The sequence below is a fragment of the Salvelinus alpinus genome, chromosome 9, assembly GCF_045679555.1.
Source record: "Salvelinus alpinus chromosome 9, SLU_Salpinus.1, whole genome shotgun sequence".
In the NCBI taxonomy this organism is placed as follows: Eukaryota; Metazoa; Chordata; class Actinopteri; order Salmoniformes; family Salmonidae; genus Salvelinus; species Salvelinus alpinus.
This window is the reverse complement of record NC_092094.1, coordinates 41,879,882-41,951,970: the sequence shown is the minus strand read 5'-3', so window position 1 is coordinate 41,951,970 and position 72,089 is coordinate 41,879,882. Positions and strand designations below refer to the sequence as shown.

General features: G+C 41.5%; 1 protein-coding gene and 1 long non-coding RNA gene across 3 annotated transcripts; one reads left to right on the top strand and one right to left on the bottom strand.

The window, feature by feature from the left end:
• Nucleotides 1-34,037: 34,037 nt before the first annotated feature.
• On the bottom strand, nucleotides 34,038-65,064 carry det1 (DET1 partner of COP1 E3 ubiquitin ligase). Of its 2 annotated transcripts, XM_071326244.1 has the most exons (7): nucleotides 64,780-64,951; nucleotides 64,241-64,304; nucleotides 61,203-61,993; nucleotides 60,715-61,068; nucleotides 36,786-36,976; nucleotides 36,378-36,569; nucleotides 34,835-35,392 (listed from the first exon to the last, which is right to left on the bottom strand). In XM_071326244.1, exons 3-7 carry the CDS (start codon nucleotides 61,929-61,931, stop codon nucleotides 35,203-35,205), a joined length of 1,656 nt encoding a protein of 551 aa, XP_071182345.1. In that variant the 5' UTR covers nucleotides 61,932-61,993; nucleotides 64,241-64,304; nucleotides 64,780-64,951; the 3' UTR covers nucleotides 34,835-35,202. The 2 variants fall into 2 exon arrangements, with proteins under 2 accessions (XP_071182346.1, XP_071182345.1); XM_071326245.1 differs by lacking the exon at nucleotides 64,241-64,304 and having other exon boundaries at nucleotides 34,038-35,392; nucleotides 64,780-65,064.
• A 5,746-nt stretch (nucleotides 65,065-70,810) lies between these two features.
• LOC139584036 (uncharacterized) lies at nucleotides 70,811-71,578 on the top strand. The gene is made up of 2 exons (XR_011676668.1): nucleotides 70,811-70,914; nucleotides 71,332-71,578. It is a non-coding gene; the product is annotated as an uncharacterized lncRNA (long non-coding RNA).
• The last annotated feature ends 511 nt before the right edge of the window (nucleotides 71,579-72,089 follow it).

The window sequence follows — 72,089 nt, the reverse complement described above, 5'->3', positions numbered from 1 at the left end:
AAAGGATTTATAGGCACTTAAGGGAAAGATACGTTTAACAGCCTTGAATTATAACTACATGAAGTAAATTATAGATTTTAACTCCTCCCGCTATTGTAATGAAATATTAGCCTAAGAGACTGTGCCAGCACTCTAATCACACTTTCTTATATAATCATAGCCCTCCAATGTTATAGTGTCAGGAATAATAAAACAGGAATATGGGCATTGTTTCAATTATTTTAATGGACATTTTAATTAAGTGTTAGAGAAGTACAGTTAAAGTCTCTCTGGTAAATATATTACATACAGTACCAGTGAAAAGTTTGGACACACCTACTCATTCCAGGGTTTTTCTTAATTTTTACTATTTTCTACATTGTAAAATAATAGTGAAGACATCAAATCTATGACAGAACACACATTACATTTACATTAAGTGGTTTGTAAATGAATACAGTGCAAAAAGTGGTTGTTTTCCATGTTATCTGATCAAAAAAAGTATTTCATTTGATGTGGATGTTTTGTGTCTACACCCATAACTTTGCACCAAATGTTTGAGCACAGGGTTTTGTTCTTTCTGGATTTCACTAGAAGGAAAATCACAGAGAAAAGGGACAGAGGAACAACTCTTAGAATTCCAACTATTGAATCCATCAAGATACTGTTCTTAAAATCATTCAACAACCTTTAAGCTGAAATGTTGAAAAAATGTTTTTGCCGGCGCTACAGATGTCAATATCGGTCCACTAATACTAGTAAAGGCCAGGTGAACTAATTTTGTGAGAAAAAAAAAATATTCTCCCAAAAATATAATATAAATTCGGATTTTTTAGGAGGTGCTGCAACACCCTCCGCATGCTCACTCCCTGGGCTATGTACTGGTATGATAAAAGGGAACATTTCAAAGGACATTTATGTCAGACAATGGAGATATGAAAATGATGCCATTTCTAATGCACTGATCCTCAACAGGAAGTAACAGCAAAAATGAAGTCTCACAAACATAACCGATATATGCAACATTTCTGAGGCCTCTCAAAGAAATGGAGATGAAAATGGAAACACAGTGGACTGGATATCTAATTCAAACACCAACCATAAGGATCCATCAAACAGGCAAAGCGTCAATACAGGACTAAGATTGAATCCTACTACACCGGCTCCGACACTCGTCGGATGTAGCAGGGCTTGCAAACTATTACGGACTACAAAGGGAAGCAAAGCCGCGAGCTGCCCTGTGACACGAGCCTACCAGACAAGCTAAATTACTTCAATCCTCTCATCGAGGCAAGCAACACCGAAGCATGCATAAGAGCACGAGCTGTTCTGGACGACTGTGTGATCCCACTCTCCATAGCCGTTGTGAGTAAGACCTTTAAACAGGGCCAGACAGGGCCAGACTTTAAGCAGGGCCAGACTGATTACCAGGACGTGTACTTCGAGCATGCGCTGACCAACTGGCAAGTGTCTTCACTGACATTTTCAACCTCTCCCTGACCGAGTGTGTAATACCAACATGTTTCAAGCAGACCACATCTGCCACACTGATCCTCAACACGGGGGCCCCTCAGGGGTGCATGCTCATCCCCTCCTGTACTCCCTGTTCACCCATGACTGCATGGCCAAGCACGACTCCAACACCCTCATTAAGTTTGCAGACAACACAACAGTGGTCGACCTGATCACCGACAACAATGAGACAGCCTATAGGGAGGAAGTCCGAGACCGGCGGTGTGGTGCCAGAATAACAACCTCTCCCTTAGCGTGATCAAGACAAAGGAGATGACCATGAACTACAGGAAAAGGAGGGCCGAGCACGCCCCCATTCTCATCAACGGGGCTGTAGTGGAGCAGATTGAGAGCTTCAAGTTCCTTGGTGTCCACATCACCAACAAACTATCATGGTCCAAGCACACCAAGACAGTCGTGAAGAGGGCACGGCAATGCCTATTCCCCCTCAGGAGACTAAAAATATTTGGCATGGGTCCTCAGATCCTCAAAAGGTTCTACAGCTGCACCATCGAGAGCATCCTGACTGGTTGCATCACTGCCTGGTATGGAAACTGCTCGGCCTCCAACCGCAAGGCTCTACAGAGGGTAGTGCGTATGGTCCAGTACATCACTGGGACCAAGCTTCTTGCCATCCAGGACCTCTATTACAGGCGGTGTCAGAGAAAGGCCCTAAAAATTGACAAAGACTCCAGCCACCCTAGTCATAGACTGTTCTCTCTGCTACCGCTTGGCAAGTGGTACCGGAGTGCCAAGTCTAGATCCAAAAGGCTTCTTAACAGCTTCTACCCATAAAACTCCTGAACAGCTAATCAAATGGCTTTCGGGCTATTTGCTTTGACACCCCCACCCCCATTTTTACACTGCTGCTACTCTCTGTTTATTATCTATGTAGTCATTTTACCTCTACCTACTTGTACTGTACATATTACCTCAACTAACCTGTGACCCCGCACATTGACTCTTTACCGGTACCCCCAGTATATAGCCTCGCTACTGTTATTTTATTGTTGCTCTTTAATTATTTGTTATTATTCTAAAAAATAAATAAAAATTACTTCAGTTTATTTTAGTAAATACTTTCTTAAGACTTATTTTTCTTAAAACTGCATTGTTGGTTAAGGGCTTGTAAGTAAGCATTTCACTGTAAGGTCTACACCTGTGACAAATACAATTTGATTTGATTCTGACATACTCTTATATTCCATGTGTTCTTTTTATTCCATGTGTTCTTTTATAGCAGGGAATCACAGGAAACACTTGACGGTGGATGCAGTATGCTATATTCTCTGACTGACAATCTACTGGAAAAATATAGAAAACATGTCACCTCTGTATTGGTCCACTTAACTCTGCAACAAATTGCAGTCATGATATTTACTTCAAAACATACAGTGGTGTTGTGGCTGAATATCAGTCTTTTGTTCCCAGATTGCAGGCAGTACTACCAATCCTGTGACTATCCCGCGGCTTCGGTGGGTTACAACTCCCCATACAATCTCCCAGATCATGTGGCTTCTATCTCCTTCCAGGCTGGAATCCCTCACCACCCAATCTAACCACACATTTCATCTTCCGTTTACCCATCTACTGTGGACCTCTATCATATGGAGGGCCCAGGCTATCAAACAAAAACATTGCAACTGTCTGCAACAGTATCACATTGACAGTGGGAGTAGCAGCAAAAAATAAAATAGGCTTGGTTTGTTGCCCAGTTATCCTGATAAAAAAAATGGTGGTTCAGTGCATTTTTTGTTGTTTGTTCGGTTCAGTACATTTTTTGTTGTTCTGTGGTTCAGTACTCTAAAAAAAAAAATGCAGTAACATTCACCATTATATTCCCTCTGCGAAAACCCACAAGACAGATAAACAGATGTAGGATCTTCATTTGAGCCAGTTTGCTACAGCAGGAAAATAGTCTTGAGGCAACAGGAAATGGGAATTATAATGTGGATTATAATTCATGTACATTTTTGTAGGGGTTGATACATTTTTCGAAAGAGAAAATCCAGCCTTAAATTACAAACTTGAGATGCATTTTTTAAACCTCAAATACACTGCGTTGCAGGAAAGTTCTCATGCAACAGCGTGATCAAATTAAGATCCTTCATCTGTACACTTCTATTATACAGGAAGATGTATCCAATGGGATTGCAGATCGCAATCCAACCCTTATGCTATGGAGCGTGTGATAACACCACAGTTTAGAGAGGGAGATAAAACAGTCAATCCGTGCAGCGGCTATTTTGGGCAGCACAAGTTTATGGTCAACGATTCCGGAGACAAATTGTGTGAGATGTGATGCTAACAAAGCAAATATTTTGGTGCTCCTCCATGAGGAGAGGGGCGTAATCCGACAGGTGGACCAGAGGAAGGGCCTGCTGTGCTGCTATGAATGGGAGATGAACACTAAAAGCTAGAGAAGAGGGGAATGGAGAGGCTTTCCCTGGTAAAAGCCTGTCTGCCATCCTCACATAGAGAAAGAGGTTATACAAGCAGAGATTTTACAGGGAGAAAGCAGGGTAAATCCAAGGATTGTGATTTGCTAATGGGGCAATTACTTTCACAGATCTGTCATGAATATTATCAATTCATGTTGGTGGTAGGATTATGGTGTGATAATACCATAGTTGCGATCATCATGCTGGCGTACTTGTCTTATTATAGTGTAGTGACATAGTTTAATGGCTAATGTCAATGGATGCCAGATTGGGGTGCCATAATCCTATGACAAGCATCATAAGCACCACTTTATTACACAATAAACTACATTGCTTTCATACTATCCAATCTTATCAAGTCCTTTGGTGTATGTCAAAAACTCAACTGCCTATCTGCCTCTATTCCAGTGTAATGACAGTGTTTGCCATGGGAGGAGCATGACAGTCACTGTTTTAATAGAACATCAGAGGGAGAAGACAATTATCTTGACAATACTCAGTCAGTTCTGCTGATCCGTTCATTTCCAGGCCCATCCCTGACCCAGCAGTCTTCCGTCCTAACCTCTGCAGCTGGGATAGTGTGTGGTCCATCACTCTAAGATAGCAGACTGCCAAACTGAGAAAATAAGCTAAAAATAACAGTGGCAACGAGACAGAGTGGGCCGAGACCTCTGACAGGAATTGCAGTCAACAACAGTCTGTCAAAGGCAATGAAATTGTCAGCTCACAAAGGGCTTCCTACAGGGAAGCGGATCAGGAATAGAAAAGGTGCTCAATATTGACATACGGAGCAAGAGACTGAAAAAACCCAAACAGTTGGAGGCAGTCAATGTCACGACTTCGACCGAGGCAGGCTCTTCTTCCCGTTCGGGTGGTGTTCGGCGGTCGTCGTCACCGGCCTATTAGCTGCCACTGATCCTTTTCTCCCCCTCCCTATGTGTTTATTGGGCGTACCTGTTTTGTATGAGGGTTAATTAGTTGGGCTTATTTAATCAGCCGGCATACACGTTTCTTTGTGCGGGATTGTTTGTTTGTAAGTGGTGGTGTTTGTTTCGTGCATCGTGTTTGATGTACTGTTTTCGTATTCCCCGTGTCTGGGGTTGTTGAAGTGGTCACCCAGTGTGTTAGTTGGGTGGCCTAGTTTTCTTCATGTTCATTAAAGAACATTTGGTTATTGCACCTGCTGTTGCCTGCGCTTGACTTCCACTCCGACACCCAGGCCTTACAGAATCCCGCACCTTCAAATATGGAGTCAGCAGGAGCAGCGGCCAACCCTCTCCCATCGATGGAGGAACAGGTGTTCCATCACACCGCGGTTATCCACCGTATTGGATCAGCGATGGAGTCAATAATGGAACGTATGGATCGATGGGAGAGGAGTGGTTTCCTCTCTCCACCTTCGGCTCCTCCAGCCCAGGACTCTCCATCCCTCGGCTCCAGCGCTCTCCATCTGACACTCCCGAGGGATTATGATGGATCGGCGGCGGGGTGCCAGGGGTTCCTACTCCAACTGGATCTGTACCTTGCCACCGTAAGACCCACTCCCTCGGGAGTGGAGAGGGTGAGTGTCCTCGTCTCCTGCCTCACGGGTCGTGCTCTGGAGTGGGCAAACGCAGTCTGGAATGGCCCAGACTCAGCGAAGGAGCACTACCCAGAGTTCACCCGCCGTTTTCGGGCCGTATTTGACCATCCTCCAGAGGGCCGAGCGGCGGGAGAACGACTGTTCCACCTTAGGCAGGAGAAGAGGAGCGCCCAGGATTACGCGCTGGAGTTCCGGACCCTGGCTGCAGGATCTGGGTGGAACGACAGGGCCCTTATTGATCACTACCGGTGTAGTCTCCGGGAGGACGTCCGCAGGGAGCTAGCATGTCGGGACACCGCTCTTTCCCTGGATGAGCTGATTGACATGTCTATCCGTCTGGACAATCTGCTGGCTGCCCGCGGGCGTTCTGAGAGGGTCCTGTACGTTCCACCACCCAGCCCCTCCGCTCCTATTCCGATGGAGGTGGGAGGGGCTGGGCAGAGGGGTACCGGAGGAGGAGGCTCTCCCTGCACCAGCTGTGGTCGGAGAGGACACACGGCCGATCGGTGCTGGGGGGGTCCGTCTGGGAGTCGAGATGGCAGGCGGAACACTTCTCGATCACCCCAGGTGAGTCAGCACCAAACTCACCCAGAACCCCCTGTTAGTCACATGTTTGTCTTGATTTTTTCCCTTAAATTTTTCCCCTCTTCCCAGCATAGGGCGCTAGTCGATTCAGGCGCAGCTGGGAATTTTATGGATCGCGGACTCGCTCTTAGGTTAAGGGTTCCGCTTGTGCCGATAGATTCTCCCTTTCCCGTGCACTCCCTAGATAGCCGGCCATTAGGGTCAGGGGTGGTCAGGGAGACCACGGTTCCCCTGGACATGGTGACGCAGGGGAATCATAAGGAGCGTATTAGCTTTTATATTATTGATTCGCCTGCGTTTCCGGTGGTACTAGGGATTCCCTGGCTGGCCCGGCACAATCCTAAAATTTCGTGGAAACAGGGGGTTCTCCAGGGGTGGTCAAAGGAGTGTTCTGGAAGGTGTTTGGGAGTTTCCATCGGTGCCACGTCGGTGGAGAGTCCAGACCAGGGTTCCACGGTGTGCATTCCCTCCGAGTATGCCGATTTGGCAATCGCTTTCAGTAAAAAGAAAGCGACTAAATTACCACCTTATCGACCGGGAAGGGATTGTGCGATAGATCTCCAGGTAGACGCTGCGCTTCCCAAGAGTCACGTGTACCCATTGTCCCAAGAGGAGACGGTGGCTATGGAGACATATGTCACTGAGTCTCTGGGACAGGGGTACATTCGGTCCTCCATCTCACCCGCCTCCTCGAGTTTCTTTTTTGTGAAGAAAAAGGAGGGAGGTTTGCGTCCGTGTATTGATTATAGAGGTCTAAATGCCATCACAGTGGGGTTTAGTTACCCACTACCTCTCATTGCTACGGCAATGGAATCATTTCACGGAGCGCAGTTCTTCACAAAATTGGATCTCAGGAGCGCGTATAATCTGGTGCGTATTCGGAAGGGAGACGAGTGGAAAACCGCATTTAGTACCACATCTGGCCATTATGAGTACTGCGTCATGCCGTATGGGTTAAAGAATGCTCCAGCCGTTTTCCAATCCTTTGTAGACTATATTCTCAGGGACCTGCACGGGCAGGGAGTGGTTGTTTATATCGATGACATTCTGATCTACTCAGCCACTTACGCCGCGCATGTGTCTCTGGTACGCAAGGTGCTTGGTAGACTGCTGGAGCATGACCTATATGTCAAGGCTGAGAAGTGTGAGTTCTCCAAACGAGCCGTCTCTTTTCTGGGTTATCGCATTTCCACCTCGGGCGTGGTGGTAGGGAGTGACCGCATTAAGGCCGTGCGTAATTGGCCGACTCCGACCACGGTAAAAGAAGTGCAGCGGTTTTTGGGTTTTGCCAACTACTACCGGAGGTTTATCCGGGGTTTTGGCCAGGTGGCAGCTCCTATTACCTCACTGCTGAAGGGGGGTCCGGTGCGTTTGCAGTGGTCAGCAAAAGCGGACGGAGCTTTCAACAGGTTGAAGGCGCTGTTCACGGATGCGCCCGTGTTGGCACATCCGGATTCCTCTCTAGCATTCATAGTGGAGGTGGACGCGTCCGAGGCTGGGGTAGGTGCCGTGCTATCACAGCGCTCTGGTACGCCACCAAAACTCCACCCCTGTGCTTTCTTCTCGAAGAAGCTCAGCCCAGCGGAGCGTAACTATGATGTGGGGGACCGGGAGTTGTTAGCAGTGGTCAGTGCCCTGAAGGTGTGGAGACACTGGCTTGAGGGGGCTAAGCACCCTTTTCTCATCTGGACCGACCACCAGAATCTGGAGTATATTCGGGCAGCCAGGAGACTGAATCCACGTCAAGCAAGGTGGGCCATGTTCTTTACCCGATTCCAGTTTACCTTAACGTATAGACCGGGCTCCCAGAACGTAAAGGCGGATGCACTGTCCCGTTTTTACGACTCGGACGATCGGCCCACTGAACCCACTCCCATCCTTCCCGCCTCTAGGCTGATAGCACCAGTGGTGTGGGAAGTGGACTCGGACATCGAGCGGGCGTTACGGGCGGAACCCGCTCCTCCTCAGTGTCCGGTGGGGCGGAAGTACGTGCCGCTTGGTGTCCGGGACAAATTGATTCGGTGGGCTCATGTTCTACCCTCCTCGGGTCACCCTGGGGTGAAGAGGACAGTGGGGAGCCTTCGGGGAAGGTATTGGTGGCCTACCTTGGCAAGAGACGTTAGGGTTTATGTTTCCTCCTGTTCGGTATGCGCCCAGAGTAAGGCTCCTAGGCACCTTCCTAGAGGGAAGTTACAACCCCTCCCCGTTCCACAACGGCCTTGGTCGCACCTGTCCGTAGATTTTCTGACCGATCTTCCCCCGTCTCAGGGGAACACTACGGTACTGGTGATTGTGGATCGGTTCTCGAAGTCCTGTCGTCTCCTCCCGTTGCCCGGTATTCCTACAGCCCTACAGACTGCGGAGGCATTATTCACCCACGTCTTCGGGCACTACGGGGTGCCGGAGGACATTGTTTCTGATCGGGGTCCCCAATTCACGTCCCGAGTATGGAGGGCGTTTATGGAGCGGTTGGGGGTCTCGGTCAGCCTTACCTCCGGTTATCACCCTGAGAGTAATGGGCAGGTGGAGAGAGTGAACCAGGAGGTGGGTAGGTTTCTGCGGTCGTATTGTCAGGACCGGCCAGGGGAGTGGGCGAGATACATTCCCTGGGCCGAAATGGCCCAGAACTCACTACGCCACTCCTCTACTAACGTGTCCCCCTTTCAGTGTGTATTGGGGTACCAGCCGGTCCTGGCACCATGGCATCCGAGCCAGACCGAGGCTCCTGCGGTGGAGGAATGGGTGCAGCGCTCCAAGGAGACATGGAGAGCCGTCCAGGAATCACTTCAAGAAGCTAGTGGACGGCAGAAGAGGAGTGCTGACCGCCACCGCAGTGAGGCCCCCGTGTTTGTACCGGGGGACAGGGTCTGGCTCTCGACCCGAAACCTGCCCCTCCGCTTGCCCTGCCGGAAGCTGGGTCCGCAGTGTGTAGGGCCCTTCAAAGTCCTGAGGAGAATAAACGAGGTGTGTTATCGATTACAACTCCCTTCCTATTATCGTATTAACCCCTCGTTTCATGTGTCTCTCCTCAGGCCGGTGGTAGCTGGTCCCCTGCAGGACGGTGAGGTACCGGAGGTCCCTCCTCCCCCTCTGGACATCGAGGGGTCCCCGGCGTACACGATACGGGCCATTCTGGACTCGAGACGCCGGGTGAGGGGCCTGCAGTACCTCGTGGACTGGGAGGGGTACGGTCCGGAGGAGAGGTGCTGGGTACCGGTGGGGGACATTTTGGATCCGTCTATGCTGAGGGATTTCCATCGCCTCCATCCGGATCGCCCTGCACCTCGTCCTCCGGGTCGACCTCGAGGCCGGTGTCGGCGCGCTGCGGGAGCCGCGCGTCAGAGGGGGGGTACTGTCACGACTTCGACCGAGGCAGGCTCTCCTTCCCGTTCGGGTGGTGTTTGGCGGTCGTCGTCACCGGCCTATTAGCTGCCACTGATCCTTTTCTCCCCCTCCCTATGTGTTTATTGGGCGCACCTGTTTTGTATGAGGGTTAATTAGTTGGGCTTATTTAATCAGCCGGCATACACGTTTCTTTGTGCGGGATTGTTTGTTTGTAAGTGGTGGTGTTTGTTTCGTGCATCGTGTTTGATGTACTGTTTTCGTATTCCCCGTGTCTGGGGTTGTTGAAGTGGTCACCCAGTGTGTTAGTTGGGTGGCCTAGTTTTCTTCATGTTCATTAAAGAACATTTGGTTATTGCACCTGCTGTTGCCTGCGCTTGACTTCCACTCCGAAACCCAGGCCTTACAGTCAAGGATGATCTTCTTCACGCAAACCCTGAAACTCTCACCTGTCTGTCTTTGTAGTCTTTGAAGACAGAAGGATTCAGCCATGGCCCAAACTCACCAGAAGCAGGCAGACGGAGTGAGTGGACCATTAATTATGTAACAGGGTGTATAACTATTTCCAGGGTGTACATTTAGCCTGGTTCTCCTATTAGCTGATAGTAACCATGAACATAGAAAACAAAAAGTATGTTGGTTGTTGTGGCAGTCCAAACTCAAAAGCCTGGAACAATTGTTCATCCAAGCCAGATCAAATCTAAGAGGTTTATGTAAGAATGTAAATATGTTCCACACATACTGTACAACTAACACAAACAAACAACGCTTAGAATATATTAGCTGAGGACAACGGTGTCAGCATGGAGCACTGTACATTGATTCTCAGAGGGGGATGTTACACTTAATTGATTATAATCTTTGGCTATAGTTCCTTACTTGATCATTCTTAATGTTGCTTATTCTCAGCCTCTGGTCAAGTACAGAGGGCAGCTACAGCATGTCTTCTGATCAGCATCTACCTTCTGCCATCCAGTGGCACAGTGCAGCATTACCACATCTCCCAAGTATAAAACAACCAGATTGTAAAAAGGAAAATGCATGTTTTTACAGTTTCTCTGTCGTGTACATGCATTTTTTTGGAGCATTGTCCTCAAGACACAGAACTCTGTGGCCTTTTGCAAAATAGAGAAAGGCGGCCAGTTCGTGGGAGAGAAAATATCTGTAGAATTCAAAAAGTACTCCGAGATGCAAAAACAATATAAGCAATTTAACACATGCTCAAAATAATACAGAAAGTGAAAATGTCAAGTGCTAATAAAAAAGAAACAAAGCATACGTTTCGGCCTTATGCCTTCATCAGTGCTGTACAAACAAATCAAGAAGACGCGTACTTAAAACACCTGCTGTGCTTAAGTCGCACCAGGTGCACGCAGATAGTTAATTAGAAACTGGCGAATAGGGAGTCAATGCATATCAACAAGGAATATATAGATGAGTATCAAACATTTATAATTCATATGTCACATATAATTGGGAAGAGAACAGTCTGGGCTACATAGCAATACCAGAAGCCATAGATATGAAATACTCGAGTAGGCTCAAAAGCTCAGAGAGCGGCAGAGACGGCTAGTGTGTGTACACAACACTACAAGAAATATACAAGGTCCAATTCCTCATTAAGCCATTAGGGATGTAGAGTTTTTAAGTAGAAGATCCATCGGGCTTTGCACTGGAGAAGGTGCTCATCCGTATTTCGCGAATCTGCGGCTTGAAAGAACGCGGTCAATGGCACAGAACTTAAGATCATTCACAGCATGATTAGCCTCATGAAAATGTCTATCCACTGGTGATTTTAGGTCATTTCTTCGGGTAGTACTGCAATGCTCGTTGATGCCTCAAAATGTAGTTGCCTTCTCAAAACATAAATACATTCATCTAAACTATATTATACATTCACAATTAATTGAAATAACCTGAAAAAAATGCAAAGGCAACCATACTTGTCTCTTGAGTTGAGTCCAAGCAGACCAATCAGAAAGTTTGCCTGTCTTTTAAAAATCCAGTAGATCAATACATCTTTTTTGCAGTAACTAAATCATGATGATCAAAATGGAAGTACAACTATCCAACGGCGTGCAGGATTCATTCATCGGTATCATCCCGATCCAATTCCATGTATTCAATACAAAGGCTGGTTTGCTCATAGTTTTGTACACTTTCCATTGTTACACAGAAACACAATCCACAATAGAAATAAGGAACACAACTGATATGAATGTATAGGCCTGAATCCACACCCAAGCAAAGCTCTATAATGGAAGATCACAATGTTGGGGATGATGACTGAGGAGTAACTGAGAAGTAATGAACTGGGCACACCATGTCATTTAAACATAGGTAATTGTGTAATATGAGGTTGTGACATTGATCAATGAGATTAGCCTACAACATATATTCGCCAACTCCAAAAGACAGACAAAAGTTAGTTGAATTTCCACCGTGTTATCACTATACTTTCAACCATGTAAAAGCACAACCAAAATCCAATGGAAAAACATTGGGCTGGATTCAATCGGAATCGCGAGGTATCGCGGAAGATCCGTGTTAAAATGTAAAGGTAATTTTCATACAGTGCATTCGGAAAGTATTCAGACCGATTTACTTTTTCCACATTTTGTTATGTTACAGACTTATTTTAAAATTATTAAATCAGATTTTTTTCTCATCAATCTACACACAAAACCCATTAATAACGAGGCAAAACTGTTTTTCAGAAATGTTTGCTAATTTATAAAAAAATTAATAAAACAGAAATACCTTATTTACATATAGTACCAGTCAAAAGTTTGGACACATATACTCATTCAAGGGTTTATCATTATTTTACTATTTTCTACATTGTAGAATAATAGTCAAACTATTAAATAACATATGGAATCATGAAGTAACCAAAAAAGTGTTAAATTAATCAAAATAAATGTTATATTTCAGATTCTTCAAAGTAGCGACCCTTTGCCTTGATAACAGCTTTGCACACTCTTGGCATTCTCTCAACCAGCTTCATGAGGTAGTCACCTGTTCATTTGTGAAAGTTCTTCTATTCTTAATGCGTTTGAGCCAATCCGTTGTGTTGTGACAAGGTAAGGGTGGTATACAGAAGATAGACCCATTTGGTAAAATACCTATTTGGTAAAATACACTGCATCTCAATGCTAAAGGCATCACTACAAACACCCTGATTCGAATCCAGGCTATATCACAACCGGCCGTGATTGGGAGTCCCATAGGGCGGCGCACAATTGGCCCAGCGTCATCCGCGTTTTGCCGGTGTAGGCCGTCATTGTAAATAAGAATTTGTTCTTAACTGACTTGCCTAGTTAAATGAAGGTTAAATAAAAAATAAAACAATAAGCAAAGAGAAACGACAGTCCATCATTACTTTAAGACATAAACTTTGAACGTTTCTTCAAATGCAGGTGCAAAAACCATCAAGCTCTATGATGAAACTGACTCTCATGAGGACTGCCACAGGAAAGGAAGACCTCTGCTGCAGAGGATAAGTTCCTTAGAGTTACCAGCCTCAGAAATTGCAGCCCAAATAAATGCTTCACAGAGTTCAAGTAACAGACACATCTCAGCATCAACTGTTCAGAAGACACTGCGTGAATCAGGCCTTCATGGTTGAATTGCTGCAAAGAAACCACTACTAAAGGACACCAATAATAAGAAGAGACTTCCTTGGGCCAAGAAACACGAGCAATGGACATTAGACCGGTGGAAATTCCTTTGGTCTGATGAGTCCAAATTTGAGATTTTTGGTTCCAACCACCGTGTCTTTGTGAGACGCAGAGTAGGTGAACGGAGAAGGTGTGATGATGTGACGCTGAATGCTGAATGCTGAATGATGCTGGTGACACTGTCTGTGATATATTAAGAATTCAAGGCACACTTAACCAGCATGGCTACTACATCATTCTGCTGCAATACACCATCCCATCTGGTTTGCGCTTAGTGGGACTATCATTTGTTTTTCAACAGGACATTGACCCAACACACCTCCAGGCTGTGTAGGGGCTATTTGACCAAGAAAGAGAGTGATGGAGTGCTGTATCAGATGACCTGGCCTCCACAATCACCCGACCTCAACCCAATTGAAATGGTTTGGGATGAGTTGGACCGCAGAGTGAAGGAAAAGCAACAAACAAGTGCTCAGCATATGTTGGAACTGTCACGCCTGCTCATCTCCGGCATCGGTCCTTTCAGAACTCCTTCAAGACTGTTGGAAAAGCATTCCAGTTGATGCTGGTTGAGAGAATGACAAGCACGTGCAAAGCTGTCATCAAGGCAAAGCATGGCGACTTTGAAGAATCTAAAATCAAAAATATATTTTGATTTGTTTAACACTTTTTTGGTTACTACATGTTTCCATATGTGTTACTTCATAGTTGTGATGTCTTCACTATTATTCTACAATGTAGTAAATAGTAAAAATAAAGAAAAACCCTTGAATGAGTAGGTGTGTCCACAATTTTGACTGGCACTGTATGTATTTATTCATTCACAACTAGGATGGGTTACTCTTTCTTTTAAGGGTCCGTAATAAATAATATATAAAGCATTTATAAATTGTGTGTTCACCATTTATTAATCATTACACCCACATTAATAAACCATTTACTGATTGTTAGTAAAGTCTTTTTGCAGTCCCTAATCTAATGTGAGTGCTATTTATACTTTATAAATATTTTAGAAATGTTTTGAGTGACCAGTTTAATTTCTCACAAAAACATGGGCAGTGTGGTCCTCTGGTCTTCTGGTAGCAGTTCTGTGGGAAAGGATGCTAGTCTTAGCAGAGATAGATCAGAGGTGAGTGCAGTAGAGGTAGGAAGAAAACAGAGAGACAGGTGTACGTCCAGTTCCTTAATATGTTGGCAGTTGGCTCTATATGTAATAGTAATTAACACTTAGGAGTGACAGACAGACAGACAGACAGACAGACAGACAGACAGACAGACAGACAGACAGACAGACAAATGAGGAGCGCAAGGAGAATCACAGACAGACAAACAGACAGATGAACACACAGACGGAGACAGAGTGACAGCAGAGACAGACTGCACAACATGGAGGCAACAGAGGCACAGTTATAGTAGTGAATTGTAACTCCAGTGATGTTTTTACATGTTGTATGAGCTGGTTAATAAAGACTTAGTTAAAAAAGGAGGAGCACTATGTTTTACCGGTCACTGTTTTACCAGGCTGGTGTGGCTGAAATGCCAGGGATGAATTTTTGTCCCAGTCCGCCCCTGAAACCATGGTAGATAAGACGCTCTGTGTGTGTATGTGTATGTGTGTGTGTATGTGTGTGTGTGTGTGTGTGTGTGTGTGTGTGTGTGTGTGTGTGTGTGTGTGTGTGTGTGTGTGTGTGTGTGTGTGTGTGTGTGTGTGTGTGTGTGTGTGTGTGTGTGTGTGTGTGTGTGTGTGTGTGTGTGTGTGTGTGTGTGTGTGTGTGTGTGTGTGTGTGTGTGTGTGTGTGTGTGTGTGTGTGTGTGTGCGCGCGCGCGCGCGTGTGATATTATTTACTGGAAAATGTAATGAAAGACTTACCATATCATGCTTACTAGTGATGGGTGCAAAAATCGATAGTTACATATCATTATATTATTTTGGACAATATTATATCGATACTTTAACTCCAAGTATCGATTTGTAAAAAATAAAAAATAAAGTAGACTTTTTGTATTTATTTGCTAGGTAGCGTTATCTTGCGCTACTCAGCTGTACCTGTGCTAAAACTTTATTTTTCACCCTATAGCTTCTTCTCCGTCTTCTTTTGAATTAGTGAGCCAACATGTTTTCAGCACTTTTATTTCCATGACTGATCAAAACTAATTTTGTCATGCTCTCTCTTGTCTCTCTTCAGCAGACATACAGTATAGTGGACAATATGTTTGGAACATCAAATTGCAATAAAATTGCAGTATCGAATTGCAATACATATACAAATTTGAGAATCGCAATACATACCGTATCGGCACCTAAGTATCATGGTAATATCGTATCGTGAAGTTCCTGGTAATTCCCAGCCCTAATGCTTGCTGTTTGTTACTGTCTGTGTCAGGATCATGAAGGATTTCAGGTGGCTATCCATGAGCAGCTACAGTATATCTGGTCTGTGAGGATGAAGGATGGAACATTTAATTATGTGAACAATTACAAGGTGTCATCTAATAATGACAATCACTCAAGACAAGTTGATAGACACAGGTAGCCCTCTGTATCAAATCTATTCAGAGATCATGTAGGAGGAGTGTGAACAACTAGGCTGTGCTGTGCTCTCTAGCATGCTGGTCCTCACCTTTTTACTGTCATGTTCACAGTTATGTTCGGTTCACTGCTGGCTTGATTGTCTCGTTGGGTCTGGAATCTGCAGAAATAATTGAAATGAAACCATTTCTCTTGAAGGAGACTTTCTTGTGGAGTAACAGGTAGAGGACTAATGAAAGGGTGGGGAAAGAGGCACATCTTTAGCAGCATCTGTCGATGGCACCAAAAAGAGACAAAGCAACTTCACTGTGATGTAAATACAGGAATACAGAGTAGAGCTAGTATAGGGATAAAGCATCTGCTCTTGCAGTAGTCATAATATAGGGTTGTATTACTGCTAGTTTGGAAGCTGCCTTCAAGTATGTGGTGTGCATGCTTTTTATGTATGATTGGCTGCCCCTAGTGGTTTGATTCTGTAATAAAATAGAATAGTAACTGTGTTGATAATAATAGTTGCCTAATGATAATACCTCGTGAGAGCCTATGTGAGAAAAAGACTTGATCGAAAACTTGATACAGACAGTTCAAAAATTAGAGCTAAGATGGATGTCCTGTCTCAATGACACTTGAGCATATAAATAAAATGCTCAATATATTCCCTGTCACTGAATTCCTTCAACAGTTGTGCTTTAGGCTAGGTTAGATGAACTCTCGTCTGGCTGCAGATGTGTTTGTTTGTCATTCATTTTCATGCTGCCATGCTGCGACACATGTTTGGCATGATAACAAACACACTAGAGGTGTTGGCTAAAACACAAACAAACCTGCTACCAGTCCAGGATATGTGTGTTGAAAATAAAACTGGGACCTTGATGTGTCTGGTTCCTTGAGGGGCTGTTATTTGTTTGTAATTATATATTGAACATTGGATTTAGTATGCTAAGCTTCCCCCACATTACTGCAAATCGTCATTTCCTTTCGTTCTCCAGTTACAACGGTGTTTCATTATGTTTCCACAAGGTGGCAACATCATCCCAGCACTGACAATCTTTATACAATTCGATGTCTGTGTTCAACCATGGCTAGTTCTGAACCTCTGGTAGAGGTAGACAGGTTTTTTTGGGGTAGGCTAATACCCTTGGCACCCTCATGGTCTAAATGCTTATTGATACAGACAACGGAACACGTCCGTTCACCCATAATGGCATGACCACATCCTGTGGAGAAAAGCGATACCCCCTGTCCAGAGCTGTCAATATCAATCTCTCTGTGCTGATTGTTCTGCAGTGTGCTGCTCTCTCTTAGGTATGTTTATGCTCCCAGTTAGAATAACTTTACTGAATACCTCTGATCCTGTCTCTCTCCATTGGTGCCATTGTCTGCATCCCCAATGGCAACCTATTCCCTTCTTCGTGCACTACTTTTGACCAGGGCATGGCAACCTATTCCCTGTATAGTGCACTACTTCTGACCCATAGGGTTCTGGTCAAAAGTAGTGCACTATAAAGGGAATATGATACCATATGGGAGGCAGCCATTCATTAGAGAAGACCCATGGCTCACCAGATGATGCTGAATTATTCTGCTGACTCACTGGTTGCATTCAAGTGTTTTTTTTGTTGCTTTTCTAATTTTCTCTGTCTTTCATTCTAACCATTTCTCTATCCTTCCATCCTTTACTCTGTAACTCAAATATGCATCACTCAAACAAAGTTAATGTAGATTTATTAGTTCTGTAATCTATTCTTTTGATTTCTCAAACACGTCACATGTTATACTTATTGAGAAATCACAATCAGACTGTTGCAGTATTTTCTGTAACAAAAGATTTTCATTATAGCCTACAGTGCCTTCAGAAAGTATTTTCACTCCCCCTGACGTTTTCAACATTTTGTTGTGTTACAGCCTGAATTTAAATTTGATTCAATTTGGATTTTTGGTCACTGGCCTACCCACAATACCCCATAATGTCAAAGTGGAATTATGTTTTTTGAAATGTTTACAAATTAATACAAAATTAAAAGCTGAAATGTCTTGCGTCAATCAGTATTCAACCCCTTTGTTATGGCAAGTCTAAATACATTCAGGAGTAAAAATGTGCTTAACAAGTCACATAATAAGTTGCATGGACTCACTCTGTGTGCAATAATAGTGTTTAACATGATTTTTGAATGATTACCCCATCTCTCTACTCCACACATACAGATAATTGTAAGGTCCCTTCAGTCGAGTAGTGAATTTCAAGCACAGATTCAACCATAAAGACCAGGAAGATTGTCCAATACCTCGCGAAGAAGGGCACCTATTGGGAGAGAGTTTTAAAAGAAGCAGATATTGAATATCCCTTTGAGCATGGCGAAGTTATTAATTACGCTTTGGATGGTGTATCAATACACCCAATCACAACAAAGATACAGGCGTCCTTCCTAACACAATTGCCAGAGAGGAATGAAACCGCTCAGGGATTTCACCATAAGAACAATAGTGATTTTAAAACAGTTACAGAGTTTAATGGCTGTGATAGGAGAAAACTGAAGATGGATCAACAACATTGTAGTTACTCCACAATACTAACCTAAATGACAGAGGGGAAAGAAGGAAGTATTCCAAAACATGCATCCTGTTTGCAACAAGGCACTAAAGTACTACTGCAACAAATGTGGAAAAGAAAATAACTTTTTGTCCTCAATACAAAGCATTATATTTTGGGCAAATCCTAAACAACACATCACTGAGTACCACTCTCAAGCATGGTGGTAGCTGCATCATTTTATCGGTATGCTCATCATCGGCAAGGCTAGGGAGTTTTACTAGGATAAAAATAAACGGAATAGAGCATCCTAGAAGAAAGCCTTGTTCAGTCGGCTTTCCAGCAGACACTGGGAGACAAATTCACCTTTCAGCAGGTCGATAACCTAAACTCAAGGCCAAATAGTACACTGGAGCTGCTTACCAAGACAACATTGAATGTTCCTGAGAGGCATAGTTACAGTTTTGACTTAAATCATCTTGAAAATCCATGGCAAGACTTGAAAATGGCTGTCTAGCAATGATCAACAACCATCTTGACAGAGCTTGAAGAGTTTCGAAAAGAATAATCGGCAAATATTGTACAGGTGTGCAAACCTCTTAGAGACTTACCCAAATAGACTGACAAATGTAATCACTGCCAAAGGTGATTCTAACATGTACTGACTCAGGGGGTTGAATACTTATCTAATCAAGATATACTGTATATATTAGTGTTTTATTTTTCATCATCTTAAAAAATATATAATTTTTCTTCCACTTCTTCCACAGAGTATTCTGTGTAGATCATTGAAAAGAAAATGAAATCCATTTTAATCCCAATTTGTAACACAACAAAATGTGGAAGGGGTGTGGAGACTTTCTGAAGGCACTGTATCTGCAGACAGGACAGACAATTAAATTAATCAATCAAAGTAATTTGTTTCAGTTGAGTAAATCTCTTTCCCTGTTCTGAAGTATCATCGAATTTGAGTATTGCCTACATGTGAATGTTACGACTTGTTTCCATGTAGGGGATGGCATTTAGGTAGCTTATGCATATCTTTTTTCTTATATTTATAGTGCAGACGTGCTACTGAGTTTGCTGCCTTGTGGCGGACTTACACCAGAAACCACCCGCTGAGGCCAAATCAGGTGTGTGCCTACGACGGAAATGAAGTCAACGCTGGTTACACAATGAGGCGTGTAGGCCTACGTCTCCCTCGCCATGTGAGGCTGTGGAGGGGGGGGGGGGTCTGAGGACCTGTGGGAGTGTGTTTCCCACCACCCTCAATTTACAGACAGCTGGAAATTCTGATAAGACATGACAACCTGGGGGATGCAAACCCAAGTCAAATATTTGCTGTCAATATTTAGTCTTGTTCGTCTTTCCACCAAAAACTCATTTAATAGAGTGTATTTTAGTTTTATAGTCAGAACCATCAACCCACTGTGGTGCTCAAATGAAATGAACTGCTACTCTCAATCTATTTTGACAGTCTCTGAAAACTAATAAGCTGGCTGATATTAAATGTTGGCACAGTATTCAAGAAATGCGCAACAAGAGCGGTGTGAAGGTAAAATGATCGATGCTTTGTGGGGGGGTGAGTACATTGTATTGAGTAGATTGAATTATCTTTCCAACTTCCACTATGATACATTGCACACTTGTAGGATATATAGATACAGTAATATTTATGCAGTATCATAAAGCGGAAGTATATTCGGTTAACACTTTACAGTAGAGTTTCTTATTACTGTGTTATTGTAATAAGAACAGTAGCACATTATAATGTAATGCTACAGGTTCTTTTTGCATTGCTGGTCTCTTTCTCTCAATCTGTCTGTTTGTTTAAACTGAGAAACAATACAATCAGTATTCTATGAATATTTTTTCTGTACATAAAATGTCCAACTAGAGTACTATTTATGTCACATATTCCTTGTACAGTCCCCAGAACAAAACACTGTAAAAAGGAACTATGTTCTGGAAATGCACTTCACAAACCTTCCTTGTCACTGGCAATATAAAGTGCTTTTAGTTTTCCATCCAAAATATTTTTCCCGGTCACACAAAAAAAAACTTCTTGCAGCAAAGTGCATCTGAGTAATTCTTGAAGAGGAAGAACCCTTTTTCCAAACTACCACTCCTGTTAATAGATATATTTTGAGGCATTTTGTTTTTGTACAGTATGTACCCACAAACTCACAGGCAAAGTAGAGTGAGGCCTGATGAAGAGGATGTGTTAGTGTGCCAGTGAGTGTGTAGATGTTGTATAGTTGAAATGTGCTCTCAAAATACATTTGGTAAATTTTCCCACAGGGTACTGCTTGGTCTCATGTACAGTGCAAGTGAATGAACAACAGTTATAAAGAACATACCAACCCACCATGTTCTAATCTATTCACTCCTCTGGTATGGATGATGTAACATGAGTAAGGTCTCTCGTCCATGCCTGGCATGGGGTCAGGTTGTCTTCATTATCATAGCACTGCTCATGCATGTCTTCCTAATGAGCTCACAGATGGAAGCGATTCCTGTGGCTGAAAGGCCCAGCTACTCTGACTGACTGACACACCCACTGGAGCGGCTTATTGGAGTAGTTAACTCTCTGGTCACTGGTCTACACGAGTAGATACCTGTCTGGCTATCAGAGGTTCTGCATTCTGCCATGGGACAGGTAACAGTTAGTGTGTTTTTCTGTGGTTACAGATGACATTGACCTAAGGAGGAAGGGATGATTGTGATATGCTAGCTACACATTGTTACAGCGGTGCTATGTGAATGCTTCCATACAGCCGTTAAACATTAGCTAGTGTAAAGCATAGTAGTTCCATTTTCAACTAACCTGTTCTTAGCGATAGTTTCTTCATTCTCGATTCAGGAGAAAAATGTATCTGATAAATGTCTGTGTCCAGTTGCAGTAGGTTCTCCAAAAACCAGAGAATATTCATAAAGATATTAAATCCACATTTTGTATTGAGTGAGAAACGCTTCTTGCATGTGTGTAGATCTTTGTTTTGGTCTCACTGTGTGATGCACTCTCATCTACGTCTACACCCGGCAGTGGGCGCTTCGCATAGAAACGACTAGTTCCTGCAAAGACATTGGGAAATGCAAGAAGTCTGGCAGCTAAAATGATGAAGGAACTCCTCACTCTGCAAAACGTGGATTTAATATCTTGCTAAACATTCTCTGTTTTTTTGGAGAACTACCTGTAACTGTACACTGACATTTATAGGATACACTTCTCTTATAGGATACACTTCTCTGCCTGCTATGCTTTACACTGGCTAATGTGTAACGGCTGTATGGAAGCATTCACATAGCACCGCCGTAAAAAGGTTTAGCTAGTGATAAGCTAGTATCCAGTAATCAATAGTTCTAAATTATCTGTAGTTTACAAGACTCTGGACCATCTATATCGCATAGTTATGGCAAACGAAACATTTTAACAAATGTTACACTCTGTACTAGCACATTGACTGTACCACTGGTGCAGTTCATTTAGGTACATAATGACTTTCTCTATGCAGCCTCAGTGTCTGCACCTGTGTCTTGCCAGACCAAATCTCATTGCTGTAATGAAGTATAATCTCCTGACATAGCAGCAGGCACTCTCAACACCTCCCATCCATCACCTACTCACAACTCACCTTAGACAGTATCTGAACTAAAACACAAGATTATGTCATATACTGTAGTTTATACACCACTTCAGATTCGTGTCTTTCATTTCAATCAAAGTATAATTTCAAATTCATCCAAGAAATAATGACCTTCCATTTTACGTAGCAGACACTTTCTTAACTTTTTATGGCTGCAGGGGCAGTATTGAGTAGCTTGGATGAAAGGTGCCCATTTCAAACGGCCTCGTACTCAATTCTTGCTCGTACAATATGCATATTATTATTACTATTGGATAGAAAACACTCTCAAGTTTCTAAAACCATTTGAATTATATCTGTGAGTAAAACAGAACTCATTTTGCAGCAAACTTCCTGTCAGAAAGTGAAAAATCTGAAATCGAGGCTCTGTTCCAGGGCCTCCCTAATCATTTGCTTGAAATCTATTAGTATACATGCACTTCATACGCCTTCCACTAGATGTCAATAGGCTGTGAGAGGTGAAATGGGGTTTCTAGGTATATCTATGGTCAAAAGAGAGAGCTTGGAATGACATGACCCAAATTCCTTTGTTCAGGAAGGCGCAGAAAGGTCATCAGTATTGGCTTCTGAAAAGCATTCGTTATAGACGTCTAATATCTCCGGCTTTGATTTTATTTGATAAATGTGATAATATCATCGTAAAGTATGTTTTTTCAATATAGTTTAATCAGATTATTGAATTTTTTTCGGGAGTTTTGGCGTGTTCCGTTCTCTGCGTTTGTTCACGATGGACAGCTTCGCGCCACTTGGCAAGTTTTGCTTGCTAATTCGAGAGGGAAAAAGGACATTCTCAAACCAAACAACGATTGTTCTGGACGAAGGACCCCTTGTGCAAGATTCTGATGGAAGCGCAACAAAAGTAGGACCCATTTATGATGTTATTTCCTATTTCTGTCGAAAATGTGTTGTTGTGTTTTCCGCCTTGATTTTTGGCGCTGTCTCGCTATAACGTAAGCTGCATGTCGTACTAAAGTTATTTTTAGAATTCTAACACGGCGATTGCATTAAGAACTAGTGTATCTATCATTTGCTGTACAACAAGTATTTTTTAGTAACGTTTATGATTAGTTATTTGGTCAGAATAGGTGAGTGTCAGAAATATATCCGGAGATTCTGGAAAATATTTGCTACGTTTTCACAATGTATAACCACGGATTTCAGCTCTAAATATGCACATTTTCGAACAAACCATATATGTATTGTGTAATATGATGTTATCTGATGAAGTTTATGAAGGTTAGTGAAATAATTAATATCTTTTGCTGGTTTTGTCGCTATCGCTACTGTTGCCTTGAATCAATGTAGTTGTGTGGTTGGCTATTGTAGTAAGCTAATATAATGCTATATTGTGTTTTCGCTGTAAAACACTTAAAGAATCGGAAATATTGGCTGGATTCACAAGATGTTTGTCTTTCATTTGCTGTACACCATGTATTTTTCATAAATGTTTTATGATGAGTATTTAGGTATTTCAATTTGGTCTCTGTAATTGTTCTAGCTGCTTTGGTGCTATTTCCGATTGTAGCTGCAATGTAAAACTATGATTTATACCTCAAATATGCACATTCTTCGAACAAAACATAGATTTATTGTATAACATGTTATAAGACTGTCATCTGATGAAGTTGTTTCTTGGTTAGTTTGGTTGGTTCTTGGTTAGTTTGGTTGGTTTTGTGCAAGCTACCTGTGCTGTGAAAAATGTCTGTGCTTTTTTGTATTTGGTGGTGAGCTAACATAAATATACGTGGTGTTTTCGCTGTAAAACATTTTAAAAAATCGGACATGTTGGCTGGATTCACAAGATGTTTATCTTTCATTTGCTGTATTGGACTTGTTAATGTGTGAAAGTTAAATATTTCTAAAAAATATCTTTTGAATTTCGCGCCCTGCACTTGGACTGGCTGTTGTCATATGTGTACCGACACCGGGCTTGCAGCCATAAGAAGTTTTAAAGGGTTGTACATTTGAGAAGATAATGAAACACTAAATTAAATAATTGAACAAAGGTTGTTGATTAGAAAATTATAATATCATGTCACTTTCTTTTAAGATCATCTCTGAATGATGATAAAAAGGTTGTTGGGGCTGTTTTGTTACACTTCAGTGCAGCTTTTTACATTATTGATCATAGTCTGCTGTTGGAAAAACGTGTCTGTTATATCTTTACATCTCCTGCTATACTGTGGATTAAGAGATACCTGTCTAACAGAACACAGAATATGTTCTTTAATGGAAGCCTCTTCAACATAATCCAGGTAGAATCAGGAATTCCCCAGGGCAGCTGTTTAGGCCCCTTACTTTTTAAAATCTTTAACAACTTTTGAGCAAAGCCAGTGTGTCTATGTATGCGGATGACCCAACACTATACATGTCAGCGACTACATAGACTAAAATGACTGCAACACTTAACAAAGAGCTGCAGTTAGTTTCAGAATGTCTGGCAAGGAATAAGTTAGTCCTAAATAGTTCAAAAACTAAAAACATTGTATTTGGGACAAATCATTCACTAAACCCTAAACCTCAAATAAATCTTGTAATGAATAATGTGGAAATTGAGCAAGTTGAGGAAACTAAACTGCTTGCAGTTACCCTGGATTGGACACTGTCATGGTCAAAACATATTGATACAACAGTAGCTAAGATGGGGAGAAGTCTATCCATAATAAAGCGCTGCTCTGCCTTCTTTACAACACTATCAACAAGGCAGGTCCTACAGGCCCTAGTATTGTCGCACCTTGACTACTGTTCAGGAGTGTGGTCAGGTGCCACAAAGAGGGACTTAGGAAAATTACAATTGGATCAGAACAGGGCAGCACGGCTGGCCCTTAAATGTACACAGAGAGCTAACATTAATAATAAGCATGTCAATCTCTCCTGGCTCAAAATGGAGGAGAGATTGACTTCATCACTACTTGTTTTTGTAAGATTTGTTGACAAACTGAATGTACCGAGCTGTCAGACACCCATGCATACCCCACAGGACAGAGGTCTCTTCACAATCTCCAAGTCCAGAACAAGATATGAGAGGCACACAGTACTACATAGAGCCATGACTACATGGAACTCTATTCCACATCAGATAACTGATGCAAGCAATAGAATCAGATTTTAAAAAACAGATAAAAATACACCTTATGGAACAACGGGGACTGTGAAGAGACACACACAAAGGTACAGACACACGCATACGCACAAAAGCGCTAGCAAACGCACTCTACACATGTACATTGTACTATTGTTGTATGGTGGTATTATGCATTTTGAATTGTAGATATGTAGTGGTGTAATAATGTTATATGTTGTACTGTTTTATATTTTGTTTTATATGTAATTTAAGTGCCTTAATGTGTTTGGACCCCAGGATGAGTCTAATGGGGATCCCTAATAAATACAAATACAAAACTGAGTTATGGGTAACTGGTGAAAATCAGTGCAGTATGCTTCCACTGTATTTTATTACAGTCTAAAAATGACCCTGCTAAAACAGGCTCTTTCCGGTTCCTATTAGAAGTAGTTGAACAGGTGCCGGTGGTAGACACAGACAGCCTATTTGAAGCCACTGTGACACTGGGTGTAAACTGGGAGCATCTAATCCACTCCCCAACAATGTTCCTGGAGAGCTATACCACAGACAGAAAGAGACAGATATTCCAGCGGATGTATAACTGTGAAGCATCCGGTTGGCGTTTCCACTCACTACCAAATATGGTGATGAGACGGAGCTCAGTGGCCGGCAGTTGGATTAGATGGAACAAGATGGATTGTGGCAAACATTCCGCAAATTTTCTCATCGAAGAAACATTTTCTCTCCATACATTTTTCTGTTTCCAAAACTAGAATCTGTAATAAACAGAGTAGACTGCGTTTTGTAGACTTTACCCTTTGCCAAAGGTTGAAAAAATTGCATTGTTTAGGAGGAGTGCAAAGGCGAATTGAGTTATTTCACACGCGCACTTCACGGAGTAGGCGTTCTCTAACGGAAATATGCAAATAAATGCTAAAACGCACCAATAGGATCTCACTAGCTCGTACTTGGCTCTGCCCACCTCCTTGCTTCTTCTGCCCACTATGATTAATTTGCTCCCATTGGAAACGACAGGCTTTGATCTATCTGGGGTTAGTTATAAAAACATCTTTGGCTACACTCTTCTGTAGGTTTTCACTCTAATCCCAGTTGTAACTAACCTGATTCATTTTATCAACCAGCTAATTATTAGAATCAGTTGTGCTAGATTAGGGTTGGAGTGAAAGCCTACAGGATGATATCTCTCCAGGAATAGGGTTGAAGAGCGCTGATCTAATCAATGGTCTGGTGCTCTAGTCATAAACGTAAGAATGGAAACATCATCCTGCCAGTCTCCGATACATGACAAGCAAGCAGCCGATTACTATGAAAACGAGGACACATTTATGATTGTTGCCCTTTCCCAGGATTACATTGGTCACAGCGTTGCCAAGACAACAGCAATTAGCAGGGACTGGGTTACCAGGCAGACAGTGGCTATAACTCTATGCACCTCGTAGCCATAGCAACCAAGGTCAGGCCAACAGCGGAGCGCTCGTCTGCTGGCTCCTTAGCTGTGCTACAGAACACATATTCCACATGAAGGCCTTGCCTGATCATACAGTGTGACTAAACATACAGTAAATAAGCATGGGGTGTCTGACTGAGTCCATTCATTAATAACAAAAACAAGTATTTTTATAGATTTTAATGTTCATGTATTTTTACAAGACCACACCTTTAACCTCTGCCAATAAGACCTACATTAGAATGCAATGCAGTGTGTGTGTCAATTAGATCATCTCCTGCACATTGTTCATACTTACTCATATTTTACTGTCACCCTTTCTTACAAATGAGTAAATAAATCTCAAATAAGGTGCACCCCCTTACAGAAAAAAGATTGCAGTCAGAGTGCAGTATAACTCCAGTATAAAACAAGACGTAAGGGTGGGTTTACTTTCAATGCAAAGAAGGGAAAAACAGCCTACCTTACGCTCCATCACTCACTCCAATGCTAGATTTCACTCTACTGTGAAACCTAATGAGCTCTGACTACAAGAGATTAAAATCATTCTACATGAGGAAATATGACAAATGAATCAACTGGCTGCTGGAACCCCTACCTATCCTCTCATCACCATCACCACTAACCCCTCCCGTCCCCCCCTCCTGTCGCCCATACCCATCCCAGCAGCAGAATCCTCCTCCAGCTGTCCAGCGGGTGTTTGAATGTGTTCAATTAGCCTGTGTAACCAGAGGCAGGGTGAACACTTAATCCCAGAGCACCTGCTGTCTGTTCACAGGTTAACCCCAGAGAGCTGGGCCTCTGATGGGGGCAGGCAGGATATCACTACGCTTGACCATTTTTGCAGCTGTCCTGGACTTCCTCCCACTATCTGATTCTAGATTATTTTAGAGCAGGGTGACAGGCAACCAGCTGGGCATCACCTTTATGACTAATACATGTATTCTTACATTCGGTTAATAAGATATGTTTCAGGAATGATTTCTTACTGAAGAATGAGCTCGGAAATTAAGGAGCACCATGCTATAGGTTTAGAAAGAGTTCAAAGAATACTGTAGAGCTCACCTAACTGCCAAATACACTATGAGTTATTCAGATGGGATACATACTGTAGGCTTAAATATTTCAGCCCTGACTCAAGCTGAAATCGATCAGTGAATGAACCAATGCACCAGGACACACCTTTGTATTCTGGAATAAAGCCTGACTTACCACAATATGCATTTTTTTCCATTTGAGTCCATAGACCATGAACGCAGAGGCATTTAACCTTGAGATGTGCTTAAGTGAGAACAGTACAGAATACATCTGATGAATGTTAGTGGACATGAATGTCATCACCTCTTTCACTTCACTGATAAATCTATGTTGTAGAAGCCTTCTGTGATAGATGAGCTTGATAAAAAAATCATCATAAAAAAGGGAGAAATGGGTGAATAATGCAATCACACATAATCTCTGTCATTTCATGTTCTCAATCAAGTGCCCTGCAAATTTCACTTTTTCCCTGTTGTGAAAAACTGAGCTGATTGCAATTTTTTGTATTTTTGGTTCCGTTTTTCTGCAGTATCATTATGACTGAATTATATGAGAAAGGAGATACACTACATGGCCAAAAATATGTGGACACCTGCTCGTCAAACATCTCATTCCAAAATCATGGGCATTAATATGGAGTTGGTCCCCCCTTTGCTGCTATAACAGCCTCCACTCTTCTGGGAAAAATGTACACTAGATGTTGGAACATTGCTGCAGGGACTTGCTTCCGTTCAGCCACAACAGCATTAGTGAGGTTGGACACTAATGTTGGGTGATTAGCACTGGCTCACAGTCGGCGATCCAATTCATCCCAAAGGTGTTCGATGGGGTTGAGGTCAGGGCTCTGTGCAGGCCAGTCAAGTTCTTCTACAACGACCTCGACAAACCATTTCTGTATGGACCTCACTTTGTGCATCAAATCAAATCAAATCTAATTTTATTAGTCACATACACATGGTTAGCAGATGTTAATGCGAGTGTAGCGAAATGCTTGTGCTTCTAGTTCCGACAATGCAGTAATAACCAACAAGTAATCTAACCTAACAATTCCACAACTACTACCTTATACACACACAAGTGTAAAGGGATAAAGAATATGTACATAAAGATATATGAATGAGTGGTGGTACAGAACGGCATAGGCATGATGCAGTAGATGGTATAGAGTACGGTATATACATATGAGATGAGTACTGTAGGGTATGTAAACATAAAGTGGCATAGTTTAAAGTGGCTAGTGGTACATGTATTACATAAAGATGGCAAGATGCAGTAGATGATATAAAGTACAGTATATACATATGAGATGGGTAATGTAGGGTATGTAAACATTATATTAAGTGGCATTGTTTAAAGTGGCTAGTGGTACATTTTTACATAATTTCCATCAATTCCCATTTTTAAGTGGCTGGAGTTGAGTCAGTATGTTGGCAGCGGCCGCTAAATGTTAGTGGTGGCTGTTTAACAGTCTGATGGCCTTGAGATAGAAGCTGTTTTTCAGTCTCTCGGTCCCTGCTTTGATGCACCTGTACTGACCTCGCCTTCTGGATGATAGCGGGGTGAACAGGCAGTGGCTTGGGTGGTTGTTGTCCTTGATGATCTTTATGGCCTTCCTGTGACATCGGGTGGTGTAGGTGTCCTGGAGGGCAGGTAGTTTGCCCCCGGTGATGCGTTCTGCAGACCTCACTACCCTCTGGAGAGCCTTACGGTTGTGGGCGGAGCAGTTGCCGTACCAGGCGGTGATACAGCCCGACAGGATGCTCTCGATTGTGCATCTGTAGAAGTTTGTGAGTGCTTTTGGTGACAAGCCGAATTTCTTCAGCCTCCTGAGGTTGAAGAGGCGCTGCTGCGCCTTCTTCACGACGCTGTCTGTGTGGGTGGACCAATTCAGTTTGTCCGTGATGTGTACACCGAGGAACTTAAAACTTTCCACCTTCTCCACTACTGACCCGTCGATGTGGATAGGGGGGTGCTCCCTCTGCTGTTTCCTGAAGTCCACAATCAGGAGATGCATGGGGGCATTGTCATGCGGAAACAGGAGAGGGCCTTCCCCAAACTCTTGCCACAAAGTTGTAAATACAAAATTGTCTAGAATGTCATTGTATGCTGTAGCATTATGATTTCCCTTCACTGGAACTAAGGGGCCTAGCCCTAACCATGAAAAACATCCCCAGACGATTATTCCTCCTCCACCAAACTTTACAGTTGGCACTAGCATTCAGGCAGGTAGCGTTCTCCTTTCATCCGTCAAAGCCAGATTCGTCCCTCGGACTGCTAGAGAGTGAAACGTGATTCATCACTCCAGAGAACGCATTTCTACTGCTCCAGAGTCCAATGGCAGCGAGCTTCACACCACTCCAGCCAACACTTGGCATTGCTCATGGTGATCTTAGGCTTGTGTGCGGAATCGCATTTCATGAAGCTACCGACGAACAGTTCTGACTGATGTTGCTTCCAGAGGCAGCTTGGAACTCGGTAGTGAGTGTCGCAACCAAAGACAGACTATTGGCAGTAGCACTCGGTGGCCCTGTTCTGTGAGCTTGAGTGCCCTACCACTTTGCGGCTGAGCTGTTGTTGCTCCTAGACGTTTCCAATTCACATTTCCAATACAGTTGACCGGGGCAGCTCTAGCAGGGCAGAAATTTGACGAACTGACTTGTTGGAAAGGTAGCATCCTATGACGGTGCTACGTTGATAGTCACTGAGCTCTTCAGTACGGGCTTCTCTACTGCTAATGTTTGTCTATGAAGATTGCATGGCTGTGTGCTCGATTTTATACACTTGTCAGCAACATGTGTGGCTAAAATAGCCAAATCCACTCATTTTGTAGGGGTGTCCACATACTTTTGATCATGTAGTGTACATGTACACAGACATCCTCCCACTCCCACCCCCACAGAAAGTTACAGTCAGATCACACCTCTTATTCCACTGCTCAGCCGAGACTATTCACTCCACATTTCCTACAGGCAGAGAATCCCAAGAATGGCGAATACAAGAATGCAGCCACCTCACAAGAGATGTTTTTTTTGTTTTTTTCATTAACGAGCAAGATATGTTAGGTCAAATTCATACACCTTGGGGAAATTACTAGCATGGTTGTACACTCCCAATGGTGCCAACAGCAACCTGAGATAAAGCAGCACAAAAACTGTACCTACAAATTGAATTTGTTCTTGGTAATACCATCTGCTGAACTGTAAATAACATATTAAATGTATTCAAAATACGGCTACAGCTATGAGTGCACTACAGTAGTACCCTCCTCTTAAAAGTATTCATACTTGGCTGTAGGCCGTCATTGTAAATAAGAATTTGTTCTTAACTGACTTGCCTGACTTGCCTAGTTAACTGACTTGCCTAGTAAATAAAGGTTCAATGTAAAGAAATGAAAATAAAAGACTCTTCTCTGTCTTGGCACCCCAATGTTGGAACGAGCTTCCGCTGACATTAGGACAGCCCCTGCATCTTCTGAAAACATCAAACCCTACCTCTTCACTGAAAATGTCACTTACTATAACTGAGATATGTGGTTGTCTCACCTAGCTATCTGAAGATGAATGCATGAATTGTAAGTCACTCTGAATAAGTGTCTGCTAAATGATTAAAGCATTTAAAGAAATGTTGACTTTTTGTCTGTGGTGTTTTCTAAGAACAACATTAAAGGGCATTACACCTGTAGAAGACACATTATTTGGGGTATTTAAATTCTAATATGAACTAGGTTAGCAACATACAGTAGCTAACTAGGTGGTATGAATACAGCCATTGTCTTAAATGTGTACTTCAAAAAGAGGGAAATACATTACAAATGGGCTAAAGCTAACTTAACATGACCTGGAGCCTCAATTATCAACTGTGCGTACCTACAAAATATACCACAAAACATGTGTACGCCAGTTTTCATGCAAAAGTTGGCATTTATAAAAACTGGACTTGCTGTGAGAATGTGTTCACCTTCCCGCAAACTTAGACCATGCATACATAGTTTCTAGTGGTAAAGTATTGCATTGCAACCAGACAAGTAGCCTAGTATTTTGTGCAAATTGGGGATATGATGGACATAATAACAAGATGCAATCATTTGCTGTTAGTTTATTTTTGCATTCTAAAATATACTGAACAAAAATATAAACGTAACATTTAAAGTGTTGGTCCCACGTTTCATGAGCTATATAAAAGATCCCAGACATTTCCATACACACGAAAAGCTTATTTCTCTCAAATGTTGTGCACAAATTTGTTTACATTCCTGTTAAGTGAGCATTTCTCCTTTGCCAAGATAATCCATCCAACTAACAGGTGTGGCATATCAAGAAGCTGATTAAACAGCATGATTGTTACACAGGTGCACCTTGTGCTGGGGACAATAAAAGGACACTTTAAAATGTGCAGTTTTGTCACACAACACAATGCCACAGATGTCTCAAGTTTTTAGGGAGCGTGCAATTGGGATGCTGACTACAGGATGTCCACCAGAGCTGTTGCCAGAGAACTGAATGTTCATTTCTCTACCATAATCCAACGTCATTTGAGATAATTTGGCAGTACGTCCAAACGGCCTCACAACCGCAGACCACATGTAAGCACACCAGCCCAGGACCTCCGCATCTAACTTCTCACCTGCGGTATCGTCTGAGAACAGCCACCATGACAGCTGATGAAACTGAGGAGTATTTCCATCTGTAATAAAGCCTTTTTGTCGGGGAAAAAATCATTCTGATTGGCTGGGCCTGGCTCCCAAGTGGGTGGGCCACCCATGGCTGCGCCCCTGCCCAGTCATGTGAAATCCATATATTAGGGTCTAATGAATTTATTTCATTTGACTGATTTCCTTCTATGAACTATAATTCAGTAAAATCGTTGACATTTTTGCATGTTGCGTTTATATTCTTGTTCAGTATAATTAGAAATAGGCATCTATTTGCTAGGCTATAATTTATTAAAACCCATGATCATTGCATATTAAATTCTTCACCTTTTCTGTGATGGTTTCATACTCACGAGGTAGCCTATATGCTTACATCTTAGGACACCATTCGTCCCATCTCTCGTTTAATTGGACCCACTTCACAGTAGTAAATAGATCAACTTTCAAGTATTTCGCTGTATGCCATCCGATCCAGAGCGCAGTTGTTTAACGGTGGAATAAACGACTGTAGGTAGGCTACTTCTGTAGCTTAAGTCTGAATACTGTAATGTCATACTTCGCGAGTAGGCAATATTTCATTTATAAACATAGTAGCCTACATATTTCCATACCATTGCAGAATAAATTACTCACCTTTTCTGGCTATGGGTGCATATTCCCGAAGTAGCCATTGCCTCAACAAATTACCATATGTATCTCTCTTTTAATTGGGCCTATTAGATAGGCTATTATTTCAAGTATTTTTCTCTATGCATCAGAAAGGAATCGTGGACAATTTATATTTTTCGTTGAAGTGTGTATGGCTAGCACTAAGTAGACAATGTTTCAGCATTTGCGGGCAGTGCAGCATATATGTTCGAGAAAAAGTAAATGCCAACATTAAGCCCTATTAAATTCAAACTATCGATTTACAGGTCCACGGCAATTTGCAATTGTTTTTGTCTTTCAGAAACGTTTTGTCTGTCAGATAGCCTAGGCCTACTGCAAATGTCACTGCAAGTGTAACATTCTGCCATCACCTCCAACAACAGTCGGTCAAGTTAGCCATTGCTATTTCCTTTAGAAACGGCCTTAGCCTAATTCCAATACGTCCAAAGTATACAGCAAATAATGGTGTTATTGTCGCTATAAAAAAGGCGAATAGTGGGTGTTTTTCAGGCCGTTTTAATGCTCGTTCACGCGCGCAGTTTCAGGAAGGGGTCTGATTTATAACTGGAAACGAACTTTGGGACACAACAGCGGGAGTCTTGGTTGGACTCCCTGAAATGTCCATCGTTCTGGTGGTTGGCACAACATGTGAAAGTACATGCAATTTTCAGTGTTCCACTGCATACTGTCATAAACAAATATCAGACACCCCAAGCTCCCAGCTACTACCTAATCAACGTAACTTTGACATTATCCCACCCCTGGTTAGCGACTATTGGCATAAAAAGCTAAACCTAACAAAATATCTGCCAATTAATTTACAGCAATATTGCCCAGTCTGTCTGTGTGGTGCGCGCGTTTGTCTATCACTCTGTGTGTAGCCAGTTGATGTGATAACCGTCTTGTGGGTTGACATTAATACTTTCCCCAAAACCGTCAATTAAATGTTATCCGCAGAATAGGCTTACCTGGCAGAAGTATATAACGAGTATGTATATCATTTGTATGTATTATTTGTTATTTGCTAACTTTGCCATGAAATGAGCAGCAGCAGTACAGAACCATTTCCAGATCAGCACACTCCTCACTTGCTAGATGCGCAATTAAAGGGCCAGATGCACAATTAAAGTAGAATTACTTCCAGACCTTAAAAAAATGGTCTTCAGATGTGATTTAATCATTGACATTGACTCAGAAAATCAAATTTCGTTGTTTCTCTATAAACAATTGCAATTTTGAGAGTACATTTAAAAAAAATAAAACCAAGAAAAATAAAACTCAGAAAACTTGGGAAAATATCAAACAGAATTTGAGGGAAAAAATATAATTTTATAGGGCCCCCCTCAGAGTTGTTAATTAACCTTTATTTTACCAGGTATATTGACAAAAAACATGCACTACTTTCTCTTGTACACTAAGGACCTGGAGTTGAGAGTTGCAGGGGAGAGAAGAATGTGCTTATTTGAAAGCTATTTTTTTTATATGAGTAACTCATGACATGTTAAAAAAAAAAAAATAGGTTCCTTTTTTTAAGTAGCTCTCATGTTAGAATAGGTTGGAGAACCCTGCTCTAGGAACTTTACTTACCAGACGTAAAGTGAATTGTGTCAAATAAACGTCAGAATCCAAATTTTGTCCAAACCGCACCATATTCCTGCAAAATTAGACAGCGGGCTGCCATTAGACCTTCATGCGAGACTTCCTACCACAAAATCTAACACTGTTTACACAGCAGGAATATGGTGTGGTTTGAACTAAAGTTGGATTCAGATGTTTATTTGATAGCGAGTGACACATTTCACTTTACGTCTGGTAAGTAGAGTTTCTAGAGACCATACATATGGTTTTGTTTACAGGAAACGTAATGTTTTGGTGAAGCCAGCTAAATTGTGTTAGGGTTATTTTCTGTCACCACCCACCAGAACGATGCACAACTCAGGGAGTCCAACCAATATAAAGACTGTGTGTCACAATGTTGTGTCCCAAAGCTAACTGGAAACATGCATATATTTTTGTACGTGCGCAATCTTTTCAGAAATGCCGCACGCAGGTATCTAGTGTAGAGCGGTTATATAAATGAGGCCCCTGAGCTACAAGGGGGCAATCAGGCTAATAACTAGGTCCACTCCGCAAAGCATATTATGAAAAATAGCTTTTACTGTAGCAAAATATTCATAATAACCTTAAAGAATCACAATCAATGATTAAATCACTTATTGAAATAAAGTACAAAATAAAAATACATGTGTAAGAATGAAATTTGACCAAAAACAAAAAGGTATGTGGTGATATGGAAAAGCAGATTTTGAAAGCAAGCCAAAACATATTTGGTCTTGTAAGGAATCCACCCCCCACCCCCCCATCCCAAGCTCCCCATTTCAACTTCAACTGGATCCTCCCACAGTCCAGTCTTATTTTGTTCCTCACACTAGGGGGGAGAGGAAAAGGCAGAATGGCCGCTGTTTGCTCAACACAGTTCTCCAGGTCTAGTCCACTGCTTTCCTCTCATACACAGACGTGCCGCATGTGGAAATTCACCACATACTCAGCGTTGGTCCTCTGTACTGAGATGGCGAACGGCTCAAAGGGGTGGAATGTGAACGCCACCAGCCGCCGGACGGCATGGTTAATGGGACGGCCCAGCAGGCCTGCCTGGATCTTGAACTTCAGCAATCCAGAGTCCCGAGCATAAAATCTACAGAGTTAATAAGAAAAACACAGTGTAAGCTTTTTCAAATGCAAGGGATACAATGAGATTTCTATACTTACCCAGTCAGATGAAATCGTGGAAACAATTTTTATGTCTCTGCGTGCAGTCTAAATTAAGTTAGAGATAGTCTTGCAGGCCAATGCTAACTAGCATTAGCGCAATGACTGAAATTCTACAGGTATGCTAGATTATGCATTGGAGAATCCCAAAAATGCAGTCAACACAGTAGATTCGTTTTTTTCCAGTAACAAGCAAGATATCTTAGTTCTTAGATATTTTCCTATTTTTGCGTATGCTAGTGTACCTTTAAACTTCCAGTCATTGCGCTAATGCTAGTTAGCATTGGCTCGCAAAACTACCCAACTTTCTTCATACTGCACGCAGAGACTAAAAGGGTATCCACGAGTTCATCTAACTCTGTAGAAGTAGAAGGGTTTAATTGCCAGAATCTAGCAGTATCTAAAAAAAAGTATATCTAAGAACACACAGGTATACCAAAAGTTGTCATATAATGTATGTTATTGTATGTTATATCCATTTCCAAACAAATGTATTACTTCTAATAACAAGAGAGTTTACCATTACCATAAAACTTCCATTATACACAGTTTCCAACAAGTGCCGGCCTCTTATAATGTCTGGGCATCGTTTCACAGTTTAGCTAATAATAATAATGAATGCTCGTTTTTAATACACGCCTGGTCAAAAAAGTGGAATTCTGCATTCACTCATTTTGCCAGTCTGCTCCGGTGGAATCAAAGAGAATCTCTATCTCGCGCTGAATGATTGATATCTACAACACACACCAAGACAGCTCAGCGTTTGAAGCAAATAAACACCTGTTCTATTAATTGACGGTTTTAGGGTAGAATTGATTGATTAAATGTAATATTTACCAGGGCACAACACACAAATGTTTATTTGACAGACAAACACATTTTAGAAATCAGCATTATCTTGCCAATGTTACCGGATGGGGTGGTCTCCACATGTTTTGGGCCGCTCCATCACAGATACCCACTTGTCGTCGTAGCTGAAGAGGGAAAGATCCAGGTAAGGGCTGCTGCTGTAGGACTGAGCACTAATGGGCAGCTGTCCCAGCAGCCTCCTCACCGCCTCAGTGTGACCACCGTACTTTGCGTTTACTATGGTGTCTTTGAACCTGACCAGGAGGGATAAACAGTAGGAATTCACATTGTCAATGGAACAAAACAAGGTGTAATTTCAGAGTCACTTAGCAGAACAATTCGAAGGAATACTTTTTAGATGCTAATTTCTCTAAATCGGTTCAATTTACTAGCCTTTGGATTGTGCCACACAGTATGGAGTTATTTTCATGTTAGCCCTGTGGTAAGCCTCCCTCCCCGACCAACAATACCTTCTCTGAACCTGCCGTGCAAAGTTGTTGCTGGAGGCTGAGCAGGGGAACTGAACAGCTTCGCTGTGGAGCGAAGCGTTCCGAAACAGGTCACAAAAGTTCTCAAACAGCTCCAGAAGTTTGTCAGAAGTGTTCTCAAAGACCGCCAACACCTCTGTCGACACCATGTTGTACACCACAAAGAATGAGGGCTGAGAGAAGAGCAGACAAATATGAAGTTAGGAATTAAAAGGATATGCACTTTCGCATTAGCAAGAAATCATATTTGAAATATAGCTGCACTCGGAGACAAAATCAATATTTCAAATCAGAATACGTTTTCTAAGCAATAGAGACTGAGCATGAACCCCGACCTACAGTATAGGAGGAAGGTGGAATCCTATTAACCCGGCTCAGACGCTCGTCGTATGTGGCAGGGCTTGCAGATAGCGGATTACAAAAGGGAAACCCAGCCATGAGTTGCCCAGCGATGCAGAACTCCCAAACGAGCCAAATGCCTTTTATGCTCGCTTCGAGGAATATAACATTGCCTTGCGTGCAAGCCCAAGTTTGTCCGGATAACTATGTCAACCAGCTCTCCATGGCCAATGTGAGCAAAATGCTTAAACAGATTAACAATCACAGACGGAATACCAGGGTGCATTCTCAAAGCATGCGCAGACCAGCCGGCAAGTGTCTTCAGAGACATTTTCAATCTCTCCTTGTCCCAGTCTGCAATCCCAACATGTTTCAAACTGACCATCATTGTCCCAGTTCCCCAAGTACTCCAAGGTAACCTTCCTAAATGACCCTGTAGTACTCACATCTGTGATTATGAATTGCTTTGAAAAGCTGGTCATGACACACATCAACACCATCATCCCAGACACCCTAGAACCACTCCAATTTGCATACCGCCCCAACAGACCCACAGATGACGCAATCTCAATTGCACTTCAAACTGCCCCTCTCCCACCTGGACAAGAGGGGAAATAACTATGTGAGAATGCTGTTCATAGACTACAGCTCAGCGTTCAACACCATAGTCTCATCCAAACTCTGGGACTGAACCACTCCCTCTGCAACTGGATCCTGGGACCTTATTAATCAATATTGCGTAGAAGCTAGTCTAAGACTTCACATGACTGGACAGGGGTGCAGCTGTGGGTGGGCATAGGCCAACCCACTTGGGAGCCCGGCCCAGCCACAGGGGAGCCCAGCCCCTGTTTTTCCCCACAAAAGGGCTTTATTACAGACAGAAATACTCTTCAGTCTCATCAGCTGTCAGGGTGGCTGGTCTCAGACGATCCCGCAGGTGAAGAAGACGGATGTGGGGTTCCTGGGCTGACGTGGTTACACGTCATCTGCGGTTGTGAGGCCGATTGGACGTACTCACAAATTCTCTAAAACGACGTTGGAGGTGGCTTATGGTAGAGAAATTAACATTCAATTCTCTGCCAACAGCTCTGGTGGACATTCCTGCAGTCAGCATGCCAATTGCACGCTCCCTCAAAACTTGAGACATCTGTGACATTGTGTTGTGTAACAAAACTGCACATTTTAAAGTGGCCTCTTATTGTCCCCAGCACAAGGTGCACCTGTGTAATGATCATGCTGATTAATCAGCTTCTTGTTATGCCACACCTGTCAGGTGGACGGATTATCTTGGCAAAGAAGAAATGCTTACTAACAGAGATGTAAACAAATTTGTGCAGAACATTTGAGAGAAATAAGCTTATTGTGCATATGAAACATTTCTGGGAGCTTTTATTTCAGCTCATGCAACACCTTATATGTTGCCTTTATATTTTTGTTCCGTGTATATATGGTCAAAATCATCCCTTTAACCCGTACCTTTAACTTCTTATGGCTGCAGGATTGAGTAGCTTGGATGAAAAGGTGCCCAGAGGTGCCCAGAGTAAACTGCCTGCTCCTCAGTCCCAGTTGCTAATATATGCATATTATTATTAGTATTGGATAGAAAACACTCTGAAGTTTCTAAAACTGTTTGAATGATGTCTGTGAGTATAACAGAACTCATATGGCAGGCAAAGACCTGAGAAAAAAATCCAACCAGGAAGTGGGAGATCTGAGGTTTGTCGCCTATCGAATACACAGTGGGATATGGGTCATTTAGCACTTCCTACGGCTTCCACTAGATGTCAACAGTCTTTAGACGCTTCTAGATGCTTCTACTGTGAAGGGGGGCCGAATGAGAGGGGATTGAGTAAGGTCTACCATGACCTGAACATGCGCATTCATGTGAGAGCGAGCTCTGATACATCGCACTTCAGAAGACAAAGGAATTCTCCGGTTGGAACATTATTCAAGATTTATGTTAAAAACATCCTAAAGATTGATTCAATACATCGTTTGACATGTTTCTACTGACTGTTACGTAACTTTTTGACATTTCGTCTGCTTTTAGTGAACGCGCTTCGTGACTTTGGATTTGTTTACCAAACGCGCTAAAAAAAGTAACTATTTGGACATAAATGATGGACATTCCCGAACAAATCAAACATTTATTGTGGAACTGGGATTCCTGGGAGTGTATTCCGATGAAGATCATCAAAGGTAAGTGAATATTTATAATGTTATTTCTGACTTCTGTTGACTGCACAATTTGGCGGATATATTTTTGTCTTGATTGGGCTCTGAGTGCCGACCTCAGATTATTGCATGGTTTGCTTTTTCCGTAAAGCTTTTTTGAAATCTGACACAGCGGTTGCATTAAGAACAAGTTTATCTTTAATTCTATGTAAAACATGTATCTTTCATCAAAGTTTATGATGAGTATTTCTGTTATTTGATGTGGCTCTCTGCAATTTCGGAGGCATCTCTGAACATGGCGCCAATGTAAACTGAGGTTTTTGGATATAAATATGAACTTTATCGAATAAAACATATATGTATTGTGTAACATGAAGTCCTATGAGTGTCATCTGATGAAGATCATCAAAGGTTAGTCATTCATTTTATCTCTATTTCTGCTTTTTGTGACTCGTCTTTGGCTGGAAAAATGGCTGTGTTTTTCTGTGATTTGGCGGTGACCTAACAAAATCGTTTGTGGTGCTTTCGCTGTAAAGCCTTTTTGAAATCGGACACTGTGGTGGGATTAACAAGAAGTGTATCTTTAAAATGGTGTGAAATACTTGTATGCTTGAGGAATTTTAATTATGAGATTTCTGTTTGAATTTGGCACCCTGCACTTTCACTGGCTGTTGTCATAACGATCCCGTTAACGGGATTGCAGACCTAAGAAGTTTTAAATACAGACTGAAATAGAGGTGCTAGTGTCAGAGATTGAGTACAACCAAAAGGTTTTATTTGGCTAGCTCAGTTGTGGCTTGCTCAGTAAAAATGAAATAAAAATAGCTACAAAGAGGACCATTAGGATAATTCAAGTTGCTTTATCAATGGCAAAAATACTTCAAATGAGTAGACAACACTCAATAAGCCATTCATCCTCAACAGCTCTGTCCTTTATGCGTAGGCCCATAGTCCAACATTGCTGTTCTGCAGAATGAACGAGTCATGCTTTCCACCTGGCCACCAGTGGTGGGAAAAGTACCCAATTGTCATACTTGAGTAAACGTAAAGATACCTTAATAGAAAATGACTCAAGTAAAAGTGAGTCACCCAGTAAAATACTACTTGAGTAAAAGTCTAAATGTATTTGGTTTTATATATACTTAAGTATCAAAACTAAATGTAATTGCTCAAATATACTTAAGCATCAAACGTAAAAGTATAAATAATTCCAAATTCCTTATATTAAGCTAACCAGACAGCACCAAAACTTTAAAGTAGTATATATAAAGATCCAGTCCATTAAAAAAATTGGAGACCTCTTACACTTCAGTGTTGTGATGCAAAAATCATAGAAAAATGCTTGGCGCATAGAATTAAAAAAGTATTGTCAGATATTATTCATCCTAATCAGAGTTTTTTTTTTTACATGGACGATACATTGGAGATAATATAAGACAAGTACTGGAAACAATAGAATGTGGCCTGCTGGAGGTCATTTTGCAGGGCTCTGGCAGTGCTCCTCCTTGCACAAAGGCGGAGGTAGCGGTCCTGCTGCTGGGTTGTTGCCCTCCTACGGCCTCCTCCACATCTCCTGATGAACTGGCCTGTCTCCTGGTAGCGCCTCCATGCTCTGGACACTACGCTGACAGACACAGCAAACCTTCTTGCCACAGCTCGCATTGATGTGCCATCCTGGATGAGCTGCACTACCTGAGCCACTTGTGTGGGTTGTAGACTCTGTCTCATGCTACCACTAGAGTGAAAGCACCGCCAACATTCAAAAGAGACCAAAACATCAGCCAGGAAGCATAGGAACTGAGAAGTGGTCTGTGTTCACCACCTGCAGAACCACTCCTTTATTGGGGGTGTCTTGCTAATTGCCTATAATTTCCACCTTTTGTCTATTCCATTTGCACAACAGCATGTGAAATTTATTGTCAATCAGTGTTGCCTCCTAAGTGAACAGTTTGATTTCACAGAAGTGTGATTGACTTGGAGTTACATTCTGTTGTTTAAGTGTTCCCTTTATTTCTTTGAGCAGTGTATATAAATGCCTAGAATATTTCAATTTTGGGGAATCTCTTAATAAATGGGTTAAAGTTATGTATAGTAACCCTAGGTGTAAAATAGTAAATAATGGCTACATCTCAGAAAGTTTTTAACTATCTAGAGGAGTAAAACAAGGTTGTCCACTATCGGCATATCTATTTATTATTGCCATCGAAATGTTAGCTGTTAAGATTAGATCAAACAATAATATTAAGGGATTAGAAATCCGTGGCTTAAAAACTAAGGTGTCATTGTACGCTGATGATTCATGTTGTTTTCTTTTAAAAGCACAATTAGTCTCTCCACAGCCTCTTAGAGGATCTAGATACTTTTGCTATCGTCTCTGGATTAAAACCAAATCATGATAAATGTACCATATTACGTATTGGAACACTAAAAAAATGCACATTTTACATTACCATGTAGTCTACCAATTAAATGGTCTGACGGAGATGTGGACATACTCGGTATACAAATCCCAAAATAAAGAAATGATCTCACTCCAATAAATGTTTATAGAAAGTTAGCAAAAATAGATAAGATCTTGCTACCATGGAAAGGAAAATACCTGTCTATTTGTGGAAAAATCACCCTAATTAACTCTTTAGTCATATCACAGTTTACCTATTTGCTTATGGTTTTCCTACACCTAGTGACCTGCTTTTTAAATTATATGAACAAAAAATATTCAATTTTATCTGGAACGGCAAGCCAGATAAAATTAAAGGGCCTATTTATATAACGAATATGAATTCAGAGGGCAGAAATTATTAAATATTAAAGCATTAGACCTCTCACTAAAGGCATCAGTCATACAAAAGTTATACTTAAATCCAAACTGGTTCTCTAGTAAATTGGTACGAATGGCTCATCCTATGTTCAAGAAGGGCCTTTTTCCGTTTATTCAGATTACACCTGCTCACTTTCGGTTGTTTGAAAAGGAAATCATCTCCAAAATATCTTTATTTTTTAAACATGCCTTAGAAAGTTGGTTGCAATTTCAGTTTAATCCACCTGAAAGGACGGAACAAATAGTACAAATATTGTGGTTAAATTCAAATATAGTAATTGTTTAAAAAAACTATTTATCGAAGAAATGTTTAAAAAAGGTATAATTTTTGTGAATGATATCATAAATAGGACTGGTGGAGTTATGTCACACATGCAGCTAACACAGACATATGGAAATGTCTGCTCTACCCAAAATTACGACCAATTAATTGCAGCATTACCACAAAAATGGAAGAGGCAAGTAGAAGGGGAAAAAAGTAAGGAACTTGTATGTAGGCCCTATATTAAAGAACATAAATGGTTAAAGAAAAGTGTGATAAATAAAAACATATACCAATTTCATTTAAGGACCAAAAAACTGACAGCTGTGCCATATAAATTGCAAAATAGTTGGGAAGAGATTTTCGATGTACCCATTCCATGGCACATGGTTTATGAATTGATACGCAAAACAACGCCAGATTCAAAACTTCAAATTTTTCAATTTAAATTACTATACAAAATTCTTGCAACTAATAGAATGTTATATACAGTGGGGAGAACAAGTATTTGATACACTGCCGATTTTGCAGGTTTTCCTACTTACAAAGCATGTAGAGGTCTGTAATTTTTATCATAGGTACACTTCAACTGTGAGAGACGGAATCTAAAACAAAAATCCAGAAAATCACATTGTATGATTTTTAAGTAATTAATTTGCATTTTATTGCATGACATAAGTATTTGATCACCTACCAACCAGTAAGAATTCCGGCTCTCACAGACCTGTTAGTTTTTCTTTAAGAAGCCCTCCTGTTCTCCACTCATTACCTGTATTAACTGCACCTGTTTGAACTCGTTACCTGTATAAAAGACACCTGTCCACACGCTCAATCAAACAGACTCCAACCTCTCCACAATGGCCAAGACCAGAGAGCTGTGTAAGGACATCAGGGATAAAATTGTAGACCTGCACAAGGCTGGGATGGGCTACAGGACAATAGGCAAGCAGCTTGGTGAGAAGGCAACAACTGTTGGCGCAATTATTAGAAAATGGAAGAAGTTCAGATGACGGTCAATCACCCTCGGTCTGGGGCTCCATGCAAGATATCACCTCGTGGGGCATCAATGATCATGAGGAAGGTGAGGGATCAGCCCAGAACTACACGGCAGGACCTGGTCAATGACCTGAAGAGAGCTGGGACCACAGTCTCAAAGAAAACCATTAGTAACACACTACGCCGTCATGGATTAAAATCCTGCAGCGCACGCAAGGTCCCCCTGCTCAAGCCAGCGCATGTCCAGGCCCGTCTGAAGTTTGCCAATGACCATCTGGATGATCCAGAGGAGGAATGGGAGAAGGTCATGTGGTCTGATGAGACAAAAATATAACTTTTTGGTCTAAACTCCACTCGCTGTGTTTGGAGGAAGAAGAAGGATGAGTACAACCCCAAGAACCCATCCCAAACGTGAAGCATGGAGGTGGAAACATCATTCTTTGGGGCTGCTTTTCTGCAAAGGGGACAGGACGACTGCACCGTATTGAGGGGAGGATGGATGGGGCCATGTATCGCGAGATCTTGGCCAACAACCTCCTTCCCTCAGTAAGAGCATTGAAGATGGGTAGTGGCTGGGTCTTCCAGCATGACAACGACCCGAAACACACAGCCAGGGCAACTAAGGAGTGGCTCCGTAAGAAGCATCTCAAGTTCCTGGAGTGGTCTAGCCAGTCTCCAGACCTGAATCCAATAGAAAATCTTTGGAGGGAGCTGAAATTCCGTATTGCCCAGCGACAGCCCCGAAACCTGAAGGATCTGGAGAAGGTCTGTATGGAGGAGTGGGCCAAAATCCCTGCTGCAGTGTGTGCAAACCTGGTCAAGAACTACAGGAAACGTATGATCTCTGTAATTGCAAACAAAGGTTTCTGTACCAAATATTAAGTTCTGCTTTTCTGATGTATCAAATACTTATGTCATGCAATAAAATGCAAAGGAATTAGTTAAAAATCATACAATGTGATTTTCTGGATTTTTGTTTTAGATTCCGTCTCTCACAGTTGAAGTGTACCTATGATAAAAATTACAGACCTCTACATGCTTTGTAAGTAGGAAAACCTGCAAAATCGGCAGTGTATCAAATACTTGTTCTCCCCACTGTATATGGGGGATACAATCTTCCCAGCTCTGCAGATTCTGCTGTGAGGAGGCAGAGTCATTAGATCATTTATTTTGGTATTGTCCATATGTAGCTCGTTTTTGGTCACAGGTCCAGGAATGGCTGAAGAATTGCAACATTTGCCTAGAACTAACGCTACAGATAGCAATACTGGGTGATTTGAAAAGCCATAGTCAATCAATAATAGAATAATTATTTTAGCAAAACATTTTATTTATTTACAATCTGTAGAGGCTATGAGAATAGGAAGGTTCAATTCTTTTGTGAAGCATCACAGCACAGTTGAAAAATATATGGCAAATAGAAATCCGAAATGGATGGTGTTGAGAGATAGATGGGAGGGGTTGAATGGAGCTGAAGGGTGGGACTAATAACAAGATAAACAATGTAAAGCATACGAGATCTGTAAAATGTATATAGGTTCGGAACTTTTGTGAAATAGCAGTTACAAATAGAAATCAAACTGGATGGACATCATAAATAGAGGAAGGACTAAGAACAAACAAGAGAGAACTATTGTAAAGTAGACTGTGTCTGTAAAATATGTATAAGATGTATAAATTGAAGGTAAAAGCAGAAGCGTTTATTAGTTTACTCCAATTGGGGGATCGGTGGTAGGGTTTGAGTGGAATAATAATAAAGGTATATTCTTTTAAAAAGTATGTATGTCTATATAGGTATGTGTATGTATATATGTATGCATACATGTATGGATATATATATTTACCCAAAAAATATGGGGGATTGGAAATGATGCAGCAATTACATTGAAAGCAACATTCTTTCCGCAATATTAAGCTGATCCACCCCTTAAATAAAAAATTGTAAAAAGTACTTTAAAGTATTTTTACTTAAGTACTTTACACCACTGCTTGCCACCACATTCAGCAGCTTATTTTGCGCATCACAAAACTTGCACATAAAGAGTGGAAGCCTTGTTTAGGGATGGTGATTTTATGGCGATGTGGTGGGTGCCGTCTATTGCGCCGATCGTATTTGGGAACCCATTGATAGGATCATGGCAAAGAAACCCCTCTTGACTTCAATCTGTTGTGCGATGGTGTATGGAAATGGTATACGTTACAGTTTGTTTTGCTGATGATTGCAACCAAAACATTGGCTCATCGAGGGCTGTGAGATGCCGATCAGCAAGCTCCTGCTGAAAAGTGCCTGTTGCCAAAAACCCGAGGGTTGATAGCACTTGGATGTGGACCGGAATGGCATGAGTTTGTCTTTTTAAAGTACACTATATATACAAAAGTATGTGGACACCCCTTCATATGAGTGGATTCAGCTATTTCAGCCACACCTGTTGCTGACAGGTGTATAAAATAAAGCACACTGCCAAACAATCTCCATAGACAACATTGGCAGTACAATGGTTTTACTGAAGAGCTCAGTGACTTTCGATGTGGCACTGTCATAGGATGCCACCTTTCCAACAAGTCAGTTCATCACATTGCTGCCCTGCTAGAGCTACCCCGGTCAACTGTAAGTGCTGTTATTGGGGAAGACCCTTTCCTGTTTCAGCATGACAATGCCCCTGTGCACAAAGCAAGGTCCATACAGAAATGGTTTGTCAAGATCGGTGTGGAAGAAATTGATTGGCCTGCACAGAGCCCTGACCTCAACCCCAAAGAACACATTTAGGATGAATTGGAACTGACCTCACTAATGCTCTTGTGGCTGAATGGAAGCAAATACCTGCAGCAATGTTCCAACATCTAGTGGAAAGCCTTCCCAGAAGAGTGGAGGCTGTTATAGCAGCAAAGGTGGGACCAATTCCATATTAATATCCATGATTTTGGACTGAAATGTTTGACGAGCAGGTGTCCACATACACTACATTACCAAAAATGTGTTTTCAATTCTTGCAAAAATCCTATAAGATTGGCTCATCAGATATAATTTCCCAAAACCAATCTGTACTTTCTGCAGAAAAACCACCACCAGTCTTTAAATAAAACACTCTCTGTGAAATGCAGCAAATAACAAATCTTCCAACAGAGCAAGATCAGCCATTTCTCATTCGATATCCCATTATCTCAGTATTTTATAATATATCAACAATGGTTTCACTTTCACACGTAGTCCTACAGTACCTCTAATTTAACAAATGACCTATACTTTATATGGATTATCCTAACAAATGACCTATACTTTATATGGATTATCCTAACAAATGACCAATACTTTATATGGATTATCCTAACAAATGACCAATACTTTATATGGATTATCCTAACAAATGACCAATACTTTATATGGATTATCCTAACAAATGACCTATACTTTATATGGATTATCCTAACAAATGACCTATACTTCATATGGATTATCCTAACAAATGACATATACTTTATATGGATTATCCTAACAAATGCACTGATGTGGTCAAATTGGCATGTCAAGATATGTTGCACGAATTCATAATGGGAATACAATGAAATTGGAAATTTAATGATTACTCACAATTTCACACATTTTCCCCACTCTACGCTTGACAAGCAGTTCCTTTTCCACCACTTGGCACTGTGCGTGCGCATGGTCAAGGCTGTGTGTAAATTTACACACACTCAAGCCAACGTTCATATTAATAAATCTCACACTTTGCATGGAAATGATCCCACAAATGGTTTACGCACAGATTTGTGCCTGCCCATAATTGATAAATGAGGCTCCCTGGATTTCCCGACGGGCCGGCAGCAGGTGGTGAGGGTAGGCAAACAACACCTCCGCCACTCTAACCCTCAACACGGGGGCCCCCTCAGGTGTGTGTGCTTAGTAATCAAGTTTGCTGAAGACACGACTGTGGTAGGACTGATCACCGACAGCGAGGAGTTAGCCTACAGGGAGGAGGTCAGAGACTTAGCAGTGTGATGCCAGGAAAACAACCTCTCCCTAAACGTGAGTAAGACCAAGGAGCTGATCGTGGACTATAGGAGAAAGAGGGGAGAGTACGCCCACATCGACGGGGCTGTTAGAGAGTGTCAAGCAATGTTCCCCGAGCGCAAACTTGATTGTTTTGAAAATTCACGTTTACTGTGAACACAGGCTGTACCCGCTTTAAATAACAGTTTTACTGTAAACACAGGCTGTACCCGCTTTAAGTTACAGTTTTACGGTGAACACAGGCTGTACCCGCTTTAAGTTACAGTTTTATAAGTGGCCAAGTAGGCTACTGTGGCAATTTGATCATCATGTAGGTCTACCATAGTGGCCTACCATCAAAAACGATGGAGAAAATGCATCCCATTACATTTTAACATGGAAATAGCTGTTCTATCATTGAGTAAAACTACATTCCATGAGACTTGTGAAAAAAACATGCAGGGCTTGACATTAACCTGCTTATCCACTTGTCCTTTAGACAAGGAGATGACTGAAAATGGTGTTGTTTGATGCAAGAAACCACTTTACAAAATAAAATGTATTATTATTCCCATACCATTATTACAGAGAATCAGACAAATTATGCTATTATGCCCTCTGCCTATTGGCTACTTAGTTTATTCAAGCCTGTCTCAAAATACAACACTTCCCCTTTAACACATAAAAAAAGCTCTTTACCTGACTCACTTTTTAAAGATGTCTAGAAATGTACACACATTTCGTGCTCTTGTAGGAAGCAATCACTCTCCTATTGCTGACAACAAATGATCTATAACTGAGCTAATAACTCACTAACTAGCAAAGGATATGAACAAAATGTGCACACGTGGCTACATGCAGCTGTCGCTTTGATCTCAACACAAGCGCATCTACTCACGACCACAGCTGTAAAGACAGTCCAGATCAAAGTAAATGGCACAGATCCATATATGGCAATGGTCTATTTGCATATAGGCCTACTGCAGCTCTGATTGGTTATGCTGCACTGGTCTATGTACATTACGGGCTGAGTAGTGTGTGTCAATGCAATAGAATCATACTCCGACGTGTTCTGCCTAAAACAACATCTCTTGCATAGTTCGTTTTGTTTCAGTATATTCCATTGAAAGTGGCTAATATTGCATTGATTCGATCACAATTGCCACAGTAAAGGGAAACACTGACAGTGTTAACTAAAAGGGAAAACTCTAGAAAATGGAGTGAAGTTCAATCTCGTTCTTCTCTCCATGGGCTGATAAAGTATTTCTGTTGCTCGGCAATCCCAGGGGAGCTGCACGCCCGTGCGTAGTTTAGAGGGAACATTAGCGCCAAGTTCCTTGGCGTCCACATCACTAAGGACTTAACATGGTCCACACCAGTGGAGGCTCCTCAGAGGAGGAAGGGGAGGACCATCCTCCTCGGTGAATTTCAAAAAAATAAAAATGGTAAAACATTGAAAAAGTGATCCTTTTCAGATAGAACTATACTAAATATATTCACGTCACTAAATAATAGATTATTATGCAATGAAGGTCTACAGTAGCCTGAACAGCACTCTGTAGGGTAGCACCAAGGTGTAGCCGGAGGACAGCTAGCTTTCATCCTCCTCTTGGTACATTGACATCAATACAAAACCTAGGAGGCTCTTGGTTCTCAGCCCCATCCACAGACCTACACAGTAATTATGACAACTTCCGAAGGACGTCCTCCAACCTATCAGAGCTCTTGCAGCATGAACTGACATGTCGTCCACCCAATCAAAGGATCAGAGAATGAATCTAGTACTGAAAGCATAAGCTACAGCTAGCTAGCACTGCAGTGCATAAAATGTGGTAAGTAGTTGACTCAGAGCAAGAAAATAGTTGAACAGTTTTCAACAAATTAATTTATTAAAAAATGAAGGAGAAGCAAGAGAAAGTGTCATTTTTTCCCAGTTTCACTTACTTAGCTAGCAAATGCAGCTGGCTAGTTACTCAAACACCCGGCTCAAACAGAGGGATGCTATGTTAGCTAGCTGGCTATGACTATCCAACACAACACTGGAACTCTTCCAAGTCAAGGTAAGCTTTTGGTTTTATTAATGTATTGCCAGTGGGGCCCGCCGGTGTAACTGCTTACTGACTATACACTGTAACATGACTGTGTGACTGTAGCGGGTTTACTAACGCTTTAGTTCTATTAGCTATGTTGACTAGGACGTTACTTTAGCTAATATGGTGACAACGAGGTAGGCTGCGTGTAGCGGTTATGACATGGTTTGGCTTGGAAAGGTTTTTTCGCCTGGTCACATACAGCTGATGCGTTTTCCATTGGAGTCCACAAATTAAGGGAAAAGGTGAGAGGCTAGAATGAATACAATGTAGCTGTTATGAAAATTAACTATGTTAATGCGTGATCAGAGGTGTATTCAATCCAACGATTCTGTTGAAAAACGTTTCTTAAACACGGATCAAACAAAACAGGGATAAAAATACCTGCATTTGTCCAATAGAAACTCTTGTTTGCCACTGTTGGAATAATGACCACACCCTAGATAAGCTAGATGCAGGCAAGAGAGTGTTATGCGGTATTGAATTTGTCACTGTCCATCTGTCTCTGTCTGTCATCTAAAAAATGTATCTCGACCTGTGTGCACCTACGTTGTAAACTTTCATTCATAGGCTAGGTTGTAGTAACCTCATGACGGGCATAGAGAAAATTAGGGTATCATGTAGTAGCCTAAACCTATCAATGTTACATTGAGCTGGGTGAATGGAATATGAATGACAGTCATCTAACGTGCTGTAATAGAAGTAAGGCCATGCTCATGAAAAAATAAAATGGTCCTCCCTCATAAACGGCACTGACCGACACGGGTCCACACACACCCACATAGTCATGAAGAGGGCACAGTAGCGCCTCTGCCCCCTAAGGAGGCTGAAAAGATTTGTCATGGGCCCTCGGATCCTCAAAAAGTTCTACAACTGCACCATTGAGAGCATCTTGACTGGCTGCATCACCGCTTGGTATGGCAAATGTCCCAGTTTGGGACTATATATACACACTCACTAGACTATACATACACACTATATACACACTCACTAGACTATATATACACACTCACTAGACTATATATACACACTCACTAGACTATACAAACACACTATATATACACACTCACTAGACTATATATATATATATACACACACTCACTAGACTATACATAAACGCTCACAAGACTATATATACACACTCACTAGACTATACATACACACTATATATACACACTCACTAGACTATATATATATATACACACACTCACTAGACTATATATACACACTCACTAGACTATACATACACACACTCACTAGACTATACATACAGACTATATTAGAGGTCGACTGATTAATCGAAATGGCCGATTAATTAGGGCCGATTTCAAGTTTTCCTAACAATCGGAAATCGGTATTTTTGGGCGCCGATTTGCCGATTAAAAAAGAATAAAAAATACACCTCTATTTAATCTTTATTTAACTAGGCAAGTCAGTAAAGAACACATTCTTATTTTCAACGACGGCCTAGGAACGTTCTGCCTATATACACACACACTCACTAGACTATACATACACACTATATATACACACTCACTAGACTATATATATATATATACAGTGGGGAGAACAAGTATTTGATACACTGCCGATTTTGCAGGTTTTCCTACTTACAAAGCATGTAGAGGTCTGTCATTTTTATCATAGGTACACTTCAACTGTGAGAGACGGAATCTAAAACAAAAGTCCAGAAAATCACATTGTATGATTTTTAAGTAATTAATTTGCATTTTATTGCATGACATAAGTATTTGATCACCTACCAACCAGTAAGAATTCCGGCTCTCACAGACCTGTTAGTTTTTCTTTAAGAAGCCCTCCTGTTCTCCACTCATTACCTGTATTAACTGCACCTGTTTGAACTCGTTACCTGTATAAAAGACACCTGTCCACACACTCAATCAAACAGACTCCAACCTCTCCACAATGGCCAAGACCAGAGAGCTGTGTAAGGACATCAGGGATAAATTGTAGACCTGTACAAGGCTGGGATGGGCTACAGGACAATAGGCAAGCAGCTTGATGAGAAGGCAACAACTGTTGGCACAATTATTAGAAAATGGAAGAAGTTCAAGATGACGGTCAATCACCCTCGGTCTGGGGCTCCATGCAAGATCTCACCTCGTGGGGCATCAATGATCATGAGGAATGTGAGGGATCAGCCCAGAACTACACGGCAGGACCTGGTCAATGACCTGAAGAGAGCTGGGACCACAGTCTCAAAGAAAACCATTAGTAACACACTACGCCGTCATGGATTAAAATCCTGCAGCGCACGCAAGGTCCCCCTGCTCAAGCCAGCGCATGTCCAGGCCCGTCTGAAGTTTGCCAATGACCATCTGGATGATCCAGAGGAGGAATGGGAGAAGGTCATGTGGTCTGATGAGACAAAAATAGAGCTTTTTGGTCTAAACTCCACTCGCCGTGTTTGGAGGAAGAAGAAGGATGAGTACAACCCCAAGAACACCATCCCAATCGTGAAACATGGAGGTGGAAACATCATTCTTTGGGGATGCTTTTCTGCAAAGGGGACAGGACGACTGCACCGTATTGAGGGGAGGATGGATGGGGCCATGTATCGCGAGATCTTGGCCAACAACCTCCTTCCCTCAGTAAGAGCATTGAAGATGGGTCGTGGCTGGGTCTTCCAGCATGACAACGACCCGCAACACACAGCCAGGGCAACTAAGGAGTGGCTCCGTAAGAAGCATCTCAAGGTCCCGGAGTGGCCTAGCCAGTCTCCAGACCTGAACCCAATAGAAAATCTTTGGAGGGAGCTGAAAGTCCGTATTGCCCAGCGACAGCCCCGAAACCTGAAGGATCTGGAGAAGGTCTGTATGGAGGAGTGGGCCAAAATCCCTGCTGCAGTGTGTGCAAACCTGGTCAAGAACTACAGGAAACGTATGATCTCTGTAATTGCAAACAAAGGTTTCTGTACTAAATATTAAGTTCTGCTTTTCTGATGTATCAAATACTTATGTCATGCAATAAAATGCTAATTAATTACTTAAAAATCATACAATGTGATTTTCTGGATTTTTGTTTTAGATTCCGTCTCTCACAGTTGAAGTGTACCTATGATAAAAATTACAGACCTCTACATGCTTTGTAAGTAGGAAAACCTGCAAAATCGGCAGTGTATCAAATACTTGTTCTCCCCACTGTATATATATACACACACTCACTAGACTATACATACACACTATATATACACACTCACTAGACTATATATATACACACACTCACTAGACTATACATACACACTATATATACACACTCACTAGACTATATATATACACACACTCACTAGACTATACATAAACGCTCACAAGACTATATATACACAATCACTAGACTATACATACACACTATATACACACTCACTCGACTATATACACACACTCACTAGACTACATATACACACTCACTAGACTATACATACACACTATATATACACACTCACTAGACTATATATATATATATACACTCACTAGACTATACATAAACGCTCACAAGACTATATATACACAATCACTAGACTATACATACACACTATATACACACTCACTAGACTATATACACACACTCACTAGACTACATATACACACTCACTAGACTACATATACACACTCACTAGACTATATATACACACTCACTAGACATACACACACTCACTAGACTATACATACACACACTCACTAGACTATACATACACACTCACTAGACTAGATATACACACTCACTAGACTAGATATACACACTATATACACACTCACTAGACTATATATACACACTCACTAGACTATACATACACACTATATTAGAGGTCGACTGATTAATCGGAATGGCCGATTAATTAGGGCCGATTTCAAGTTTTCATAACAATCGGAAATCGGTATTTTTGGGCGCCGATTTGCCGATTAAAAAAAATAAAAAATACACCTCTATTTAATATTTATTTAACTAGGCAAGTCAGTAAAGAACACATTCTTATTTCAACGACGGCCTAGGAACGTTCTGACAGATTTTTAACCTTGTCAGCTCGGGGATCCAATCATGCAACCTTACAGTTAACTAGTCCAATGCTCTAACACCTGATTACATTGCACTCCACGAGGAGCCTGCCTGTTACGCGAATGCAGTAAGCTAAGGTAAGTTGCTAGATAGCATTAAACTTAGCATTAAACTTATCTTATAAAAAACAATCAATCAATGACTGTCATTGCTCCAATGTGTTCTTAACCATAAACATCAATGCCTTTCTTAATCAATACACAAGTATATATTTTTAAACCTGCATATTTAGCTAAAAGAAATCCAGGTTAGCAGGCAATATTAACCAGGTGAAATTGTGTAATTTCTCTTGCGTTCATTGCACGCAGAGTCAGGTTATATGCAACAGTTTGGGCTCTTTGCGAACTAATTTGCCAGAATTTGACGTAATTATGACATAACATTGAAGGTTGTGCAATGTAACAGGAATATTTAGACTCATGGATGCCACCCGTTAGATAAAATACGGAACGGAATAAACATTTTGTTTTCAAGGTGATAGTTTCCGGATTAGTCAAAGGTATATGGTTTAGAGAGAAATAGTCGACGCGTTATAATTCCTGTAATAACTTGAAAGGGGTTCCTTCGTTATTTTACCGTTCATGTCTTCCATAGAGAATGTCTTGATCTACTTCAAATAAGGTCTGTGTTTCGCGGAGGAGCAGACTGACAGGGGACCATGCAGACAAGCTCTGCTTTCTGCACTACAACCTAAAACTTCTTAACTGAGAATATTGAAGACCCATGAAAGCTGGTGGTTCGTTTTAACATATGTTCTCATGTTATTTGAGACTAAATTGATTTTATTGATGTATTATATTAAAATAAAAGTGTTCATTGTTCATTTAGTATTGTTGCAATTGTCATTATTACAAAAATGTGTGTGTGTGTATGATATATATATATATATATATATATACAATTTTTTTTTTTTTTATTGGCCAATTAATCGTTATCGGCTTTTTTTGTCCTCCAAATCGGTATCGGCGTTGAAAAATCATAATCGGTCGACCTCTACACTATATATACACACTCACTAGACTATATATACACATACTCACTAGACAATATATACACACTCACTAGACTATATATACACACTATATATACTCACTAGACTATATACACACACTCACTAGACTATATACACACACTCACTAGACTATATATACACACTCACTAGACTATAAATACACACTCACTAGACTATAAATACACACTCACTAGACTATACATACACACTCACTAGACTATACATACACACACTCACTAGACTATATATACACACTCACTAGACTATATATACACACTCACTAGACTATACATACACACTATATATACACACTCACTAGACTATATATACAAACTATATATACACACACTCACTGGGACTATATATACACACTATATACACACTCACTAGACTATATATGCACACTATATATATACACACTCACTAGACTATATATACACACTCACTAGACTATACATACACACTATATACACACTCACTAGACTTTATATACACACTAACTAGACTATATATACACACTATATATACACACACTCACTAGACTATATATACACACTCACTAGACTATATATACACACTATATACACACACACTCACTAGACTATATACACACACACACTATATATACACTCACTAGACTGTATATTAACACTATATATACACACACTCACTAGACTATATATACACATACTCACTAGACTATATAGACACACTCACTAGATTATATATACACACTATATATACACACTCACTAGACTATATATACACTCACTAGACTATATATACACACTCACTAGACTATATATACACACTATATACACACTCACTAGACTTTATATAGACACTATATATACACACTCACTAGACTATATATACACACTCACTAGACTATATATACACACTATATATACACACACTCACTAGACTATATATACACACTCACTAGACTATATATACACACTCACTAGACTATATATACACACTCACTAGACTATACATACACACTCACTAGACTTTATATACACACTATATATACACACACACACACACTAGACTATACATACACACTATATATACACACTCACTAGACTATATATACACACACTCACTGGGACTATATATACACTATATACACACTCACTAGACTATATATGCACACTATATATACACACTCACTAGACTATATACACACACTCACTAGACTATATATACACACTATATCCATACTCACTAGACTATACATACACCCTATTTACACACACACCATGAACACACTCACTAGACTATATATACACACAAACACTAGACTATACATACACACTATATATACACTCACTAGACTATATATACACACTCACTAGACTATATATACACACTACATATACACACTCACTAGACTATATATACACACTATATATACACACCCTCTCTAGACTATATATACACACTCACTAGACTATATATACACACTATATACACTCTCATTAGACTTTATATACACACTATATATACACACACTCACTAGACTATATATACACACTCACTAGACTATATATACAAACTATATATACACACCCTCTCTAGACTATATATACACACTCACTAGACTATATATACACACTATATATACACACACACTAGACTATATATACAGACACACTATATATACACTCACTAGACTGTATATACACACTATATATACACACTCACTAGACTATATATACACATACTCACTAGACTATATATACACACACCCACTAGATTATATATACACACTATATATACACTCACCAGACTATATATACACACTCACTAGACTATATATACACACACTCACTAGACTATATATACACACTCACTAGACTATATATACTACTACTGTCTGCAATATACACACACTACTTCCGGCGCCGAAAAGAGATGGCCGCCTCGCTTCGCGTTCCTTGGAAAATATGCAGTATTTTGTTTTTTTATGTGTTATTTCTTACATCGGTACCCCAGGTAATCTTAGGTTTCATTACATACAGTCGGGAGGAACTACTGAATATACGATTAACGTCAACTCATCATCGTTCCTACCAGGAATATGACTTTCCCGAAACGGATCCAGTGTTTTGCCTTCCACCCAATACAATGGATCTGATCCCAGCCGGCGACCCTGTGCGACGCCGTAAAAGGGGCAAACGAGGCGGTCTCGTGGTCAGGCTTCGGAGACGGGCACATCGCGCTCCACTCCCTAGCATACTACTCGCCAATGTCCAGTCTCTTGACAATAAGGTTGATGAAATCCGAGCACGGGTAGCATTCCAGAGAGACATCAGGGATTGCAACGTGCTCTGCTTCACGGAAACATGGCTAACTCAAGAGACGCTAACGGAGTCGGTGCAGCCAGCTGGTTTCTTCATGCATCGCGCCGACAGAAACAAACATCTTTCTGGTAAGAAGAGGGGCGGGGGGGTATGCCTTATGATTAACGAGACGTGGTGTGATCATCATAACAACACACAGGAACTCAAGTCATTCTGTTCACCTGATCTAGAACTCCTCACAATCAAATGTCGACCGCATTATCTACCAAGGGAATTCTCTTCAATCATAATCACAGCCGTATATATTCCCCCCCAAGCAGACACATCGATGGCCCTGAACGAACTTTATCTGACTCTTTGTAAACTGGAAACCACACACCCTGAGGCTGCATTCATCGTAGCTGGGGATTTTAACAAGGCTAATCTAAAAACAAAACTCCCTAAATTCTATCAGCATATCGATTGTGCTACCAGGGCTGGAAAAACCCTAGATCATTGTTATACTAATTTCCGCGACGCATATAAGGCCCTCCCCCGCCCCCCTTTCGGAAAAGCTGACCACGACTCCATTTTGTTGATTCCAGCCTACAAACAGAAACTAAAACAACAAGCTCCCGCGCTCAGGTCTGTTCAACGCTGGTCCGACCAATCTGAATCCATGCTTCAAGACTGCTTCGATCACGCGGATTGGAATATGTTCCGCATTGCGTCCAACAACAATATTGACGAATATGCTGATTCGGTGAGCGAGTTCATTAGGAAGTGCATTGACGATGTCGTACCCACAGCAACGATTAAAACATTCCCAAACCAGAAACCGTGGATTGACGGCAGCATTCGCGTGAAACTGACAGCGCGAACCACTGCTTTTAACCAGGGCAAGGTGACCGGAAGCATGACCGAATACAAACAGTGTAGCTATTCTCTCCGCAAGGCAATCAAACAAGCTAAGTCCCAGTACAGAGACAAAATCGAGTCGCAATTCAACAGCTCAGACACAAGAGGTATGTGGCAGGGTCTACAGTCAATCACGGATTACAAAAAGAAAACCAGCCCCGTCGCGGACCAGGATGTCTTGCTCCCAGACAGGCTAAACAACTTTTTTGCCCGCTTTGAGGACAATACAGTGCCACTGACACGGCCCCCTACCAAAACCTGCGGGCTCTCCTTCACTGCAGCCGAGGTGAGTAAAACATTTAAACGTGTTAACCCTCGCAAGGCTGCAGGCCCAGACGGCATTCCCAGCCGCGTCCTCAGAGCATGCGCAGACCAGCTGGCTGGTGTGTTTACGGACATATTCAATCAATCCTTATCCCAGTCTGCTGTTCCCACATGCTTCAAGAGGGCCACCATTGTTCCTGTTCCCAAGAAAGCTAAGGTAACTGAGCTAAACGACTACCGCCCCGTAGCACTCACTTCCGTCATAATGAAGTGCTTTGAGAGACTAGTCAAGGACCATATCACCTCCACCCTACCGGACACCCTAGACCCACTCCAATTTGCTTACCGACCCAATAGGTCCACAGACGACGCAATCGCAACCACACTGCACACTGCCCTAACCCATCTGGACAAGAGGAATACCCATGTGAGAATGCTGTTCATCGATTACAGCTCAGCATTTAACACCATAGTACCCTCCAAACTCGTCATCAAGCTCGAGACCCTGGGTCTCGACCCCGCCCTGTGCAACTGGGTCCTGGACTTCCTGACGGGCCGCCCCCAGGTGGTGAGGGTAGGTAACAACATCTCCACCCCGCTGATCCTCAACACTGGGGCCCCACAAGGGTGCGTTCTGAGCCCTCTCCTGTACTCCCTGTTCACCCACGACTGCGTGGCCATGCACGCCTCCAACTCAATCATCAAGTTTGCGGATGACACTACAGTGGTAGGCTTGATTACCAACAACGACGAGACGGCCTACAGGGAGGAGGTGAGGGCCCTCGGAGTGTGGTGTCAGGAAAATAACCTCACACTCAACGTCAACAAAACAAAGGAGATGATTGTGGACTTCAGGAAACAGCAGAGGGAGCACCCCCCTATCCACATCGACGGGTCAGTAGTGGAGAAGGTGGAAAGTTTTAAGTTCCTCGGTGTACACATCACGGACAAACTGAATTGGTCCACCCACACAGACAGCGTTGTGAAGAAGGCGCAGCAGCGCCTCTTCAACCTCAGGAGGCTGAAGAAATTCGGCTTGTCACCAAAAGCACTCACAAACTTCTACAGATGCACAATCGAGAGCATCCTGTCGGGCTGTATCACCGCCTGGTACGGCAACTGCTCCGCCCACAACCGTAAGGCTCTCCAGAGGGTAGTGAGGTCTGCAGAACGCATTACCGGGGGCAAACTACCTGCCCTCCAGGACACCTACACCACCCGATGTCACAGGAAGGCCATAAAGATCATCAAGGACAACAACCACCCAAGCCACTGCCTGTTCACCCCGCTATCATCCAGAAGGCGAGGTCAGTACAGGTGCATCAAAGCAGGGACCGAGAGACTGAAAAACAGCTTCTATCTCAAGGCCATCAGACTGTTAAACAGCCACCACTAACATTTAGCGGCCGCTGCCAACATACTGACTCAACTCCAGCCACTTTAAAAATGGGAATTGATGGAAATTATGTAAAAATGTACCACTAGCCACTTTAAACAATGCCACTTAATATAATGTTTACATACCCTACATTACCCATCTCATATGTATATACTGTACTCTATATCATCTACTGCATCTTGCCATCTTTATGTAATACATGTACCACTAGCCACTTTAAACTATGCCACTTTATGTTTACATACCCTACAGTACTCATCTCATATGTATATACCGTACTCTATACCATCTACTGCATCTTGCCATGCCGTTCTGTACCACCACTCATTCATATATCTTTATGTACATACTCTTTATCCCTTTACACTTGTGTGTGTGTATAAGGTAGTAGTTGTGGAATTGTTAGGTTAGATTACTTGTTGGTTATTACTGCATTGTCGGAACTAGAAGCACAAGCATTTCGCTACACTCGCATTAACATCTGCTAACCATGTGTATGTGACTAATAAAATTTGATTTGATTTGATTTGATTTGATACACACTCACTAGACTATACATACACACTATTTACACACACACCATGAACACACTCACTAGACTATATATACACACACACACCATGAACACACTCACTCACACACTACATTGACATAACACAAACGCATACCGATAACACACACATTACACACACTACACTCATAATTTGCTGCTGCTCTGCTGTTCTATATTTTACTCTCATCTATCCTGATGCCTAGTCACTTTACCCTGCCTTTATGTACATATCTACCTCAAATACCTTGTACCTCAGCTTATTAATATGGTACTGGTACTTCCTGTATATAGCTCCATTCTTGTGTTTTTATTTGACTCTTCTTGTGTTAATTTTTTTCCCCTCTGAATCGTTGGGAAGGACTCGTAAGCAAGCCTTTCACAGTAAAGTCTAAACCAGTTGTATTCGGCATGTGACAAATAACCTTTGATTTGGTTACTAATCAACAGTCCCCTTATATAGGATATAGAATAACTAATTCAATAAATTGCAGACAGTGTATTTCCAGATAGAGGAAACAGTGTAAAGCACTACCATTATACAGGTGGGACAGGCCCCCCTGCCTAGCTCTGTTATGCCCTGCCTAGCTCTGTTATGCCCTGCCTAGCTCTGTTATCCCCTGCCTAGCTCTGTTATCCCCTGCCTAGCTCTGTTATCCCCTGCATAGCTCTGTTATCCCCTGCCGAAAATAATTTGGTTGCAAATTACCACTAGAGATCCTTAATTAGGTGTACCTGGGAGGGGTCAGTGACTCGCAGGGTGACCACATCCTCGCTGGTGTATTTAATGAAGAGGTGGTGCTCATCCAGCAGCTGCATCTTCCACATCCTCAGCTGTCTCAGCTGGTCAAAGAACTGGAAGAAGCGTCGCTTGGCAGTGGCGCTGCCGTCCTTCTCAGCCCGTCTCCACAGGTAGACTAGTAGTCTGTGCTTCAGGGAGTTGATGGTCTTCTCCTTGTAGAGGCGGGAGAAGCCTGGCTGGCCCTCGGCCTGGGCCTCAGTGTACACCGCAGACAGAGTCAGGAGGTCGTCCTCGTAGCAGAACCGACCGATGGTCCGCACGTCCAGAAACAACCCCTCTGATGTCACCTACAGGATGACATTAGAACTATAAAAACATTCATTTAATTTCATAAAAACATTCAATCAAGATGGTTTAATGTTATAATCTCACTACCAGGTAAGCATAGGGTACAGAAGATGAGGCAGGCTGATATATACACCTGAAAGACATGGATTGTCTGCTGCTGAACAGAAAGAACAGCCAGTATGTTACGGTAGAGGTAGAGTCCCTGGTTGTGCGAGAGGATGATCTTGTCACACTTGAAGGACCTGGTGTCACAAAGCCGGCCAGTGTGCAGGTCAATGACGTGCAGTGAGTAGTCCTCCAGAGGAGAGCGGGGGTTGGGAGTCACAGACTCGTTGTTGCGGTACACCTCAAAGAAGTGTGGAGAGGGCTCCTCGGGCACGTAGACCGCTGAGCCCACGATCACATATCGACAGTCATCAGTGAACAGGCTGCACTCTCGGTTCAGGTGCTCTCCATTGGAAGCCACGTTAGTGACGTGCAGGAGGGAAAAGAAGCGCTCAAAGAGGCGACCACGGATGTTGAGGGAGCGCTGGTCATTGCCGTTGGCCAGGGTCTCCCCATCCTGCCCCAGCAGCAGATCCTCGGCTGCATGGCAGCCCTGGTACTCATAGATCTCCAGGGAGGTCTGGTCAGAGGAGAAGGCTATGAAGCAGCGTCCATCTGGGGAGAACTTGCGTAGGAAGCAAGGAGGCTTCTCTACATTTACCACAGTGAAGTTTGGGAAAAGGTTCTGGTGGAAGCAGCGCCCGCGGTACCAGTGGGCTGCAGCCCGGCCAGAGAAGATCCGCCGCCGCTCCAGTCGATGGACCACATTCTGGTTCTGGATGCGCCTGGGTTTCAGAGTCGGGGAATCATCTTCCATTGTTTGATTGTTGTCAACTTCCACCAACTGGTAGCTACATCACAAATCTCTCTATATGGCAACTAGTTAAAAAGGTAATACAAAACAATTAAATCAATACACAATTAATTTGAAAGTGCAACAGCTTGTGAGCATTGTCATATCACACAGGTCATGTCTAACTCAAATTAGTTACATCAGGGGTGTATTCACTAGGATCCAATCGGAACCATCGGAAGCAAACAGAAGCAAAGGAAAACGAAAAATGGAGGAACCTACCCCAATCTGTCCAATAGAATAGGTTTCCATTGCAAATCATCATGTTTTGGTGCAAAATGTTTTGCAATAGTGTCCGACTAATGAATACACCCCTGGGCTGCCCTTAGTTCGATTTAACACTACATTTCGTGACAGTTTGTAGTACTGAATGACACATTTCCCCCAAACGGCGTGCACCGTTTTTCAACAGTCTTTGAAGTACATTTGCTCCCATTTGGTGGATGTGGCAAGGTGTGATCATTTGAAATTTCTAAACTCCTGGTCATTCTGTATAGTACTGTTTCTGTTTAATTAAACTTTGAATATCGTTCTGTCGTACTGAACGCACCCCAGGTGTAATGTTGTTCACTAGCTACAGATTGTATGCCTGATAATGTGATTTAACCAAAGATTTGTGGTGTCCTTTATTGGCTGTTACAGGAAAGCCCCATACAAACCACCACCATAGATTTTTTTAACTAACCTGTTCTTGGCGATACTTTTTTCAACGAATCGAGAATGAAGTATCTTAGAAATGTCAGTTTCCAATTGCAGGTGGTTCTACAAAAACCATAGAAAACTCAGAAAGATATTAAATCCATATTTTTTATTGTGTGAGATATGTCTCTTGTATGTGTGTAGATATTTGTTTTGGTCGCATTGTGACTCGCACACATTTACTACACATGGCTGTGACGCATAGAAACGACTACACCCTAGTTCCTGCAAAGATGCTGGGAAATGCTAGATGTGCAGCAGCTAAGATGGCGAGGAACCTCCTTGCACGGTACAAAACATGGATTTAATATCTGAGTTATCGCTGTTTGTTTTTTTTAAAGCTATAGCGGCTGTTTATAATAATATTTTGGTGGGTGCTTATATTTATCCAACTACACATGTACAAGTGTGTATTATACACGTGTGAATTGGAAATGTGTTTTTGCATATCCCAACTCTCCTCCATTATGAATGGCGACTTTGGAGGGCGACTTGAATGAATGGCGACTTTAGGGCCTTGCTCAAGGACACATCGACAAATGTATCACATTGTCAGTGAGGAGATTCGAACTAGGAACCTTTCGGTTACTGGCCCAACGTTCTAACGCGCTAGGCTACCTGCCACCCAGTAATGGTCACCAAAAATATTTGGTTATATCACATTATCTAGCGTACAATCTGTAGCTAGTCATTCACTAGCCCATTCATAGACGCTAACTATACTAAACAAATTTATAAACGCAACATGTAAAGTGTTGGTCCCATGTTTCATGAGCTGGAATAAAAGATCCCAGAAATTTTCCATACGCACAAAAAGCTTATTTCTCTCAAATGTTGTGCCCAAATTTGTTTACATCCCTGTTAGTGAGCATTTCTGCTTTGCCAAGATAATCCATCCACCTGACAGGTGTGGCAAATCAAGAAGCTGATTAAACGGCATGATCATTACACAGGTGCACCTTGTGCTGGGGACAATAAAAGGCCACTCTAAAATGTGCAGTTTTGTCACACAACACAATGCCTCGGGTTGAGGGAGTGTGCAAATTGCATGCTGACTGTATGAATGTCCACCAGAGCAGTTGCTAGAGAATTGAATGTTAATTTCTCTACCATAAGCCAGCAACATCTTTTTAGAGAATTTGTCAGTACCTCCTACTGGACTAAAAACCACAGACCACATGTAACCATGCCTGCCCAAGACCTCCACATCCAGCTTCTTTACCTGCAGGATTGTCTGATACCAGCCACCCAGACAGCTGATGAAACTGAGGAGTATTTCTGTCTGTAATAAAGCCCTTTTGTGGCCTGGCTCCAATGTGGGTGGGCCTATGTCAAATCAGGCGCGTCATTGCCTGATTTTATAGTATGCCTTGAGCACATGTATGCCGCGTTCAAAACAACTGAGAATAAGGAAAAATACGAGGTCAAAATCATGAAGACAGTGATCTTCAGGTTGGAAAGTCGAGTTGGATGACCGTTCAAAACGATTATCCCAGCCGGAGTTCGTTTTTTCCCGAGTTCCCAGTTGTGTTGAACGCGTCAGTAGAAGGTGTGTATTTCATGCCGAACCCTACCTTGAGATGACGTAGGCACATTTTCGTGACTCTACATCACGATTTCAATGGTAGAGTTGAACCACTAGGGGTAAAAAGAACTAGATTTACTCCTAAAATACCAAAATATATAACTTTTCCAAAACGAACTGTCAAAATAATGACCAGAATTTACGTGTTTCACTATAACCAAACTTGAAACATCTCGTGTTCGATCAAAAACGTTTTGAAATGCATAGTTATAAATATAATGAATAGAACGGACGAATCATTTATTTGAATGGGTAAACCCGTTCAATTAATTCTATTTCTATGCATTTAATCCTACCCGTTAGGCGAAATCGAGATAGATACAGTAACTGTTTTAAACTGGGCCCTTTTCTCCTTACATACAAACTAACGTCAACTAAACAGTCAGAACTAGCTCGCTTGTGTTCCATATTTTATGCCACGGCACAAGCTTCCCGAATCGCTACCTAAACATTATTTCATTTGGAGCAAGTCATAGGCGGTTACAGAGCCAGCAGAATTCACTTTCTAACAACAATAACGTTACTCACCTGTTGCTTGCTGTGCATTTGTCAAGCCAGTAACGTTATGCTATCTAGCTACAAAATCGATCAGATTATCAAATGCGGGAATAACGTTTGTTAGTTACAGTCTTGGGGCAGGCAATAAAATGCGATTATGTGGCAAGCTTGGAACATTTGTTCTGAACATGAATCGTGTTTTCTCAACACTGTTTCACGTTGTTAGCATTAGATAGATAGCTAGATAACAAGCTAAGAGAGAGCCATAAGCAGCAAGAGATGCATCCTCTACGGTGGAACTGTTCCTTAATCCTCACAGCGCCACGGCAAACTCAGGTTGAAAATAGTATCGCATCACGTAGACGCCACACTTGACCAAAGGGGAGACTCAAAGGAAACTGACCTACACAACGACTAATCAAAATCCAAAACGTACTTTAACCTTAACCAAACCCTTAACCCTGATCCTAACCTAATTTTTACCAATTCTGAAATTAAATATTGGTTTGCAGGTCAGGAGTGTCTGTATTAAAAATACGAACTGGTAGTAAACCTGTAGCTATTTAATGAAACAACCTCACTCACAGATTCCTGATTAATTTTGTTTAGGACTTTTCCTTGCCATGTGACCTGATCAATGACCCGATCAAAGTTTTTCTTGGTCTTGGTGCACTCCTGTCCATACTAGTAGATCAAATCATCTGAACCCATTATAAAGTAGTGTATAGAGAGAAATTGAGCTTAATTGTTAAATTGTCTACGAAGCCCAAAAATGCATCTTGTTCTTAAGACTCCAATATTGGACAGAAAAAGCAGAAGGAAGGACAACAAAAGAAAGCCCTCATGCTTGGCCTTGAGAGCATGATAATGGACCTATGTGCAATTATCCCTATCCCACGTGTCTCGTAGATTTACACGTCGTTAATTTCCAGTTAGAGTGTGCGGTGAACACAGAAAGATATTGCTAAAAACAGTGTCAAGAAAAATTAAATAGTCCACTTTTCAAAGTCCTGCAGTTTTTACCATGTAATGCGATGTAGGCCTTCTGTGGTATTTTTTTTGAATAGCCAATAATAATAGCTGGTGCTCTACTACTCAGAGGGGATGTGTGTAGCCCATCAATAACTTCTTCAGGGAGAGTATCCTCTCCCACACTTTTCTTTTGACTTTTTGTTTATCAACTCATTCATTTCTAATATCCCACACCCCTTTCACCTCAGCTTTTAGCAGCTGTTTGCAAAGTATAATTTGGGTTGAGAAAAGGACATGGCAGAAGGGGTATTCAAACACTCTTGGGCTACTCTGAAGGAATACAGGGATAGAGCATACATATGTAGGATCTTAATTTGAGCCAGTTTGCTACAGCAGGAAAATTATCCTGCAACAAAAGGAAATGTGAATTATTATGAGGATTATAATTGATGGCCATTTTTGTAGGGGTTGATGCGTTTGTCGTTAGAGCAAATCAAGGCTGAAATTGGAAATTACAAACTTTATAAGCCTTTTTAAAACTCAAATACACTACGAGTTTGCATTTCCTGCTGGGCAGAAAAATTCCTATCAACAAAAGACTGATCAAATTAAGATCCTACATCTGTAGATCCATTTGCTTCCTTCATACACTTCACAGACACATGGAGGCTGTAATTCTGTGAGCAGACTGGGATAAGGACGAGAGACCTCAAGGGACCATTTCAGAGACTTATGTTTACCAGCTAATGGAAAATAATCACATATAAAATAAATGTAGACCTGTAGAAGCATATAGGAGTCTAGTACTTTTGAAGGAAAATTACATGTGTTGATAGTTAATAATTGTACATTTCTTGTGTCAATTATTCCATCTAAATAACATATTTGCAAAATTCCTCTTGAAGCTGAAATAGCAGTTTGAAAAGGTTGCTCTTCGTACAAAGAACAGGCAGACATGCATTGTTTTACCATTTTTGTATGCCTATGTCACTAAAAGGTTGTATTTGACATTTTGGAAAAGCTTTTAACTTTACAAGGCACAGTAAATTCACCGGCATTATAGAATGCTTTCTGCGTAACTCTACCCACCTGAACTTTTCAAGTCTTTGTGAATTTCTGCTTTTCAGAGAAGTTACAGCGTCCTCATATGTTAATTTCAATGCATCAACTTTCAGTAGTTTAACATGCAAAGAAATTAAGTAAAAGAGAATGTTACAAACTACATCAGTTACTTGGCATGCACACAGACAATCAGTTCCAATAGTGCAACTCTCTATTAATTTCATATAGGAGAGCATTACGTGGTTTTCAAAGGAAACACATTTTGTTGGATGGCTGTCATTATTGGATGATCATTAATCATTTGGAATGGAATGGAAAGCCTGCAGAATTTTCTTATGGAACAATTTGGTGTCAGGATAGTTGATAGTATTAATTGTTACATACTATTATCTATTTACAGTAGTTACAGTATTTGATTATTTGGAATACAGTTATAAAATATTTATAATGAAATGGAATTCCAAATGTAATTTGTATGTGGTCACGTGTCCATGACATTTTAATATTCCTGAATTTCATTTCACCTACTTACAAAAGTACTTTCAGAACCTGCAGCTTCAATTTAACATTTTGTGTTTGATTGATTCTTGAATAAAACTGCATCACAGGACATATTTATATTTCTGAATGTTTTTCAGAACCCCATTTCCCGGCTGAACATAGTGTTTAGCCCCCCAAGCTCCATCCCTGTTCTCGTATAATGGGGAACCCTACCGCTCAACATTCCACATTTTCAATTTTCTTCAAGTATGGCATGATTTTAAAGGCTGGTTTACCACAGAAATCTCTCAATGATGAATTAATAATGTATTCAAAGTAAAGAGGAAGAGAAGGAGCACAGCCATATAGGATGTAGTCATGCCTTACTTGTTGGCACATTTATATGTGTGTTTGTGATTAGTATCATGTGTGTGCTCGTATGATTCATGCTATAATTAAGCAATTTGGCCCGATGTGGTGTGGTATATGGCCAATATACCACGGCTAAGGGCTGTTTTTAAGCATGACGCAACGCAGAGTGCCTGGATACAGCCCTTAGCTGTGGTATATTGGCCATATACCACAAACCCGGAGGTGCCATATTGCTATTATAAACTGTTTACCAATGTAATTAGAACAGTAAAAATAAATGTTTTGTCATACCCGTGGTATATGATCTGATATACTCCGACTTTCAGCCAATCAGCATTCAGGGCTCGAACCAACCCATTTATAATCTCAAACATGAAACTCTTTAGAGTGCTATTATATCCAGTTAGAAGACTTTCCTGTTTTTCTTTATAGTTATATTTCTATCATTGATTTTCACTTTTACATCTTCCTATTATTAAGCTTTTAAGAAGCACATAAGGACTGTTTGCAGTGAAGAACACAACAGGCGAATGCCAATACTTTTCTAGCAAGCCTTGGAGTTCAGGTCAGCTGGGGATGGATGAGAAGTTGGGGAAAGAAATTAGCCCTAAAAGGAGGCAGTGAGAGGTCAAGCAATAGTGCCTGGCTCTGGCTGAGCTACCCTCTTACCTCTCCTGGAAAGCTAAGCGGGCCTCAGTGAGGGACGTAACCGTTGCGCATGTCCGTGCCGCAATTTCCCCGTCGATGTAGAGAGTGAGAGTGGCAATTTTTGCCCTTTCTGAATACGGCTGAGAGAAGAGTGATGGGCACTTTTCTGTTACTACTTCTCTGCTGAGTGTAGGCTTGAAGACGCATTAGTGCAACTGGAACTTGTCCGTCTATTGCACACTTCCACTCTGACCCCAGCAAGAGTTTGATGTGACTATCCTGATTGTTTGCACTCTTTCCCCTTTTCTTTAAAAGTCCTCCTGTCTAAAAGTCTAGCAGTAGGCCCTGCTTTGCCAGAAAAATGATCCCTTGTTTGTAAGTATTAACCTGAGTCGAGGTCATTATCTGATGAGCGCAGTTACCTGGAAAAGAGACACCTTGTGTCAGGTGTTCAGGGCTTCTTGGTGGGTCAGGGGTATGGTTGAACAGATGCTCCGTCTCACTGAACACAATGAATTACTTATAGGCCGCTTAGGCAAACAAGGAATTATTCTGCGCAGCTTTGCATAACACTGATATGGACATCTGCTAGTGCAACTTTTGAACTTGGCTGCTCTTTAGCGATAGGTAACCAAACTCTTATCAGTTGTGCTGTAGTGCTGTACAGCTGATTAAAACCATTAGATGAAGACTAACCCCCTTTGAATAAAAACAACATCCCAACAACCCCAAATTGACCCCCATGGCTTACTAAACCTTGTTAAATGGATATTATCCCTGGCGTGAAGACATTTCTATATTAAAAGCATATTGTTGTTGTCAAACATGTTGTATCCTCATAACAGGAGCCCTGAAACCACACAGCACTCTGTTCCTGAAGTATTGGTTGTTATATTTCATTATGTAAGAGGCATACACATTCCACTCAGAATGATATGACCTTGTATCTGTAAGGGAAAACCACAAACACTAGTGTCTAATGGTCTATTGACTAGATAGAAAACACTACACTCAGGAGAAAAACATGTGCTATCTAGAACATTAAAGAGTTCTTTGGCTGTCCCCATAGGAGAACCCTTTGAAGAACCATTTTTTGTTCCAGGTAGAATTTTTTTTGATTCCGTGTAGAACCCTTTCCACAGAGGGTTCTACATGGAACCCAAAAGCGATCTACCTGAAACCAAAAAGGGTTCTACCTGGAACCAATGGGGACAGGCGGAAAAAAAACATTTAAAACTTTTTTGTTAGAGTGTACAGACACTTACAGACAGAGGTATTTTCCCAGTATCCCTATATACAGCTAACTGCCCTGATACTTAAAGATGTAATTGTTCGGTAGCTCTGTAAAATGGCCCAGCCTTGTGAATCACACACAATAGAGCCATTGTGAGGTTTCAGTGGGGCCTCAAATACATGTCAGAATAAAAAACGGTCTTTACTTGCATTTCAAAGGAAGCATTTGTCAAGATACAGTATGCACACACACCTCCATGAATAAACACCATCACATGCACGCACACGTGCACGCGCGCACACACACACACATGGAGACACACACAGAGACAAAAATAGAATGAATCAAGCATTTCAATAATTTTTGAGTCTGGGAAAAGAGCACAATAGTTCTCAGCACAATGGGGTAGCACATTTGTGTCTGAAAATACACCTGTTGTACAATTTTTTTCTTCAAAATCATGGACAGGTACAATGGCAGATTCTGCTTTTGCAGCTGTCATCTGCTAAGTTGGTCAAATCCACATAAAGTCAAATCTAACAACATTTTTCAATTTCTTTGTTGAGCATAGACAGCAATTTAGTCCCACTTATTATTGCAGTGAAGGAGATGGTGCTGACTGGGAGAGGCTCTTTTTACGAAGGATTCTGACTAAAAAAGACACATATAAAATGTATTGGGGGGGATGGGAGGGTTGTTGTTGGTGATCAAAATACAAGGCATTCAAATAGCAAATGACATGCTAGGTTATAGCATTGTTAAAAGTGCTTAGTTGTTTCTGCTTCTCTCGGGTAGCATTTGTATTGAATGTATAGACAATGGCTATGTTGTATTTTCTGCTAATTGAATCTCTGAGTAGAACAGCATCTGGTGTCATGGACATCAGAATAGTCATGAGTATTGAGATTCATGGTAGAAACCTCAAATACAACAGATAATACATACAAATCCGTGTATATCCTATTTCCCTCTGTTGCTATAATAGGGGCTAGATTTTCTCTGTCTGTTCTTTAGATCTGTTTATAGTACACGTAGAAACCTTTCCCGAACAGAATGTGGCCGCATATGCTTATTTGGTTTCTGTAGTTGACTTTTTTCACCTGTAGGTTATTTTTTGCACGATATTATCGTCAAATGTTTTTGAAGCCTGTCATCTCATTCTGAAATACATCCTCTATAGGACTTTTGTTATGAAAGGGGGATTTTTATGTCTTTCCTCCATTCGTTGACGTCACGCTCGTGAAATTGACAGGCCACCTGGGGAAGAGTCGGGATTTAAAGAGATACGTCCGTCGCATAAACTGGAGGTTGTGTTACTGCACATGGCACAAAGATGCACTGTCAATGCATTCGGTTCCAGTTCCAGTTCCATCGGCGGCGCGGACAACATCTGCCAGGTATACCTTAGGTCTTTCTCTGATCGACTCTTGTTATTTTATGTTGGTTGAATAATAAAATAATGAATGAGGTATGGATGTGAAGAAACAAAAGTATGTAAGGAGGGTAGTGTCTTCTATTGCCTATATATCATGTTTAGCAAACAACAAGCGTGCGCCGATTTTGATTGACAAAGAAAAAAAGAAGCATTGCCACTATTATAAGCTTGGCATCGAGAAGGCTTTCCTTCTATCTAATGAAGTTGAGACTTGAGAGGGTGAGCTGAAATACATAGAAGGGAGATTAAGTATATGCCTATATGTTACTCACTGTAGGCTATCATGGGCTAATGTGCCTCTGTTGAGTTGATCATTTGACTATTTCAGAAATGTGACTTTCATATTGATTCCTTTTTTCATACTCTACCACACTTTCAGATATTACGGGGGACGAGGGGTGAGACCACAAGAGATCAAGCCCGATGGGATGGTGATCACATCAACAGGTAGAACTCAGCGAGCACAACTTGTTTTCATTATTTCTAAAGGTGGCTATAGCATAAACTGTAGCTTTATATTTTCGCATGAGAAATGGGCAATGTGAATAATAACCTATTGTAAGATTATTAGTAGCCTAGCCTACGATATCCGTTAAACTCTTAATAAAAAAATGTGATCAATATGATCATTTTGTTTCTGTTTCATAATGTGAGATTGTTCTGGTTTCTCCCTGACAGTTAGAATGAGAATACGAAAGGCTTGGGAATAGGTTCTATTGATTATAGGAAAGCCCCCCGCAAAGAAATATAATTTCCCTGTCGTGTTTACATAATGGCTATAATTAGTTTTGAAGAGCTCTTTATTACAGTTGTTCCTGACAAATCCAATATCAGCCAGTTGGCTACATCTTCATATTTTTTTGTGATGGACAATCTTGTCACAGGTTGCCTTTTATTCAGGGAAGCCTACAATACTTTTGTTTTAGGGTGACTAATGTATCTTTCTATTTTATATCTTATCGGCCTACTATAGACGAATATACTGTATGAACACATGCTCCCGTGCAGCCTCGACCATCAAGCTATAGCCATTTCAGTTTGATGGTTTAAATAATGATTCATTGTCATTTTTTTGCATTTGATAAGTAATTGAGTATAATGTCATGTCACAGGGAAGTTGTGAACTCGTTTTGCCAT

Bases quoted from the DNA above. Each gene is read 5' to 3' on its own strand.
- det1 (XM_071326245.1), bottom strand. From the start codon at position 61,931: ATGGAAGATGATTCCCCGACTCTGAAACCCAGGCGCATCCAGAACCAG. The intron at 61,069-61,202 runs GTGTATATATCA...GTCATCCTGTAG, and splicing joins AGACAATCCATGTCTTTCAG to GTGACATCAGAGGGGTTGTT. The intron at 36,977-60,714 runs GTACACCTAATT...CTCTTCTCTCAG, and splicing joins GAGTCACTGACCCCTCCCAG to CCCTCATTCTTTGTGGTGTA.